Genomic DNA, 72,089 nt, shown 5'->3' with positions numbered 1-72,089 from the left:
TTTGTTAAGGTTAGAGGAACATGTGGTGTGGGTTACAGTTACTACTTCCTTAAAGTTAGACCACCTTTGTCATCATGGTCACAATAATAACCAATGGGGGGTTACGGTCAGGAGACAATTGTAGTTACGGTTTTTAAATAACTGTTGCGACGTGTTGCAAAGTCACTGTTGGGTTAACGCCTCCATCCACCCCTCCTCCTCTGAATGAGGAAATGTGTCCACATATATGTACGTCATCTGAACTGCACCATTGCTCCAGGTCACAATTACTACAGCTGCTAGATTGCATGTGTCACTCAAATGTTATTATATGTCGTTTTTGGGGTGACTGACATTACAACCTGTTGTGTCATTTTTCGTTTGGTCTCTGAAATTGACAAAGATAATAAACCACCATAATAAGCCACCATAAAGATAATAAACCGAGCACTAGTTGGGACTGTAAGATGATTTACAGTAGCGTAGTGGCCATTGTCACAAACAGTCTGAAATTACACTTTGTATTATCAAAATTTGAGCCATTTTGTCCCAAAAACACATTAATGTCTTGAAGAGTTGTATCAGTAAATTACTCTGTGCCATTCATGTGTGTGGAGGATCAGCAGGAAGTCAGCGATTCAGTACAGTATCCAGACCTCCTAATACACCCATAAGATAAAGGACTGTATGATAATTATTGGGGTGGTGTAGGGGAATGAAAGACCTTATGTTTCACTCTGTAAAAAAGCAATTTGCAAACAATGTTTACCTTTAACCCTTCTCTTGATGTAGAAAAAACTACAACACCCCCTCCACAACATGTCAAAATAATACACAGTAACAGTGTTAAATTAATACAAATTATTTAATCGTATATCTCAATTTAAACCTTTATATCTTAATGGAACTTCTGATGTGCATCATCAACGTACACATTAATAAAACCCTGATAGAGAGAGAGACCTGTGACACCTTTATAAACCATGGTGCAAGTGCAAAGTTGGCTTTTTGATGTATTTGTTTACTGTACTGCAAGGAAAGGCTGGAATGAAATGTAAATATAGGATGACAAAAAAAAAGACCTATAAAAGTCAGTCTGCCCTCCCTTAAAAACAAAAATTATAATACCCTTCTTCTTTTCTGACCCCCTCTCCCCTCCTAATGATTTTCATAAAGTCCTTAAACCCCTTTTGATTTCAACCTCAAAATAAATAAATACCATAAAAGTACAAATAAAACTTAACAATAACTCAGACAATAAAAAATGCAGAACAAACAATATTAAAATTAACAATTTTATTTAATTAATTTTTGTTAATTTAATTAACAAAAAATTAAAAACATGCACAATAACATACGCTATTTTTTTCCACTAAAAGATGCAATAAATCCCCTAAAAATGGCTCCACTCTCATGGCTGCATGATTAAAAATAAGACAGTATTGTAATGACTCATTGGTTCTCTTCATGGTTTCCATATCTTCATCTGTCACATCTGAATTGTTCAGTCTGATCATCTCGGTTTAACATACCACCAGAGAGCTGGACAGAAACAGTGATGTGTGCTGGAATCCAAACCTCCACAGGTCAGTTGAGGTCAGTGTCTGCACACAGAAGATATACGGGTCTGTTCAGCCGTCCAGTTTCGGGTCCAGAACATTCCACTTGGTTACTGCATTTGTGTGCTTTGGAGTCACTAAATTAAATAGTGCCGGACGGAAAGTGCAATTTATTGCGCCCTCGGCACGCACAGCAGCCAAAGAAAACATACAGTGGGTGGCATCGCCTTGTGGATCTCAGGCGAAGATATTTGTGTAGATGACTGGACCGTGCGGTCTGGTTCTGGCCGAGTACGAATCTAGAATTTTCCTTACAGGCCGTCGTCATGTTTTCATCGCTGACTCAGGAGCTGAAGTATGAACATTCAGCTTCGGTTTATTCATGAATTCTTTTTCATCTGATAGAATAGTGCACAAAAAACAGAATATTTCACATCCTACAACTTCAATGAAAATTTCCTTGTATATTTTTGTACTTTTAGCCACACTAGCGCCATAGATCTAGGGATGATAACATCGGTCTCTTGGTTGATTCACCACTTTGGTCCAGACTGAAATATGTCAGTAACAACAATTGGGTGGATTACAATTACTTTTCATATACAGAAGCACCATCATCAGGTCAAAATGAAAGGTTCTATATGTACTAATTGTGAAGCAATTTACATGTATTAACTCATTTTTTATTGCCAATGAGTGAACTGGTTGTAACATAACTTAAAAAATTAGACCTTCCCCAACTCTCTTGGTTGTCTGTAACTGCCTGTGGACTGATTTCTATGTGAATGTGAACAAACGACCAGCATAACAACACAACAGAACAAAAATGTATCTATCCGAGTAGAAACACTCTGCAGATATTAGCTCTCCAGCTAATGAGATGGCCAGAAGACGGATGCAGAATGCATCACTTAACAGCCACTGGTGTCACTAATGAGAAGGAATTTCTGATTCTTACAAGTAGAACCTTTACAACTGTCCAGTACTCTGATTTTGGACAAAATATCTACCAATTTAACTAATAAAATTCTAATCAGCTTCAACTGTATTTTGTGTTTAATACTAATTAATGAATGGTAACATGTTAACACCAACCAGGCAACAACCAGGGCTTGAAACTGAAGCAATACCACTGATATTTGCGTCAACTTCTCTCATGAAATACTGAATCAGTCATTTTTTCAGTGAGTCATTATGATCTCAATCTCTGAATTAAGGCCCTTTCATAAATGTGTTGGTGGTCTTTTTTTCTCTTTAAGCATGTATCTGATATTGTTTATTGAGTGTTATAATGTATGTCTCTCTCTCAGTTTGCTTTGTTGTGGTACAAAAGTGCCAAAAGGCAAACTGAGCAGAGGTGGGATATGATCATGTGACATCTCCCACTTGGACTGAATAAATGGTGTCACCCTTTAGAGTCAAATATCAAACATCCAAATGAGTAGATAATGTTATAAAATCCAAAAGGGTTGTAGATCTATTGTACAGTTTTACAGTCAAAATTCCATTTATGTTTCATGCTTCTTTCAGACTATTTTAGAAATTAACATTTGTGTTTGATGTATTATTATAGAGTGAAAGATAAAGACAAATACACACACATATATCACACACTCTTCTTGTTGCTGTTGTTTTGTGTGTAAGGCCACTGAGCATGTGTGAGAATGTGGTTATGATATGTAGCATGACAAGCTAGTGAAGCTCAGTCAACAAAACCACATTCCTGCACATGCTCAGTGGCTTCTGCCTTGAGAACTACTCTCTGGAGACTAGAGACAAAATAAGTAACCACTAAGTAGGTTATTAGTGATGACTGATTCACAAACACACTTCTGGGACAAGCACAGACCAGTAAGCACACCAGTTATCATCAGAAACATACTGCTGGTGTCTCAGTGATGATTTTCAGAGATGAAAGTAGTCTCTTTGTCTGGTGGCTTGATAAAGTTTGGCCTGTCTGTTACTGTGAAACTTGTGTGGTTGTGGTGTTTATCACATTGTCATTGGAGGCTAAAACCTCCAGAGCTCTGCTGCTGTTGTACTCACATTCTCACCAAAACACTTCCTGTTCAGTTCTCAGAAAAAACTGACCTCAAAGGTACAATGAGGGACTAACAGGTTTCAGACCACTAAAACATCATCTTATCTGTTCTTTCCCAGCTGCTGCAGTATCACCATGTTGCAACATGTTTAGCATCAAGAGTCAAAGTTTGACTCTTCACCTGTCTGTTCATGTGTGCTGTCAAACATCAACATGAATCCTGTCATGACAGAATCCTAATTCAGTTTGAAAACATCCTTTATACTACTTTTTACTTATCGACATTGTAGTTATGTGATATGTTCTTAACCACTATTGGGGTGCTGTTGGCTAATTATTAAAGGGAAATCATTTGTCTTTGAATGCAAATACTGGTCCTGTGCACAGGATGTGAGAAAACAATGTTCTTACATTTTAAAAGCATTATATGATGAGGTCATGATTATAAACTTTGAAATACAGGAAGTGTGTTGTGGTCTTGGTGGTGGGTGGAGAAGTTCAGCCTTAACTCCTACAATATCTAATCCTTTATGTATTTACTCTTGGCTGATTATAATATAAGAATTTATAAAGATTTATAAGATTATATAAGATACTGCAGATGTGAACGCCAGCTTGCTCGTAAAATGCAAAAATGTTAAAATTGAAACAGAAGAGAAGCTAATATGCTCCGCCTACAAGAGGTCAATAACTTAGAAGTGAGAAAAAAAGACTGAAACTACAACAATGAGGAAGAGACACTTTACTCATGACAGGAAGTAGACAGTGTATTTCTTTGTTTGAAGCACTAATAAGGACATTTTGAGAGCTAAGAGCGAGAGAAGAAGACAGAGAGAAAGACAGAGAAGCACGATGGTTGAACTCAGATGGATTAAAATGTCTTTATTTCTGATACTGGGGCTTCAGTTTACAGGTAAGATATAAAAATCTGCATTATTACCAACGATACTTTATTGAATTACTTTCATTTTACTGAGACAGTAAAATATGCTGTTTGTTTTTAACATTCACACTACAGTCATATTCTTATTTCAGTTCATTTATCACATTTCTCTCTCAAATTCTCAACAGCAGTAACTGAACAAACTTCCCTCTTCATCACTGTCAGAGATGGAGATGAAGTCACTTTGTCGTGTGAAAATGTGATGACTGATCAGGATAAATGTGACAGTGCTACCTGGACCTTCAGAGGTTCAAGAAAGTTCATTAACCTTAGGCAGATTGGTAAAAATGCCAAAGCTAAATCAGACAGACTGAGTGTTACAGTGAACTGTTCTCTGGTTATAAAGAAGGTCACAGTTGAGGATGCTGGTAGTTACACCTGCAGACAGTTCAAATCAAAAATACAACAAGGTCAAGACTCTCAGGTTTATCTGTCTGTTGTTACCAGTGAGTATTTACATCATAATGTTTTCAGCTCAAACTGTCTTGTTAGAACAATATACTGAAACATTACAATAATTATGATCACAGTGATGAAGTTAATTTTACTCTTGTTGTCTTTCTCTCACAATATCTCCATCTTCACCAGTGACTGAACGTAAGAACACTGATAAGGTGACGTTAAACTGCTCTGTGTCGACATATGGAGAGTGTAGACAGACAGTGAAGTGGGTGTATGAGGGTAATTATTGGGATGTGAACACTCAGCACATGAAGGAGTCACAGTCTTCTTGCTTTGTCACTGTGACGTTTACAACTTCCCATCTTGCTGAGACGTCAAAGTATTCTGAGTTATTCAAGTGTAGCGTGACACATATTCACACTGGAAAAGTGCAACTGTTTGCCTTCAGCCCTCAGTCTTCAGGTGAGAAATCTGCTTCATTTAGTTTCTCTTTTTTTGTGTGTAGATGATAATTATGTGGTATCTTTTCACCACAGTTTGTTGGTTTTTTGAGATTTAATTTGTCCAGCTGAGGATGTAAGAAAAGAAACAAAACCCAAAACATCAACACCAATAGGAATAAAGTAAAAAAGGAAATAATTTGAGCCAAACGCAACAGCATCTGCATGAAAATACAAACAACGTTCTTTTGTTCCAGTTCATCTCTCTGTCTCTTGTTCTTTTCTCATATGTTCAGGTGAGGTCACTAAAAGAGCTGCAACAACAAAATCAACATCAACAAAATCAACACCAACAATGAAATTAACAACAGCAACAATGAGAAAAAGCACAAAGGCAACGATGAACCAAACAGCACCTACAACCACTGATCCTCCAACAAAACAACAAGGTAGTGATTTAACAACTTGTATCTCTGAGTGTAAAGTATGAATGTCAGACTGAGTCTTGGCTGTGAGTGGAGATATTCTCTTATTCAGTTCATCTCAGTCAGTGTGTTCACACACATGTCTGAGTCTCAAACCTTGTTGTTGCTCACTGTTCTCTCTCTTTCTGTCTCTCAGCCTTTGACGTTTAAAGTACAAAACAGATAGAAGAGTAATATTTCTAAATGTCATTTGTAGATTTGTATTTTTGATGCTTCCTGTAGCAACATACACTTAGCACCAGAGTTCACAGTTCAGTTCATATATTGAACTATATTGTACTAATATTGTAATGAAGCAGTGATTAATGCAACATATTTCCGGTTAAAAAAAAGCACAAGTGCTGTATATACTGTATTTCTTTCATCTTTTAACTGCAGGAGTTTAAACAGTGACAAATATTTTTAATATTTTAGACTTTGCAGTTCGGTTGAGGTTCATCATCGTGTCTGTGGGTTTAGCAGCTCTCTCAATAACTGTTGTGTCAGTCAACATATGGACCAGAACTAAAGGTGAGAACATTCACAGAACTTTTATAAACAAGAAGTTTTGATGAATTTGGATTTTTACTGATGAAGCTAAACTCGACTCTGTTTTTGTGTTTTCAGGGAACAAAACACAGATGGATGACAATGCTGTGTGTTTTAAAACTGAATATTCAAATGTTTATGTTTGTGGTAGTTCACTATTTACTGTGATTCTGTAAATACAATAAGAATAAACAGTGTTGACTGTATTAGTCTGAAACAAAGGTTGTTTATTTGTTCTATTTTATCTCAGAATCTCAGGTGTGTTGTGTTGTTTTTCACAGGTGCATAATGATGAAGATGAAGATGAAGGTACGGTGAACTATGAAAACGTTGGAGAACCTTCTGCTTCTGTCAGACTCCACTGATCAACAACTTTCACACCAACATCAACTCACCAGAGTCCACCGCAGTTAAATAACATTTCATCAGATTTTACAGAGTAGTTTAGACAAAAAAGATCATTTTGTGTTGTGTTGGGTTTAGGTGAGTGATTCTTTTTTTAAACTACAACACTTGTTAAACTTTTAATCTTTTAAAAAAATGTTTAATTCTTACTTATTGCTTTTTACATGTTTGTTTGTTTCAGTTTTATCATTATTTAGTAGCTCAGACTAATTCATTATTGGCCTTTCTGTAAGATTTTGTTGATTTCTTTATTAAGCCATATGTTGTCACTTTACCAGCATATATTAGACATTCCACTGATTATATTAACAACATTTCATGTCTTACTGACTTATCTGACAATACTCTCTTAGTGATGTTGGATATTGCCAGCCTTTACATGAATATATCACATGACGGTATTTTGGAGGCTTTACACTTTTATCTTCAGAACTGGGACAATACGTCATTCTGCCTAATTAGTTCATCATTGATTTAGCTACTCTTGTCATGAAGAACAATTATTTTTACTTTAATGGAGATTTCTATTTACAAGTGTCTGGGATGAGCATGGGGTCTATTTGTTTGCCTAATTATGCCAATCTGTTTGTTGTTTTTTTTTAAGAGAAATCATGAATTGCTTGAATTTTGGGTCATAAAAAACAATTGCACAGTATCCACTACCTTATAGCGTAAGGAAACAGACAAGAATACTCTTTTGATAGCAAGCAGTTTTCATCCCACCTCACTCAAGAGAGGTTGTTCCAAAAGTCAATATTTTAGACTCTGACGAATATGCAATACTACCGAAGATTTCCAACAGCAAACAACAAGCTGATGATATGAGAGCTAGATTTGTCCAGCGTGGGTATCCTACTGAATGGATAATAAGGTTTATGAAACGGCATTGAGAAAACCCTGCTGGCAACTGTTGAGAAAAAGTGAGATTTGTTGTAACTTGTGTTACCTCCTATTCACCCCACTCACATGCCATAAAATCAGTTTTTAGAAAAGTTTTTAGAATTATTGGGATGTGAACACTCAGCACATGAAGGAGTCACAGTCTTCTTGCTTTGTCACTGTGACATTTACAACTTCCCATCTTGCTGAGACGTCAAAGTATTCTGAGTTATTCAGGTGTAACGTGACAGATAAAAACACTGGAAAAGTGCAGCTGTTTACCTTCAGCCCTCAGTCTTCAGGTGAGAAATCTGCCTCATTTAGTTTCTCTTTTTTGTGTGTAGATGATAATTATGGGATATTTTCTCACCACAGTTTGTTAGTATTTGAGATTTAATTTGTCCAGCTGAGGATGCAAGAAAAGAAACAAAACCCAAAACATCAACACCAATAGGAATAAAGGAAAAAAGCAAATAATTTGAACCAAACGCAACAGCAGCTGCATGAAAATACAACACACAAACAATGTTCTTTTGTTCCAGTTCATCGTTCTGTCTGTTGTTCTTTTTTCATATGTTCAGGTGAGGACACTAAAAGAGCTGCAACAACAAAATCAGCACCAATGAAATCAACAACAGCAACAATGAGAAAAAGCACAAAGGCAACGATGAACCAAACAGCACCTACAACCACTGATACTCCAACAAAACAACCAGGTAGAGACTTAATAACTTGTATCTCTCTCTTTCTCTCTTTTGATCAGGATTTTGATCAGAACTGAACTACGCAGTCAAAATGTTTTTCATATTTTAAGATTTTCCAGATTGGGCAAAGTTCATCATTGTGGCTGTGGGTTTAGCATCACTCTTAATAATTGTTTTGGTGATCATCAGATGGAAGAAAACTAAAGGTGAGAACACTGACAGATGAAACTTTCATAAACAAGACATTTAGATAAACCTGGATTTTCACTGTGGAAGCTAAAGTCGATTCTTTTGTCTTTTCAGGGAAGAAAACACAGATGGATGAAAACATTGTGAGTTCACAAACTGAATTGTTAAATGTTTATACAGTTATGACTTTTCAGAGAAAACCTGTCAGAGTCTGCTCTCCCCCTCACCTGTTGCTGTGGGAATTATCCAATCATTCAGTCTCACTCTCTGCTCTGCCACACCCCTCATTAGTTCAACCACTTTCACCTGGCGCTCCCACCTGCTCATCATCTGCAATCAAGCCAGTATATAAGCTGTCTCGGCCCACTCCCTCTTTGTCAGATTGTCTATGCTACTATGCTAAGTCATTTTGCCTTTATCACTGGACTGCCTTCCTGGTTCCTGATCAGCTTGTCTTCGACCATCGCTCCTCGTCTCTGCCCCGGTAAACCCACCAGCCTTCTGTCCCTGACTCTGAGTTCTGCCTGCCTGTTCCCTGGTCTTTGTCTGCTTTGGGAGTGGAAGATCGGGGTTCAATTTCCGGTGGAGCCATACTCATCAGAACTGTGTTTCTCCGACTGTGCTACTATTGCCTTGACATTGTATGAAATAAAGACTGCAAAATTTATACCAGTGTCATTTGTGCTGCTATTGGGTCCATTCTATACCCGTTACAAAAACTAGTGTTTATGGTATGTTGTTTTAAAGCAGACATATTCAGCACATTTCCAGGTCTATATTTATATTCTGGGGTTCTACTGGAACATCTTTGCATGATTTCCAGTTAAAAACTCCTTATTTATCTCCTACTGCTCCTTTATGCAGCCCCTCGGTTCAGCCTCTGTCTGAAACAGGCTGTTTTAGCTCCTGTCTCTTTAAGACCCGCCTCCTGATGAGCCCACTCTGTTCTGATTGGTCAGCTTCAGGAAGCTTTGTCCGGCTCCACAGACTATGTAAACAAACAGTAGTGGTCAGATTTCACATCTTTTTCTTGTTCTTAACGTAAAATGTCAACTTTTCAATTACATCTGTACATGTTTGAGCTGAAATCTGATCCAAAGTATCAGAAAGACTACGGAATGTGAATGATGTGACGTCAGTTTGATGGGGAAGTTCTGATTGGTCAGCTTCAGGAAGCTTTGTCTGGCTCCACAGACTACGTAAACAAACAGTAGTGGTCAGATTTCACGTCTTTCCTTATTCTTTAGTTGAAATGTCAACTTTTAAAATACATCTGTACATGTTTGAGCTGAAATCTGATCTGAAATATCTGAAAGACTACGGAACGGACGGCTGTTTGTGTAAATATGTGAATGATGTGACATCAGTTTAATGGGGAAGTAGAAGTAACTCTGCAAATGGAGCATTCATTACAGGCCGACTTTTGACTTTCAGGGAATATTTCTGCATATGTTCACTTCATGTTCTGGAACTTTAATTATATTAAACATAGATGTCTGACATTATAACAGTATATACTTGATTTTGTACGTATTTGTTCTGCAAATTATGACATGATGACTTTTAGCCTGATTTCCTTCTTTGAGAGAGAATAAAATAAGATTAGAAGAGAGAGTTAGTATAAATCCACATGTTACTGAGCAGCCATCATGTTGTCTTCACTGTGTAGGCTGATCCTGAAGATGGTGTTTCCTACGTCTCCATCAGCTTCACCAAGAAGACCAACAGTAAAGCCCGGGTAAGCTGAGTGTTTGGTTACACTGGTGTTGTTGCTGAATGAAGGAAAAAGTTTTGTCAGCTTTTGTCTCTCAGCTCCTGTCAAGTTATGTTGTTATGCTTTTTCATGTCATTATGTGTAATTCATATGTGATGCTGTTTCCCTTTTGTTTCCCAGGTTGGTGGTGATGGTGATGATGAAGGTGATGCAGTGACCTACAGCACTGTGAAAGCTTCCTCCTCTTCTGCTGGAGCCTCCACTGAACCCAGCAACCTCTACGCTACCATCAACAAACCCAACAAATAACAGACCACAGTGTTCATATCATTACATTTAAGCAGAACTGAGTGTGCTTGACACATGAAGGGAAAGACAAAAAAAAGCATTTTAGGTTTTTTCAGTATAATAATGATTCACTGTTGGACTGTTGTTCTGGACTTTTTGTCCAGAAAGGGATGTAGTAAGTTAAGATATCCTTAATGAACTCACCATCAGGCTCTTTATTGAGCTCAGTGATTGTTGTACTAGTGTTGAGTGAAAGTTAAAATCTTAATTTTCACTGCTATTATATTTCTTCTGATTGTTTATTTTTCTCTTTAAGCATGTATCTAATGTTGTTTAATGAGTGTTATAATGTATGTCTCTGTTCAGTTTGCTTTGTTGTGGTACAAAAGTGTCAAAAGGCAAACTGAGCAGAGATGTGATCATGTGACATCCCTTACTTGGACTGAATAAATGGTGTCACCCTTGAGAGTCAAATATTAAACATCCAAATGAGTAGAAAATGTAATAAATCTAAAAGGGTTGTAGATCTATTGTACAGTTTTACAGTTAAATTTCAATTTATGTTTCATGCTTAATTCAGACTATTTTAGAAATTAACATTTGTGTTTGATGTATTATTATAGAGTGAAAGATAAAGACAAATACACACACATACATCACACACTCTTCTTGTTGCTGTTGTTTTGTGTGTAAGGTCACTGAGCATGTGTGAGAATGTGGTTGTGATATGTAGCATGACAAGCTAGTGACGCTCAGTCAACAAAACCACGTTCCTGCACATGCTCAGTGGCGTCTGCCTTGAAAACTACTCTCTGGAGACTGGAGACAAAATAAGTAACCACTAAGTAGGTTATTAGTGACGACTGATTCACATACACACTTCTGGGACAAGCACAGACCAGTAAGCACACCAGTTATCATCAGAAACGTACTGCTGGGGTCTCAGTGCTGATGTTCAGAGATGAAAGTAGTCTCTTTGTCTGTTGCCTTGATAAAGTTTGGCCTGTCTGTTACTGTGAGCCTCCTGTGGTTGTGGTGTGTTGAGGCTAAAACCTCCAGAGCTCTGCTGCTGTTGTACTCACATTCTCACCAAAACACTTCCCCCTCAGTTCTCACGAACACTTACTTCAAAGATACAAAGAGGAACTAACAGGTCTCAGACCACTAAAACATCATCTTATCTGTTCTTTCCCAGCTGCTGCAGTATCACCATGTTGCACCATGTTTAGCATCAAGAGTCAAAGTTTGACTCTTCACCTGTCTGTTCATGTGTGCTGTCAATCATCAACATGAATCCTGTCACAACAGAATCCTAATTCTGTTTGAAAACATCCTTTATACTACTTTTTACTTATTGACATTGCAGTTATGTGATATGTTCTTAACCACTATTGGGGTGCTGTTGGCTAATTTGAAGGGAAATCATTTGTCTTTGAATGCAAATACTGGTCCTGTGCACAGGCTGTGAGAAAACAATGTTTTTACATTTTAAAAGCATTATATGATGAGGTCATGATTATAAACTTTGAAATACAGGAAGTGTGTTGTGGTCTTGGTGGTGGGTGGAAAAGTTCAGCCTTAACTCCTACAATATCTAATCCTTTATGTATTTACTCTTGGCTGATTATAATATAAGAATTTATAAAGATTTATAAGATTATATAAGATACTGCAGATGTGAGCGCCAGCTTGCTCGTAAAATGCAAAAATGTTAAAATTGAAACAGAAGAGAAGCTAATATGCTCCGCCTACGAGAGGTTGATAACTTACAAGTGAAAAAAAAAGACTGAAGCCACAATGAGGAAGAGACACTTTACTCATGACAGGAAGTAGACAGTGTATTTCTCTGTATGAAGCACTAATAAGGACATTTTGAGAGTTAAGAGCGAGAGAAGAAGACAGAGAGAAAGACAGAGAAGCATGATGGTTGAACTCAGATGGATTAAAATGTCTTTATTTCTGATACTGGGGCTTCAGTTTACAAGTAAGATATAAAAAACTGTATTATTATCAATGATACTTTATTGAATAACCTTCATTTTACTGAGACAGTCAAATATGCTGTTTGTTTTTAACATTCACACTACAGTCATATTCTTATTTCAGTTCATTTATTACATTTCTTTCTCAAATTCTCAACAGCAGTAACTGAACAAACTTCCCTCTTCATCACTGTCAGAGATGGAGATGAAGTCACTTTGTCTTGTGAAAATGTGATGACTGATCAGGATAAATGTGACAGTGCTACCTGGAGCTTCAGAGATTCAAGAAAGTTCATTGAACTTGGGCAGATTGGTGAAAAAGCCAAAGCTAAATCAGACAGACTGAGTGTTATAGCAAACTGTTCTCTGGTTATAAAGAAGGTCACAGTTGAGGATGTTGGTTATTACACCTGCAGACAGTTCAAATCAGGACAACAACAATATCAACACTCTCAGGTTTATCTGTCTGTTGTTACCAGTGAGTATTTACATCATAATGTTTTCAGCTCAAACTGTCTTGTTAGAACAATATACTGAAACATTACAATAATTATGATCACAGTGATGAAGTTAATTTTACTCTTGTTGTCTTTCTCTCACAATATCTCCATCTTCACCAGTGACTGAACGTAAGAACACTGATAAGGTGACGTTAAACTGCTCTGTGTCGACATATGAACAGTGTAGACAGACAGTGAAGTGGGTGTATGAGGGTAATGATTGGGATGTGAACACTCAGCACATGAAGGAGTCACAGTCTTCTTGCTTTGCCACTGTGAACTTCATAACTCCCCGTTTTGCTGAGACGTCAAAGTATTCTGAGTTATTCAAGTGTAGCGTGACAGATATTCACACTGGAAAAGTGCAGCTGTTTACCTTCAGCCCTCAGTCTTCAGGTGAGAAATCTGCCTCATTGAGTTTCTCTTTTTTGTGTGTAGATGATGATTATGTGGTATCTTTTCACCACAGTTTGTTGGTTTTTTGAGATTTAATTTGTCCAGCTGAGGATGCAAGAAAAGAAACAAAACCCAAAACATCAACACTAATAGGAATAAAGGAGAAAAGCAAATAATTAGAGCCAAACTCAACAGCATCTGCATGAAAATACAAACAACGTTCTTTTGTTCCAGTTCATCTCTCTGACTGTCTCTTGTTTTTTTCACATATGTTCAGGTGAGGACACTAAAAGAGCTGCAACAACAAAATCAACAAAATCAACACCAATAACAAAATCACCAACACAAACAATGAAATCAACAACAACAACAATGGGACAGAGCACAAAGGCAACGATGAACCAAACAGCACCTACAACAACTGATCCTCCAACAAAACAACAAGGTAGTGATTTAACAACTTGTATCTCTGAGTGTAAAGTATGAATGTCAGACTGAGTCTTGGCTGTGGGTGGAGATATTCTCTTATTCACTTAATCTCAGTCAGTGTGTTCACACACATGTCTGAGTCTCAAACCTTGTTGTTGCTCACTGTTCTCTCTCTTTCTGTCTCTCAGCCTTTAATGTTTAAAGTACAAAACAGATAGAAGAGTAATATTTCTACATGTCATAAGTAGATTTGTATTTTTGATGCTTCCTGTAGCAACATACACTTAGCACCAGAGTTCACAGTTCAGTTCAGATATTGAACTATATTGTACTAATATTGTAATGAAGCAGTGATTAATGCAACATTTTCCAGTTAAAAAAGCACAAGTGCTGTATATACTGTATTTCTCTCATCTTTTAACTACAGGAGTTTGAACAGTGACAAATGTTTTTAATGTTTTAGACTTTGCAGTTCGGTTGAGGTTCATCATCGTGTCTGTGGGTTTAGCAGCTCTCTCAATAACCGTTGTGTCAGTCAACATATGGACCAGAACTAAAGGTGAGAACATTCACAGAACTACCAAGAAGTTTTGATGAATCTGGATTTTTACTGATGAAGCTAAACTCGACTCTGTTTTTGTGTTTTCAGGGAACAAAACACAGATGGATGACAATGCTGTGAGTTTTAAAACTGAATATTCAAATGTTTATGTTTGTGGTAGTTCACTATTTACTGTGATTCTGTAAAGAGAATAAGAATAAACAGTGTTGACTGTATTAGTCTGAAACAAAGGTTGTTTATTTGTTCTATTTTATCTCAGAATCTCAGGTGTGTTGTGTTGTTTTTCACAGGTGCATAATGATGAAGATGAAGATGAAGGTACGGTGAACTATGAAAACGTTGGAGAACCTTCTGCTTCTGTCAGACTCCACTGATCAACAACTTTCACACCAACATCAACTCACCAGAGTCCACCGCAGTTAAATAACATTTCATCAGATTTTACAGAGTAGTTTAGACAAAAAAGATCATTTTGTGTTGTGATGGGTTTAGGTGAGTGATTCTTTTTTAAACTACAGCACTTGTCAAACTTTTAATCTTTTAAAAAAAAAGTTTAATTCTTACTTATTGCTTTTTACAAAAGTCAATATTTTAGACTCTGAAGAATATGCAATACTACCGAAGATTTTATGAAACAAGCTGATGATTTGTCCAGCGTGGGTATCCTACTGAATGGATAATAAGGTTTATGAAACGGCATTGAGAAAACCCTGCTGGCAACTGATGAGAAAAAGTGAGAAAAAAGAAAAGAGATTTGTTGTAACTTGTATTACCTCCTATTCTCCCCACTCACATGCCATAAAATCAGTTTTTAGAAAACACTGGCATACTTTAAAATCGAACCCTGAACAATCCCCAATCTTTTAAAGATCTGCCACTTTTTGTGTACAAATGGGGGGAAAACTTGAGAGACCTACTGGTCCATGCTGATTTTGCACATCACAAGACTACGCAACCTACACAACAGAAGCTTTTATGCTCCCTACCAGATGGTTACTACTGTTGTGGTAGCTGTGCACACTGCAATAATACTTACTTACATATATATATATATATATATATATATAATTCTGTCTCTTCACCTTTCTTGTCCAGGGACAGATTCTAGGAGACAGTTTTTTCAAGCTCCAACCAGATTTGAATTAGAAATTGAAAATACTGTGTATATTTATCTTTTGAATGGTAGCTTTTTGTTGTTGTGACTGTGTGCATTTTAAGCTATGTATAATGTGCATTTTGTATTTCTTTGTCTATTTATACCTTCGGCATAGAGAGCCATGATGTGATTTTGTATGATGACTAATTAAATGAGTGATGTCACTCTGTTGTGTGACCTGATTGGTCCATGTGGGTCAACCAACCTTTTTAAGATGATCTCTCCTTTTGTCTTGTGATATAACCTGATGAAGGTCTGTGTACAGAGATGTTTTTCTAAATAAATCTCCTCTAATTGCAACTACAGAAGACAGTGTGCAGGAGTTCTTTGTTCTGTCATTAGTTGTACAGAAAAAGTCATTTTCATTTTGGATTGTTTTTAACATGTTTGCTGAAAATGACATATGTATGCGTGTGTATATATATATATATATATATATATATATATATATATGTACACACACGTCACTTTCTTAAAAATAAATATAATTGATTTTTCAGTGCAACCTTGTGTATTTCCCTTCATTTGTCACAGCCTGAGACCCTCAACATAACTGTCAGAAGGCAAACTCAGTAGAGGTGGGATGTGATCATGTGACATCCCTTACTTGGATTGAATAAATGATGTCACCCTTGAGATTCATATTTTAAAGAGCTGAATGACTGAAAACTGTTTGTAAATCTAAAGAGGTTGTAGATCTAGTAAAAATGAACATTTTTAGATTGGTGCATTATTTTAGAGTTAAAGATTAAAGCAAATACACATACACCACACACTCTTCTTGTTGCTGTTGTTTTGTGTGTAAGGCCACTGAGCATGTGCGAGAATGTGGTTGTGGTTGGACAAGCAAGTGAAGCTCTGTCAACGAAACTGCGTTCCTGCACATGCTCAGTGACGTCTGCCTTGAGAACTACTCTCTGGAGACTGGAGACAAAACATGACTGAACATAAGGACACTGATAAGGTGACGTTAAACTCCTCTGTGTCGACATATGAACAGTGTAGACAGACAGTGAAGTGAGTGTATGAGGGTAATTATTGGGATGTCAACACTCAACACATGAAGGAGTCACAGTCTTCTTGCTTTGTCACTGTGACGTTTACAACTTCCCATCTTGCTGAGACGTCAAAGTATTCTTTGATAAAAGAAGTATAAAAGATTTCACATCTTTTCTTGTTCTTTACTTTAAATGTCAACTTTTCAAATACATCTGTACATGTTTGAGCTTAAATCTGATCTGAAATATCTGAAAGGCTATGAAACGGACGGCTGTTTGTGTAAATGTGTGAATGATGTGACGTCACTTTGATGGGGAAGCAGAAGTATCTCTGCAAATGGAGCATTCATTACAGGCTGACTTTTGACTTTCAGGGAATATTTCTGCATATGTTCACCTCATGTTTTGAAACTTTGATTATGTTTAACATAGACGTCTGACATTATAACAGTATATACTTGATTTTGCACGTATTTGTTCTCCAAAATATGACATGATGACTTTTAGCCTAATTTCCTTCTTTGAGAGAGAATAAAATAAGATTAGAAGAGAGAGTCAGTATAAATCCACATGTTACTGAGCAGCCATCATGTTGTCTTCACTGTGTAGGCTGATCCTGAAGATGGTGTTTCCTACGTCTCCATCAGCTTCACCAAGAAGACCAACAGTAAAGCCCGGGTAAGCTGAGTGTTTGGTTACACTGGTGTTGTTGCTGAATGAAGGAAAAAGTTTTGTCGGGAAGGAGAAAAGAAAAGAATATTTATTTTATTTCAGTTATTAAATAGAAGCAAAATGATGACTTTCAGATCTCTCAGCTCCTGTTGAGTTATGTTGTTATGCTTTTTCATGTCATTATGTGTAATTTATGTGTGATGCTGTTTCCCTTTTGTTTCCCAGGTTGGTGGTGATGGTGATGATGAAGGTGATGCAGTGACCTACAGCACTGTGAAATATTCCTCCTCTTCTGCTGGAGCCTCCACTGATCCCATCAACCTCTACGCTACCATCAACTAACCCAAAAAATAACAGATCACAGTGTTCATATCATTACATTTAATTTATAACTGATTAGAGTCAGAACTGACTGTGCTTGACACATGAAGGGAAAGACAAAAAAAAGCATTTTAGGTTTTTTCAGTATAATAATGATTCACTGTTGGACTGTTGTTCTGGACTTTTTGTCCAGAAAGGGATATAGTAAATTAAGATATCCTTAATGAACTCACTATCAGGCACTTTATTGAGCTCAGTGATTGTTGTACTAGTGTTGAGTGAAAGTTATAATCTTAATTTTCACTGCTATTATATTTCTTCTGATTGTTTATTTTTCTCTTTAAGCATGTATCTAATGTTGTTTAATGAGTGGTATAATGTATGTCTCTGTTCAGTTTGCTTTGTTGTGGTACAAAAGTGTCAAAAGGCAAACTGAGCAGAGATGTGATCATGTGACATCCCTTACTTGGACTGAATAAATGGTGTCACCCTTGAGAGTCAAATATTAAACATCTAAATGAGTAGAAAATATAATAAATCTAAAAGGGTTGTAGATCTATTGTACAGTTTTACAGTTAAATTTCCATTTATGTTTCATGCTTCTTTCAGACTATTTTAGAAATTAACATTTGTGTTTGATGTATTATTATAGAGTGAAAGATAAAGACAAATACACACACATACATCACACACTCTTCTTGTTACTGTTATTTTGTGTGTAAGGTCACTGAGCATGTGTGAGAATGTGGTTATGATATGTAGCATGACAAGCTAGTGAAGCTCAGTCAACGAAACCGCGTTCCTGCACATGCTCAGTGGCGTCTGCCTTGAAAACTACTCTCTGTTGACTGGAGACAAAATAAGTAACCACTAAGTAGGTTATTAGTGATGACTGATTCACATACACACTTCTGGGACAAGCACAAAGCAGCAAGCACACCAGTTATCATCAGAAACGTACTGCTGGGGTCTCAGTGATGATTTTCAGAGACGAAAGTAGTCTCTTTGTCTGGTGCCTTGATAAAGTTTGACCTGTCTGTTACTGTGAGCCTCTTGTGGTTGTGGTGTGTTGAGGCTAAAACCTCCAGAGCTCTGCTGCTGTTGTACTCACATTCTCACCAAAACACTTCCCCCTCAGTTCTCAGGAACATTTACTTCAAAGATACAAAGAGAAACTAACAGGTCTCAGACCACTAAAACATCATCTTATCTGTTCTTTCCCAGCTGCTGCAGTATCACCAAGTTGCACCATGTTGAGCATCAAGAGTCAAAGTTTGACTCTTCACCTGTCTGTTCATGTGTGCTGTCAATCATCAACATATGACAGAATCCTAATTCTGTTTGAAAACATCCTTTATACTACTTTTTACTTATCGACATTGCAGTTATGTGGTATGTTCTTAACCACTATTGGGGTGCTGTTGGCTAATTTGAAGGGAAATCATTTGTCTTTGAATGCAAATACTGGTCCTGTGCACAGGATGTGAGACAACAATGTTTTTACATTTTAAAAGCATTATATGATGAGGTCATGATTATAAACTTTGAAATACAGGAAGTGTGTTGTGGTCTTGGTGGTGGGTGGAGAAGTTCAGCCTTAACTCCTACAATATCTAATCCTTTATGTATTTACTCTTGGCTGATTATAATATAAGAATTTATAAAGATTTATAAGATTATATAAGATACTGCAGATGTGAACGCCAGTTTGCTCGTAAAATACAAAAATGTTAAAATTGAAACAGAAGAGAAGCTAATATGCTCCGCCTACAAGAAGTTGATAACTTAGAAGTGAGAAAAATAGACTGAAGCCACAACAATGAGGAAGAGACACTTTACTCATGACAGGAAGTAGACAGTGTATTTCTCTGTATGAAGCACTAATAAGGACATTTTGAGAGTTAAGAGTGAGAGAAGAAGACAGAGAGAAAGACAGAGAAGCACCATGGTTGAACTCAGATGGATTAAAATGTCTTTATTTCTGATACTGGGGCTTCAGTTTACAGGTAAGATACAAAAATCTGCATTAATACCGATCGTACTTTATTGAATAACCATTTTACTGAGACAGTCAAATATGCTGTTTGTTTTTAACATTCACACTACAGTCATATTCTTATTTCAGTTCATTTATCACATTTCTCTCTCAAATTCTCAACAGCAGTAACTGGACAAACTCCCCTCTACATCACTGTCAGAGATGGAGATGAAGTCACTTTGTCTTGTGAAAATGTGATGACTGATCAGGATAAATGTGACAGTACTAACTGGCTCTTTGTTGGTTCAAGAAACACAGCAGCAGTAGAGTTGATTGAACTTGGACAGATTGGTAAAAATGCAAAAGCTAAATCAGACAGACTGAGTGTTACAGCGAACTGTTCTCTGGTTATAAAGAAGCTCACAGTTGAGGATGTTGGTCGTTACAGCTGCAGACAGTACAACAAATCAGGACAACAACAAGGTCAAGACTCTCAGGTTTATCTGTCTGTTGTTACCAGTGAGTATTTATATCATAATGTTTTCAGCTCAAACTGTCTTGTTAGAACAATATACTGAAACATTACAATAATTATGATTATGATTATGATTTGAGATTTAATTTGTCCAGCTGAGGATGCAAGAAAAGAAACAAAACCCAAAACATCAACACCAATAGGAATAAAGGAAAAAAGCAAATAATTAGAGCCAAACTCAACAGCATCTGCATGAAAATACAACACACAAACAACGTTCTTTTGTTCCAGTTCATCTCTCTGTCTCTTGTTCTTTTTTCATATGTTCAACAGCACCTAAAACCACTGATACTCCAACAAAACAACAAGGTAGAGACTTAATAACTTGTATCTCTCTCTTTCTCTCTTTTGATCAGGATTTTGATCAGAACTGAACTATGCAGTCAAAATGTTTCTAATATTTTCCAGATTGGGCAAAGTTCATCATTGTGGCTGTGGGTTTAGCATCACTCTTAATAATTGTTTTGGTGATCATCAGATGGAAGAAAACTAAAGGTGAGAACACTGACAGATGAAACTTTCATAAACAAGACATTTTGATAAACCTGGATTTTCACTGTGGAAGCTAAAGTCGATTCTTTTGTCTTTTCAGGGAAGAAAACACAGATGGATGAAAACATTGTGAGTTCACAAACTGAATTATTAAATGTTTATACAGTTATGACTTTTCAGAGAAAAACAGTGTTTATGGTATGTTGTTTTAAAGGAGACATATTCAGCACATTTCCAGGTCTATATTTATATTCTGGGGCTCTACTGGAATATCTTTGCATGATTTACAGTTAAAAACTCCTTATTTATCTTCTACTGGTCCTTTATGCAGCCCCTCAGTTCAGCCTCTGTCTGAAACAGGCTGTTTTAGCTCCTGTCTCTTTAAGACCCGTCTCCTGATGAGCCCACTCTGTTCTGATTGGTCAGCTTCAGGAAGCTTTGTCTGGCTCCACAGACTATGTAAACAAACAGTAGTGGTCAGATTTCACATCTTTTTCTTGTTCTTTACTTTAAATGTCAACTTTTCAAATACATCTGTACATGTTTGAGCTTAAATCTGATCCAAAATATCTGAAAGATTACGGAACGGACGGCTGTTTGTGTGAATATGTGAATGATGTGACGTCAGTTTGATGGGGAAGTAGAAGTAACTCTGCAAATGGAGCATTCATTACAGGCTGACTTTTGACTTTCAGGAAATATTTCTGCATACGTTCACCTCATGCTTTGAAACTTTGATTATATTAAACATAGACGTCTGACATTATAACAGTATATACTCAGTTTTGTACATATTTGTTCTCCAAAATATGACATGATGACTTTTAGCCTAATTTCCTTCTTTGAGAGAGAATAAAATAAGATTAGAAGAGAGAGTCAGTATAAATCCACATGTTACTGAGCAGCCATCATGTTGTCTTCACTGTGTAGGCTGATCCTGAAGATGGTGTTTCCTACGTCTCCATCAGCTTCCCCAAGAAGACCAACAGTAAAGCCCGGGTAAGCTGAGTGTTTGGTTACACTGGTGTTGTTGCTGAATGAAGGAAAAAGTTTGTCGGGAAGGAGAAAAGAAAAGAATATTTATTTTATTTCAGTTAATAAATAGAAGCAAAATGATGACTTTCAGATCTCTCAGCTCCTGTTGAGTTATGTTGTTATGCTTTTTCATGTCATTATGTGTAATTTATGTGTGTTGCTGTTTCCCTTTTGTTTCCCAGGTTGGTGGTGATGGTGATGATGAAGGTGTTGCAGTGACCTACAGCACTGTGAAAGCTTCCTCCTCTTCTGCTGGAGCCTCCACTGATCCCAGTAACCTCTATGCTACTATCAACTAACCCAACAAATAACAGATCACAGTGTTCATATCATTACATTTAATTTATAACTGATTAGTTGAAGCTTTCTGATGAGAAAATCAGTTTTTATTCCCAGAATATCAGTCAATTACCCTTTACTTCATAATAGAGACTGTATCTCTGTGGGGATTTTGTCTATACTGTCCAAACTTTATAGAGATTTTATCCTAATAATCAGTTATTTTTTTCAGTATATTAATGATTCACTGTTGGATATGACTTAAACATTTTTTTCTCTTCTATGTTGTATTTCTGTTAATAGCTTTTTGTCCAGAAAGGGATGTAGTAAGTTCTGATATCCTTAATGAACTCACTATCAGGCGCTTTATTGAGCTCATTGATGGTTGTACTAGTGTTGAGTGAAAGTTAAAATCTTAATTCTCACTGCTATTTTATTTCTTCTTATTATTTTTTTTTCTCTTTAAGCATTTATCTGATATTGTTTAGAGTGTTATAATTTATGTCTCTGTTCAGTTTATCTTGTTGTAGTAAAACAGTGTTGTGACGGCCCTCTGGCTTTGCCATGGCCCTGAGGTTTGTGTTTTGCCCTGCGGCTGCTGTGTGTCAGAGACTGTATTAGTGCAACTAGGTGCACCTGACCAGTCCATCCAGGATGTATTTAGGATCAGCCATCCTCACTCCTTCCTTCTGTCACTTCATGTTTTCTTTTGCTTGTTTGGTTTTGTTGCACTTCTCTTTAGTTCACACCATACAAGACTACACATTCACACATCCACTCACCAACATCACTGATCTACTGACTGAACATTTCATATATTTGATTAATATATTTTGTTGCAATTTCTTAAAATAAATGTAACTGATTGATTTTTTCTGTACAACCTTGTGTATTTCTCTTCATTTGTCACAGCCTGAGACCCTCAACATAACTGTCAAAAGGCAAACTGAGCAGAAGTGGGATGTGATCATGTGACATCCCTTACTTAGACTGAATAAATAGCGTTACCCTTGAGTCTTATTTTATAGAGCTGAATGAGTGAAATCTGTAAGAAATTTTAATACGTTGTAGATCTAGTAAAAGTTAACATTTTTAGTTTGGTGCATTATTTTAGAGTTAAAGATTATACATACATACATCACACACTCTTCTTGTTGCTGTTTATATGTGTGTAAGGCCACTGAGCATGTGTGGGAATGCGATTCTGTTTGCAGTGCTTTGCTAGGATATCACAACGTCTTGAAATGTAAATAACTTTAGTATAAAGTCAAGTATATGTTGCACAACAAGCTAGTGAAGCTCTGTAAACAGAACCATGTTCCTGCACATGCTCAGTGGCGTCTGCCTTACACAGAGCTCTCCTACTGGAAACATCCTACACATCCCTTTCTGGACAAAAAGTCCAGAAAGGGATGTAGTAAGTTAAGATATCCTTAATGAACTCACCATCAGGCACTTAATTGAGCTCAGTGATGGTTGTACTAGTGTTGAGTGAAAGTTAAAATCTTAATTTTCACTGCTATTATATTTCTTCTGGTTGTTTTTTTTCTCTTTAAGCATGTATATAATATTGTTTAATGAGTGTTATAATGTATGTCTCTATTCAGTTTGCTTTGTTGTGGTACAAAAGTGTCAAAAGGCAAACTGAGCAGAGATGTGATCATGTGACATCCCTTACTTGGACTGAATAAATGGTGTCACCCTTGAGAGTCAAATATTAAACATCTAAATGAGTAGAAAATGTAATAAATCTAAAAGGGTTGTAGATCTATTGTACAGTTTTACAGTTGAAATTCCATTTATGTTTCATGCTTCTTTCAGACTATTTTAGAAATTAACATTTGTGTTTGATGTATTATTAAAGAGTGAAAGATAAAGACAAATACACACACATACATCACACACTCTTCTTGTTGCTGTTGTTTTGTGTGTAAGGCCACTGAGCATGTGTGAGAATGTGGTTATGATATGTAGCATGACAAGCTAGTGAAGCTCTGTCAACAAAACCACGTTCCTGCACATGCTCAGTGGCGTCTGCCTTGAGAACTACTCTCTGGAGACTGGAGACAAAATAAGTAACCACTAAGTAGGTTATTAGTGATGACTGATTCACATACACACTTCTGGGACAAGCACAGACCAGTAAGCACACCAGTTATCATCAGAAACATACTGCTGGGGTCTCAGTGATGATTTTCAGAGATGAAAGTAGTCTCTTTGTCTGGTGCCTTGATAAAGTTTGGCCTGTCTGTTACTGTGAGCCTCTTGTGGTTGTGGTGTTTATCACGTCGTCATTACAGGCTAAAACCTCCAGAGCTCTGCTGCTGTTGTACTCACATTCTCACCAAAACACTTCCCCCTCAGTTCTCAGGAACATTTACTTCACAGATACAAAGAGGAACTAACAGGTCTCAGACCACTAAAACATCATCTTATCTGTTCTTTCCCAGCTGCTGCAGTATCACCAAGTTGCGCCATGTTGAGCATCAAGAGTCAAAGTTTGACTCTTCACCTGTCTGTTCATGTGTGCTGTCAATCATCAACATGAATCCTGTCACGACAGAATCCTAATTCAGTTTGAAAACATCCTTTATACTACTTTTTACTTATCGACATTGCAGTTATGTGGTATGTTCTTAACCACTATTGGGGTGCTGTTGGCTAATTATTAAAGGGAAATCATTTGTCTTTCAATGCAAATACTGGTCCTGTGCACAGGATGTGAGAAAACAATATTTTTACATTTTGAAAGCATTATATGATGAGGTCATGATTATAAACTGAATTACAGGAAGTGCGTTGTGGTCTTCGTGGTGGGTGGAGAAGTTCAGCCTTAACTCCTACAATATCTAATCCTTTATGCATTTACTCTTGGCTGATAATAATGTAAGAATGTATAAAGATTTATAAGATTATATAAGATATTGCAGATGTGAATGCCAGCCTGCTCGTAAAATACAGAAATGTTAAAATTGAAACAGAAGAGAAGCTAATATGCTCCGCCTACAAGAAGTTGATAACTTACAAGTGAGAAAAAAAGACTGAAGCCACAATGAGGAGGAGACACTTTACTCATGATAGGAAGTAGACAGTGTATTTCTCTGTATGAAGCACTAATAAGGACATTTTGAGAGCTAAGAGTGAGAGAAGAAGACAGAGAGAAAGACAGAGAAGCACGATGGTTGAACTCAGATGGATTAAAATGTCTTTATTTCTGATACTGTGGCTTCAGTTCACAGGTAAGATACAAAAATCTGCATTATTACCTTATTGTACTTTATTGAATAACTTTCATTTTACTGAGACAGTCAAATATGCTGTTTGTTTTTAACATTCACACTACAGTCATATTCTTATTTCAGTTCATTTATCACATTTCTCTCTCAAATTCTCAACAGCAGTAACTGGACAAACTTCCCTTGACATCACTGTCAGAGATGGAGATGAAGTCACTTTGTCTTGTGAAAATGTGATGACTGATCAGGATAAATGTGACAATACTACCTGGATCTTTAGTCATACAAGGAGAGCAAAAGTAGAGCTGATTGAACTTGGGCAGATTGGTAAAAATGCCAAAGCTAAATCAGACAGACTGAGTGTTACAGTGAACTGTTCTCTGGTTATAAAGAAGGTCACAGTTGAGGATGTTGGTTGTTACACCTGCAGACAGTTCAAATCAGGACAACAACAAGGTCAAGACTCTCGGGTTTATCTGTCTGTTGTTACCAGTGAGTATTTACATCTTAATGTTTTCAGCTCAAACTGTCTTGTTAGAACAATATACTGAAACATTACAATAATTATGATCACAGTGATGAAGTTAATTTTACTCTTGTTGTCTTTCTCTCACAATATCTCCATCTTCACCAGTGACTGAACATAAGGACACTGATAAGGTGACGTTAAACTGCTCTGTGTCGACATATGAACAGTGTGAACAGACAGTGAAGTGGGTGTATGAGGGTAATGATTGGGATGTGAACACTCAGCACATGAAGGAGTCACAGTCTTCTTGCTTTGTCACTGTGACGTTTATAACTTCCCATCTTGCTGAGACGTCAAAGTATTCTGAGTTATTCAAGTGTAGCGTGACACATATTAACACTGGAAAAGTGCAACTGTTTGCCTTCAGCCCTCAGTCTTCAGGTGAGAAATCTGCCTCATTTAGTTTCTCTTTTTTGTTTGTAGATGATGATTATGTGGTATTTTTTCACCACAGTTTGTTAGTTTTTGAGATTTAATTTGTTCAGCTGAGGATGCAAGAAAAGAAACAAAACCCAAAACATCAACACCAATAGGAATAAAGGAAAAAAGCAAATAATTAGAGCCAAACTCAACAGCATCTGCATGAAAATACAACACACAAACAATGTTCTTTTGTTCCAGTTCATCTCTCTGTCTCTTGTTCTTTTTTCATATGTTCAGGTGAGGACACTAAAAGAGCTGCAACAACAAAATCAACACCAATAAAATCAACAACAACAACAAAATTACCAACAACTACATCAACACCAACATTGAAATCAACAAGACAACAAGGTAGTGATTTAACAACTTGTATCTCTGAGTGTAAAGTATGAATGTCAGACTGAGTCTTGGCTGTGGGTGGAGATATTCTTTTATTCAGTTCATCTCAGTCAGTGTGTTCACACACATGTCTGAGTCTCAAACCTTGTTGTTGCTCACTGTTCTCTCTCTTTCTGTCTTTCAGCCTTTGATGTTTAAAGTACAAAACAGATAGAAGAGAAATATTTCTAAATGTCATTTGTAGATTTGTATTTTTGATGCTTCCTGTAGCAACATACACTTAGCACCAGAGTTCACAGATCAGTTAAAATATTGAACTATATTGTACTAATATTGTAATGAAGCAGTGATAAATGTAACATTTTCCAGTTAAAAAAAGCACAAGTGCTGTATATACTGTATTTCTCTCATATTTTAACTACAGGAGTTTAAACAGTGACAAATGTTTTTAATATTTTAGATTTTGCAGTTTTTAGAAAACACTGGCATATTTTAAAATCGGACCCTGAACTAGCCCCAATTTTTTAAAGATCTGCCACTTTTTGTGTACAAATGGAGGGAAAACTTGAGAGACCTACTGGTCCATGCTGATTTTGCACATCACAAGTCTACGCAACCTACACAACAGAGGCTTTTATGCTCCCAACCAGATGGTTACTACCGTTGTGGTAGCTGTGCACACTGCAATAATACTTACAAAACTAACAGTTTTTGTCGTCCTCACACGAATAAAAAGTGTCAGTAATTATGCTTCCACACATGTTGTGTACATGCTACATTGTCCATGTGGTCTAGTGTATGTAGGCAAAACCACCAGAAAGCTGAAACAACGTATAAGTGAACATAAAAGTGCTAAACGTAGGAATGACAGAGGTTATCCTGTAGCTGTACATTTCAATGATGCAAAACATGACATTTCAACTTAACGTTTTGTGGCATTGAAGAAGTCAGCCTACTGTGTAGACGGGAGATCATGACTTATATTATATTATATTATTTATATATATATATATAATATTATTATTTTTTTGTCTCTTCACCTTTCTTGTCCAGGGACAGATTCTAGGTGACAGTTTTTTCAAGCTCCAACCAGATTTGAATTAGAAATTGAAAATACTGTGTATGTTTATCTTTTGAATGGTAGGTTTTCTTTGTTGTGACTGTGTGCATTTTAAGCTATGTATAATGTGCATTTCCTATTTCTTTGTCTATTTATACCTTCGGTATAGAGAGCCATAATGTGATTTTGTATGATGATTGATTAAATGAGTGATGTCATTCTGTTGTGTGACCTGATTGGTCCACGTGGGTCAACCAACCTTTTTAAGATGGTCTCTCCTTTTGTCTTGTGATATAACCTGATGAAGGTCTGTGTACAGAGACATTTTTCTAAATAAATCTCCTCTAATTGCAAGTACAGGAGACAGTGTGCAGGAATTCTTTGTTCTGTCATTAGTTGTACAGAAAAAGTTATTTTTCAGTAACTGTCATTTTGGATTGTTTTTAACATGTTTGCTGAAAGTGACATATGTATGCGTGTGTACATATGTATATATATATATATATACATATATATGTATATGTGTATGTATATACACACACACGATCACTTTCTTAAAAATAAATATAATTGATTGATTTTTTCAGTGCAACCTTGTGTATTTCCCTTCATTTGTCACAGCCTGAGACCCTCAACATAACTGTCAGAAGGCAAAATGAGATTCATATTTAAAAGAGCTGAATGACTGAAAACCATTTGCAAATCTAAAGAGGTTGTAGATCTAGTAAAAATTTTTAGTTTGGTGCATTATTTTAGAGTTAAAGATTAAAGCAAATACACATACATCACACACTCTTCTTGTTGCTGTTGTTTTGTGTGTAAGGCCACTGAGCATGTGCGAGAATGCGGTTGTGGTTGGACAAGCAAGTGAAGCTCTGTCAACGAAACCGTGTTCCTGCACATGCTCAGTGACGTCTGCCTTGAGAACTACTCTCTGGATACTGGAGACAAAACATGACTGAGCATAAGGACACTGATAAGGTGACGTTAAACTGCTCTGTGTCGACATATGGACAGTGTAGACAGACAGTGAAGTGGGTGTATGAGGGTAATTATTTGGATGTGAACACTCAGCACATGAAGGAGTCACAGTCTTCTTGCTTTGCCACTGTGATGTTTACAACTTCCCATCTTGCTGAGACGTCAAAGTATTCTGAGTTATTCAAGTGTAACGTGACAGATAAAAACACTGGAAAAGTGCAACTGTTTGCCTTCAGCCCTCAGTCTTCAGGTGAGAAATCTGCCTCATTTAGTTTCTCTTTTTTGTGTGTAGATGATAATTATGTGGTATTTTTTCACCACAGTTTGTTGGTTTTTGAGATTTAATTTGTCCAGCTGAGGATGCAAGAAAAGAAACAAAACCCAAAACATCAACACCAATAGGAATAAAGGAAAAAAGCAAATAATTAGAGCCAAACTCAACAGCATCTGCATGAAAATACAACACACAAACAACGTTCTTTTGTTCCAGTTCATCTCTCTGCCTGTCTGTTGTTCTTTTTTCATATGTCCAGGTGAGGACACTAAAAGAGCTGCAACAACAAAATCAACACCAATGAAATCAACACCAACAATGAAATCAACAATAGCAACAATGGAAAAGAGCACAAAGGCAACGATGAACCAAACAGCACCTACAACCACTGATACTCTAACAAAACAACAAGGTAGTGATTTAACAACTTGTATCTCTGAGTGTAAAGTATGAATGTCAGACTGAGTCTTGGCTGTGGGTGGAGATATTCTCTTATTCAGTTAATCTCAGTCAGTGTGTTCACACACATGTCTGAGTCTCAAACCTTGTTGTTGCTCACTGTTCTCTCTCTTTCTGTCTCTCAGCCTTTGATGTTTAAAGTACAAAACAGATAGAAGAGAAATATTTCTAAATGTCATAAGTAGATTTGTATTTTTGATGCTTCCTATCTGTAGCAACATACACTTAGCACCAAAGTTCACAGTTCAGTTCAAATATTGAACTATATTGTACTAATATTGTAATGAAGCAGTGATTAATATAACATATTTCCGGTTAAAAAAAGCACAAGTGCTGTATATACTGTATTTCTCTCATCTTTTAACTGCAGGAGTTTAAACAGTGACAAATGATTTTAATGTTTTATATTTTGCAGTTTTGTTGAGGTTCCTCATCGTGTCTGTGGGTTTAGCAGCTCTCTCAATAACTGTTGTGTCAGTCAACATATGGACCAGAACTAAAGGTGAGAACATTCACAGAACTTTTATAAACAAGAAGTTTTGATGGTCCTGGATTTCTACTAATGAAGCTAAACTCGACTCTGTTTTTGTGTTTTCAGGGAACAAAACACAGATGGATGACAATGCTGTGAGTTTTAAAACTGAATATTCAAATGTTTATGTTTGTGGTAGTTCACTATTTACTGTGATTCTGTAAAGAGAATAAGAATAAACAGTGTTGACTGTATTAGTCTGAAACAAAGGTTGTTTATTTGTTCTTTTTAATCTCAGAATCTCAGGTGTGTTGTGTTGTTTTTCACAGGTGCATAATGATGAAGATGAAGATGAAGGTACGGTGAACTATGAAAACGTTGGAGAACCTTCTGCTTCTGTCAGACTCCACTGATCAACAACTTTCACACCAACATCAACTCACCAGAGTCCACCGCAGTTAAATAACATTTCATCAGATTTTACAGAGTAGTTTAGACAAAAAAGATCATTTTGTGTTGTGTTGGGTTTAGGTGAGTGATTCTTTTTTAAACTACAGCACTTGTCAAACTTTTCATCTTTTAAAAAAATGTTTAATTCTTTCTTATTGCTTTTTACATGTTTGTTTGTTTCAGTTTTATCATTATTTAGTAGCTCAGACTAATTCATTATTGGCCTCTCTGTCAGAGTTTATTGATTTCTTTATTAAGCCATATGTTGTCACTTTACCAGCATATATTAGACATTCCACTGATTATATTAACAACATTTCATGTCTTACTGACTTATCTGATGATACTCTCTTAGTGATGTTGGATATTGCCAGCCTTTACACGAATATGTCACACGACGGTATTTTGGAGGCTTTACACTTTTATCTTCAGAACTGGGACAATACGTTGTTCTGCCTAATTAGTTCATCATTGATTTAGCTACTCTTGTCATGAAGAACAATTATTTTTAGTTTAATGGAGATTTGTATTTACAAGTGTCTGGGATGAGCATGGGTTCTATTTGTTTGCCTAATTATGCCAATCTGTTTGTTGTTTTTTTAAGAGAAATCGTGAATCGCTTGAATCTTTTCACCTTATTGAATATCTTTAATAGCAACTTGAAATTTACAATGGATTATAATGAGGAAAAAGTTCATTTTTTTGACATGTGGGTCATAAAAAACAAGTGCACAGTATCCACTACCTTATAGCGTAAGGAAACAGACAAGAATACTCTTTTGTTAGCAAGCAGTTTTCATCCCACCTCACTCAAGAGAGGTCATCCCAAAAGTCAATATTTTAGACTCTGAAGAATATGCAATACTACCGAAGATTTTATGAAACAAGCTGATGATTTGTCCAGCGTGAGTATCCTACTGAATGGATTAATAAGGTTTATGAAACGGCATTGAGAAAACCCTGCTGGCAACTGTTGAGAAAAAGTGAGAAAAAAGAAAAGAGATTTTCTGTAACTTGTATTACCTCCTATTCTCCCCACTCACATGCCATAAAATCAGTTTTTAGAAAACACTGGCATATTTTAAAATTGGACCCTGAACTAGCCCCGATTTTTTAAAGATCTGCCACTTTTTGTGTACCAATGGGGGGAAAACTTGAGAGACCTACTGGTCCATGCTGATTTTGCACATCACAAGTCTACGCAACCTACACAACAGAAGCTTTTATGCTCCCAACCAGATGGTTACTACTGTTGTGGTAGCTGTGCACACTGCAATAATACTTACAAAACTAACAGCTTTTGTCATCCTCATACAAACAAAGTATTTCCCATAAAAAGTGTCAGTAATTATGCTTCCACACATGTTGAATACATGCTATGTTGTCCATGTGGTCTAGTGTATGTAGGCAAAACCACCAGAAAGCTGAAACAACATATAAGTGAACATAAAAGTGCTATATGTAGGAATGACAGAGATTATCCTGTAGCTGTACATTTCAATGATGCAAAACATGACATTTCAACTTTACTTTTTTGTGGCACTGAAAAAGTCAGCCTACTGTGTAGAGGGGTGATCATGACTTGTTAAAAAGATTTGAAGCTTTTTGTATCTTTACTGTACAGACCTTGTCACCCAAGGGTTTGAATGATGAGCTACTTCTTAATGTGATGTTATGACAGGGGATTTTTTTGATATACCATCTATTTTAGACTCATCTTGATTGAATTTATTATTAGACATTTTTGTCTTCATTTTCTTATTGGTGTCTTCGTAAATATATATATAATATTTTTTTTTCTCTAATTCTGTCTCTTCACCTTTCTTGTCCAGGGACAGATTCTAGGAGACAGTTTTTTCAAGCTCCAACCAGATTTGAATTAGAAACTGAAAATACTGTGTATGTTTATCTTTGGAATGGTGGCTTTTTGTTGTTGTGACTGTGTGCATTTTAAACTATGTATAATGTGCATTTTGTATTTCTTTGTCTATTTATACTGTTGGCATAGAGAGCCATGATGTGATTTTGTATGATGACTGATTAAATGAGTGATGTCATTCTGTTGTGTGACCTGATTGGTCCACACAGGTCAACCAACCTTTTTAGGTGGTTATATATATATAAACACATAGATACATAGATATACTATATGTAATTAATATATGTCAATGTTATGTTAATGCTATTTTGTTTCCTTGACTCTTGATGCTTTGGCAATATTGTTGTTGTGACATGCACACCAATAAAGTGAATTTGAGTTTGAAAAAATTTGACATGTTTTAAATTGTGTAGAATAGACTTAACTGAGCTGGGAGCTCTAATAGAGTCAGTAACTGTCTTCTCTTTATTATAACTGATATTATACTACTGGCCAGTATTTCTCTATGTTTCCTTGCTGAGCTGCAGATGACGGATGATAACACAAAGACGGAAACTTTGGGAGATTCCCACTTGATTTGAAAAACTGAGACTGCTGAAGCCTCATATTAACTTCAGATTAATTTAAGAATACATTTTTTACAGAATGAGGAGTTTGTTCCCATCTCTGACACTGGAAGCATGTTAGAGGCTAACAAAACCTGTTCCAATGTATGTGAGCACCTGACTGTTGTTTAAAGACAGACCTGAAAAAATGCCTCCCTTCATACTGTACATTGCTGTTGTAATAATTTTATGTTTATGGTACCTTTTTCTAAATAAGCTTTCTTGCACAGACATAAATATAAATCCCTTTTGTAAGATAGAGAATACGTTCAGTCATCTGGTAACTACAAATCTGAGCAGACACAAAAATGACGTGGTGTTCCTCAGGGGTCAATTCTCGGGCCTCTTCTGATCAATCTCTGCATGCTCCGACTAATTCAAAACATGCAAACATTTCAAGAATATAAATACAAATACTCTACAATAGTGAACAAGTGCGGTGATGCAAAAGTTTGTGGCCTTGACATAATTTGTAGGTTGGAGAAAAATATAAAAACATGTCTGCTTTGACCTTTGTGACCTTTAAAGGTTCAAATGTTTTATCAGTTTTGGTCACACCTGAAGTCACATTTTGATGATGAACATGAAACATCAGGTCTGCCTCTAATAAATCCAGCTTGTGTGTTCTCCATGTTGTTACAATATATTTGTGCCTTGTAGTTGTTGTTGTCTGACATTCAGTTTGTCAGTGATTGTTTGAGTTATAAGGAGAGGCAGATGTTTGCTAGCAGTGAGCTGTCAGCATTTTTTATCTTATTCTGAAGAATAGTAGTGATGCAGTTATAATACTTGCTGATTATTCCATATGTTTTAAAACTTGTTAACTTAGGACTTTCATGGAAAACTGCTGCACTGCTGATCATTGCTATTGCTGATATAAGTGTCGATAAACTTACTAAACTGAAAACTAAACTGAATTACATATCTCCCAGCTGCATCAGAGAGTCAATCACTAGAGTATGAAAGACTCTTTTCACCTACTATGATATATAAATGCACAATAGTATCATGTAAAGTGCTGCACTGCAATGGGACAGAATTTCTACAGGAGCAACCACTAGATGGCAGCTCAAGCAGGATTTTTATCCTGGCTGTAGTTACTCTGTAAGGAACTTTTAACTGTCATTGGGTTAACCATGTCTTAGAGCAGTGCACTCTGTGTAGCTAAATACAGCTTGTTCATTATCTTTCAGTGATTGAGTTGTTTTCAAAACAACTGAAATGAGTGTCTCTTTGTCTTTTACCTTGATGAAGTGTGACCTGTCTGTTCTTGCAAGCCTAAATTTTGGGCTGGTTCTTGCAGTAAAGTCAGAAAGATAACTGTGATAATGTCTGTTTAGAGGAGACATATTATGTTATCCTTATTTTCAGACATATATATAATATCACAATATCAGATGTTCATGTTAAAAGTGGCCGACGTGTCAAACAACGAGGTAAACATATGTAGCAGTAATCCCTGTGCACAAAAAGCAGTGACTTAAGACTGCTCTGAACTCTAAGTTTCCAAGGTTTTTTTCTACTTTCAGCCCGAGCTGACGGCAGTTTCATGACGGATTTCTTTATATGGACATCTGCTACATGCACAGCATGCAAATTCGCTGTTCTGCTCCAGGAGTAGTCAGCCAAGCCATGAGTCCATTACACAGCACAGCAAAGTAAAATAAGTAGTTTACTTGTTGGAGGTGTGCTGGTTGTCTGCAGATCTTCATAAAACATCTCACTGTGACTGTTTCTGCTTTTACTATTCTTCCCTGGGTTATGTCTAACTGATCCGCTGAACAAATAGCTCCAAATATCTCCATATGTTGGTGTTTAGCACCACTAATGAAGCTCCACTAATTCAGTGAGGAACACGTTTCACTTCCTGTAAATTATTCACAATAAAAGTCTCCCGTTATTTAGTCATTTAAAAGCTTTTAATTTGAAGCAGTAAAACAGGAAATGTCTGGTTTACATTGATGGTAAAGTTACACAACGCTGATACTTAAAGCTGGCCAATCAGAACAGAGTGGGCTCATGGGGAGGGGGGCCTTAAAGAGACAGGAGCTAAAAGGGAGCGTAAAGAGAAACTGTGTACATGGAGGGGCTGCATAAAGGCCCAGTATGAGATAAGTAATGAGTTTTTTGAACTGTGAATCATGCAGAGCTACTCCAGTTGAGTCCAACAATAAAGATTTAGAGCTGAAATAAGCATAATAGGTCCTCTTTAATTATTGCTCGTCCCACTAACTCGACTCAACCTGGGATCAGGAAAATGTAAGTTTTTAAAGATTTATTCATTGCTAACATATATTTTTGTGTCAAAAGAGTAGACAGGTGAACATAACCAATATTAACCAACACTGGGGAGAAAAATGACAAAAAAAAGTCTTTTGTTAAAGTGAAATCATTTGCCTTAAAATGCAAATACTGCTACTGCACACAAGGCGTGAGAGAACAATGTTTTCACATTTTAAAAGCATCACATGTTGAGGTCATGTTTATAAATACAAGCTTTGAAATACAGCAGTGGAAAGGAAGTGGTCTTGGTGGTGAGTAGGTGGAGACATTCACTCTTAACTCCTACAATATGTAATCATTTATGTATTTATTATTGGCTGCTTATAATATAAGATATTTTATAGATTTCTAAGATTATATAAGATACTGCAGATGTGAGCACCAGCTTGCTATAAAATGCAAAAACATTCAAATTTAAAGAGAAGAGAAGCTAATATGCTCCGCCTACAAACTGTCTTGTTAGAACAATATACTGAAACATTACAATAATTATTATTGTATTATTATATATTACACACACATGTCTGAGTCTCAAACCCTGTTCTCTCTCTTTCTGTCTCTCAGCCTTTGACATCATTTAAAGTACAAAAAAGATAGAAGAGAAATATTTTTAAATGTCATAAGAAGATTTGTATTTTTGGTGCTTCCTATCTCCAGAAACATACACTTAGCACCAGAGTTCACAGTTTAGTTCAAATATTGAACTATATTGTACTAATATTGTAATGAAGCAATGATAAATATAACATTTTTCATGTTGTAAAAAGCACAAGTGCTGTATATACTGTATTTCACTCATCTTTTAATTACAGGAGTTTGAACAGTGACAAATGTTTCTAATGTTTTAGACTTTCAAGTTCGGTTGAGGTTCATCATCGTGTCTGTGGGTTTAGCAGCTCTCTCAATAACTGTTGTGTCAGTCAACATATGGACCAGAACTAAAGGTGAGAACATTCACAGAACTAACAAGAAGTTTTGATGAACCCAGATTTTTACCAATTAAGCTGAACTCTGTTTTTGTGTTTTCAGGGAACAAAACACAGATGGATGACAATGCTGTGAGTTTTAAAACTGAATATTCAAATGTTTATGTTTGTGGTAGTTCACTATTTACTGTGATTCTGTAAAGAGAATAAGAATAAACAGTGTTGACTGTATTAGTCTGAAACAAAGGTTGTTTATTTGTTCTATTTTATCTCAGAATCCCAGGTGTGTTGTGTTGTTTTTCACAGGTGCATAATGATGAAGATGAAGGTACGGTGAGAACATTCACAGAACTTTTATAAACAAGAAGTTTTGATGATCCTGGATTTTTACTGATAAAGCTAAACTTGATTTTTTTTGTCTTTTCAGGGAACAAAACACAGATCAGTGACAATGCTGTGAGTTTTAAAACTGAACTGACAAAATGATATTCAGTGTTGTATCATGATCGAGGGCTGCTTGTTGGCCACAGCGAAGCAGAAAAAATCACATTGTGTGGTTGCTCTTGGAAATCTGTGATATATTGTGTGTTCAAGAGACATTCTTAGCTAAACAGGAGATATGAATGCTGATGTCTCTGATGTTAATTCCTCAATTGCTAACTTAATGCAGTTTTGCTATGATGGTGATTTGATCCTCACTAGCAAGGTTCTTATGCCTGATAATAGCTATAAGTATATCAGTGAAGCTTGGCACACTGCTTCATGGCTTGATCACTGCATATGCACTGATGCACATGACTCTCTAGATGCCATGGAGATAAATTATGATCTGGCCACTACCGACCACCCTTTTCTATGTTGTTAAATTTAGGCAACATACCTGTTATTGTCTGTTGATAGCAATGTAAGTGCAGGGACATTAGACTAGTCTAACTTAACACAGGAGGATCTTAAAGAAAACATTTTTTGGATGCCTTGCTGGGATGTATTGAACTACCAAAAGATGCGACTGTGTGTTGTGATATGAATTGCAAGAATCCACAACAATAGTAATGAGTTATATTCTATGTATGATTCTATTGTGGAGTCTCTCCTCATCTCCAGCAGGCCTTTTTATAAACATAAGTCTAATGTGTACAATGCTAAGCCTGGTTGAAATGACTATGTAAAAGAGTTTCATGCTGAGGCTAAAAGGGCTATTAAAGCATGGGTAGAGTCAGGTAGAAATAAATATGCACCCATATTTGAATATGAGAAATGTGCAAATTTGCACCTTGAGAAAGTTGCAAAACAACTTCAGAATCATGAATAATTGTAAAACATCACTACCATTGAATATTGTCAGAGTAAATGGCTTAGAGATCATTTCTCAGTTGTGGCAGAAACATTACTATGATCTGTTCAACTGTGTTAAAAGCAATTTGATTAGAGTAGACAACATCAATAATAATTAGGATGTGATTGTTACCCCACAAGAAGTCCAAGATGCTGTCATGAAACTTAAGGCCTAAATGCACTGGAAGCGTCATGACGCGCGTCAAACTGCCTTGATGCGCCTACTCTGACCTTGTTTCAATTTTTGGAGCGTCAAATGAGGACCCAGCGACCAAAACTGTTTTCTCTGCAGCCGAAAAAGAGAGAAATAGTGCAAGCCAGCTGAGCACGGGCGAGCAAGCGAGAGAGAGAGAGACAGTGAGCAAGGAGAGCGAGCGGTAGTGAGAACAAAACCTCTGAATGAGAGAAGTAAAACGTTATATTCTGATTATTTCACAGCAGTCACATTTTAACGCACAAATAAATAACCATCAAACAGTCAACAAATGATTTACTGTGGACACAGACGCTCTTAGTTTCAGTTTCATTTTCCTCTTCTGCATTTCTCCTTTTCATTCACTCATTACGTCCAACTAGTGGTTGATACAAGGACAAAATGACGAATTTGTGTTGGTTCTGTGGTGTTGGAATTTCAAATCTGATGCTTGCAGTGCGCCATAGGAGCATCAATTGACGCGCCTCATCTGACGCGCGTTCATTATTGCTTCTAGTGCGTTTAGGCCTTAAGAGATAATAAGCCGTCCGGTATGGATAATATAACTGCTAAACTTGCTAGTCAAAAACTCTACCCTCTGCTTGCTATTTGTTTTACTGGGTTATTAGTCCATGGTATTCTACCTGACTCTATTTTATCTGGTATACTAGTACCTTTCATTAAAGATAAAGCAGATAAACGAAACAGCTTGGAGAATTACAGGCCTATAGCCCAACCATGTCCTAATTGAATGTGACTCGAGTAAGCGTCAGCAAAAAATCAGTTTTATTGTTTTGTTTTCTATTGGAATGTCCCAACTGGCCACGAGCGACGCAGCGCTGCGCAACATTAAACAGTTTTAATGCACATCTGCCAGCCAATCAGAAAATAGTATTCATCCACACCGTGGTGTAATTAAGCTCTAACCAACCCTGAGCTGAGCTCTGTCAGGTTGAATGTGGGAACATTGGCGTTCCAGCCTGAATGCAAATGTCTGATAATTATAGAATGCCTTTTGTTTTTTGTTAATTTTCTTGTTTGTTTAGATATTGTTTAAATGTTTATTCATTTTTTTCCGTCCTCTTCTTCTTTGTATTCTATTGTGCTATGGACCCCTCATGAGCTGTGTCCTCTGAACAGAACTAAACTTTAAAGAGAAGAATAAGCAGTGCTGACTGTATTACACTGAAACAAAGGTTGTTTATTAGTTCTATTTTATCTCAGAATCTCAGGTGTGTTGTGTTGTTTTTCACAGGTGCATAATGATGAAGATGGAGATGAAGGTGCAGTGTTCTATAAAACATTGAAGAACCTTCTGCTTCTGTGAGACTCCACTGCTCAACAACTTTCACACCAACATCAACTCACCAGGGTCCACTGCAGTAACATAACATTTCATCAGATTTTATATGATTAGTTTCAATAAAAAGATCATTTTGTTTTTGTCAAACTTTTCATCCATTTAAAAAAATTTGACCATATTTTTAATTGTTACTGATTGCTTTTTGTGTGCTAGCTTTGTCTTAGTTTTATCATCATTTATACAGAAAAACAAATTTTTTAAGTAACTTTCATTTTGGATTGTTTTAAACATGTTTGCTGAGAGTGAGATATGTTTTAAATTGTGTAGAATAGACTTAACTGAGCTGGGAGCTCTAATAGAGTCAGTAACTGTCTTCTCTTTATTATAACTGATATGATACTACTGGACAGTATTTCTCTGTGTTTCCTTGCTGAGCTGCACTAGACGTATAATAACACAAAGATGGAAATAAAAAGGCTGTAACTTTGAGAGATTCACACTTGATTTGATGAACTGAGACTGCTGAAGCCTCATATTAACTTCAGATTAACTTTAGAATATATTTTTGTACAGAATGAGGATTTTGTTCCCATCTCTGACACTGGAAGCATGTTAGAAAGGGATCTTTGATTACAGCAAGTAAAACCTGTTTCAATGTATATATGAGCACCTGACTATTGTTTAAAGACAGACTTGAAAAAATGTGAATCTATCCTTTAAACTGCCTCGCTTCATACTGTACATTGCTATTGTAGTAATTTTATGCTTCTTGTACCTTTTCCTGAATAAACTTTCTTGCACAGACATAAATATAAATCCCTTCTGTAAGATAGAGAATATGTTCTGTCAGCTGGTAACTACAAATCTGATCAGACACAAAAATGACGTGGTGTTCCTCAAGGATCCATTCTCGGGCCTCTTCTGATCGATCTCTACATGTTCCCATTAGTTCAAAACAAACAAACATTTAAATATTTTACCAACAATACTTTTCAAGAATATAAATACAAATACTCTACAGTAGTAAAAAAATGTGGTGATGCAAAAGTTTGTGGACTTGATGTAATTTGTTGGTTGGAGTAAAATATAAAAACGTGGCTTTTTTCTCGTTTGTGAATTTAAAAGTTCAAATGTTTTATGACTTCTGGTCACACTTGAAGTCACATTTTGATGATGAAACATGAAACATCAGCTCTGCCTCAAATAAATCCAGCTTGTGTGTTCTCCATGTTGTTACAATATATTTGTGCTTTGTAGCTGTTTTCTTGTTGTAGTCTGATGCTCAGTTTTTCATTGTTTGAGCTTTAAGTACACTGTAAAAAATGACTGTGAAATTTACATAAAAACTATGTAAAATCCCTACAGAAAAGTATTGTAAACTCAAAAACATATATTTTTTGTTTAAAGTACAGTGAATTTTTGGAAACTATTAAACAGAATGTTTTTGTTATATTTACAACAACAATATGTGATTACAATCAAATTTATTTGTTAAAACTACAAATATTGGTAACAAAAACAGAGAAATACTGTAATACTCATAACAAAACAATTAATTTCACATGCAAATATTGTAAAAACTATAGTTTTAGTCAGTTGTTTTAAAAAATACAAATATATGTAAGTCACTTTACAAGTTTATGCTGTAATTTTAACATGATTGATAAAATGATGCAAATTGACGTAGGCCTATTTAAAATGTTTTCACAAAAAAGTTTTATTGTGAACCTGAGAGGTTACCTATCTATTTAAATATAAAAAATATACAATTTTAATAACATTGCATTTATAATTTAGGCTATTTGTAGCATATTGTAGAGTGTGTGTATAAGACATTCAAATTATTGATATATGCAAAGTAACACTGTTCAGTCCTAATCCTTGTATGCTTTATGTTTCTTTTAGTCTTTATCATTATCATTTTCACAGGCTAAACAACCTAACAGTGCCACCTCTAACCACTTGTACTTTTACTCTCTCATTGTGCACTGAGTCCTCCTAATTTTGAAATTTAAAAGTGCGCAGCTGAAGTTCGTCTCTGATTGGATAATGACGTGAGGGCGGGAGAAGCGCGAACCATTAGCCGTTAGCGTCACTAAGGAGCCAGTGTGCAGTCTGCAGAGCAGAGAACGGAGCAGAAATCTTCGGACCACTTCATTTTAAAAGATTTTAGGACAAATCTACAAGTTTTTTGGAGGGTCTGTGGCTGTTCAATTGGAAGGTAAGCTTCATATTTAGGCTACTCTTTTTTCGAGACCAGACGAAAATGTGTGCTGAAAGCTAGCTAGCTAGCACCAGTCCATATTTAAGACCAGTAACGTTAGCTCAATGTGTGATAACTTAATTCAGCTGAAAAGCACAGGCAAACATTTGAAATCCTAAAAATGATCACCTGCGTCTTTTGTAAAAGCAAATTTGTTACATTAAGAGGCTATGTACTGCATTGCAGAGTACATAGGAATGAGCCTCATTGTCTTTTCAAATGTGCTGGCGCCAACTGTAGTCAAACATTTACCACTTACTCAGCTTTCAAGGGCCATTTTTATCGTGTGCACAATGCACCTGCACCGCAAGCTGCTCCTAAAGCTGTTGTTGCGGATTTAAAATGCGCAGTTTCATTATGTGCCCGCAATTTACACACGGTGAAAGAGCTAGTGTCTCACTTAAATGATCATTTTGGAGAGGGCAGGTCTGTGTCATGTCCAGTAAGTGGTTGTAAGCATGTGTTTACAAAAAAGTCATCATTTACTTCTCACATGTGTAGGAAGCATAAAGCATGCTCCCCTGATGGTATTGATGACATGTACAAGGAAACTCGCCTTCAGCCCCCAAATGTCATTGCCAGTACAGATGATTCAGAAAGCACACATGAAGCCATGCCAACAGCTAGTGCAGCCAGTGATATGCCAGAGAATGATAGTCAGTCTTATCTCAGAAACATGTGTCTCTTTTACCTTAAACTGCAAGGACAGCTGCTTATTCCTGCCTCTACTATACAGACTATTGTTGAGGAGATGCAAAATGTGCACGAGTTAGGTCAAGCCTACACAATAACTAAAGTAAGTTCTTTATTAAAAAATGATATGAGCCTATCAGATGAAGCAGTCACTAAAATATGTGACTGCATTAAAGAGTCAGATTTGTTCTCTGCCTGTCATCAGGGACAATTAAGAACAACATACACCAGAAATCAGACATTCACAAAAATGTTTAAGTACACGGAACCCCAAAAAGTGCTATTGGGAATGGATGAAAACATGACACAAAAATTTGCGTACTACATACCAGTGGCAGAAACTCTGAAGAGCTTTTTGCACTCCCAGTTATGGAGGAATGCACAGCCACAACAGTTTGGAGATCCTGATGTAGAGGTTTTTACGGATTTATATGATGGAAAAATTTTCAAATGTCACCAGTTCTTTAATGAAAACCCTGAAAGCCTCAAACTGATTTTGTATCAAGATTCATTTGAAATTGTGAATCCCCTGGGTTCTGCTAAAAAGACACACAAAGTTCTTGCAGTTTATCTTTCATTAGCAAATTTACCCATTCATTTGCGTTCAAATACTGATAATATGTTTTTAGTCTTGTTGTGTGTTGAGAATGACTTAAAGCGTTTTGGAATAGCCAAAGTTTTCTCAGAGTTGTTGGCAGATCTGAAATCCTTGGAGACAGATGGAATAAATGTAGATGGAAAAACAGTAAAAGGGGGTCTCTACTGCATTGCTGGGGATAACCTTGGTTCTCATTGCATAGGTGGGTTTACAGAGAACTTCAGCCGCTCTCAATATTTTTGCAGGTACTGTGACATCACGAGAAGTGAGTTTGAGGCTGATCCAAATGCCTGTGGTCCTCCACGCACCCCAGAGACGTATGACACAGCTGTTGCTGATCTCCAGGCTGAAAACATCCAAGACGTCAGAGGAATAAAGGTAAACTCTATCTTTAATACCCTTGAGTCTTTTCACGTATCCCAACCTGGTCTCCCGCCTTGTTTAGGTCATGACCTCTTTGAAGGAGTCTTGTCATATGATCTAGCACTGTACTTGAAGAACATTATAAAAATGAAAAAATGGTTCACATACTCACTCTTAAACAGGCGCATCAAACAGTTTAAGTACAAAGGATCTGAAGCACTCACAAAGCCATGTGCTGTCAAACCTGACGGAGCCAAGTTATCAGGGCAAGCCATTCAAAACTGGAACCTTCTGAGATTGCTACCAGTTTTGATTGGTGACAAAGTGCAAAATCATGAGGATGAAGTATGGCAGTTAGCTCTCCAGCTAAAAGACATTGTGGATCTTATTTGTGCTCAGAACATTTCCTTGTCCCAGATAGCATATCTTGACATTTTGATCCAAGAATATTTGGAGTTGAGAAAGATGATGTTTCCTGAAATTCAACTCAAACCCAAGCACCACTATTTGCGCCATTATTCAGCACTGTCGTTGAAATTTGGTCCATTGAGGAGATTATGGACGCTTAGGTTTGAAAGTAAACACAGTTATTTTAAAAGATGTGCCAGACACTTGAAAAACTTCAAAAATATTTGTCAAACATTGTCAGAGCGTCATCAGATGTATCAGGCATATCTTTTAGCTGGGCAAGAATGCAGTAAACTACTGCAAGTGAAGGACAGCTGTGCGTTTTATCCCAACCTCTACAGTGACGCTATTAAACATGCAGTCAGGGAGTTAGCCTTTTCAGAAAGCAATACCACAGTTGCCACAGATATTCAGTACAAGGGCACTGCATATAAAAAAGGACAGTTTCTTGTGTACAGAAATGATGAGTATATGGAGTTTGGTGAACTTCTACTCATCTTGATTCAAAATGACACATCTGTGTATGTTTTGATGGATATCCACAAAGGCATCTTCCTCTCAGAATACCATCTGTATTCTGTGACAAAGGACAGTCTTGGGTTACAATGTATCAACATTAATGACCTGCCTGATTTCTATCCTTTGGTATCATATATTCTTAATGGATTCCAAGTCATTCCACTAAAACACAGTATTGTGGCAAAATAAAGTCCAATTAAAGCTGTTAATTGGACTGTTAGTTTGACATTAATATAAGTGTTACCTGATGCATGTCCCTGTTCTGTTAAGTGTATGTACTGTATATTTTTTCTGTTCTGCATTTCTTCTTCAGTGTAAATATGAGTGACTCAGGGCGAACCTTCCTAGATGTCGCCATCATGGAAGCCCTACCAGAACTTCAAGTAGTAAACAAAAACATCCTGGAAGAGCACTTGCAGTCCATTGGAGTCGAGACGTATGATGATCTACGCTTCGTAACGGAGGCTGATTTGATGACAGTATTAAGACCTGTACAAGCCAGAAAGCTTCTTTCTGTTTGGAAACAGAAATGTAAGTAAAAACACCACAACACACAGCTATTCAACAGCAAAAGCAGACATGGACATTGTGTAATATTGTACAATGTGAATCATAATCTTATTTTTTTGTCATTTAAAGACCAAACTCCCGAGAACAGCTCACTATCATCTGTGGAAGCCTCACCTACCCAACTGCTGTCATCGCTCTCTGTTTCACCCCAAAGTTCATCGTCAACCTCCTCCAGCAGCCTAGGACTTGACACACAGTGGGAAGACAACTTTGAAATTCCATGGAGTAAATTTCCTGAGGAAGTGATGGATTCTTTGGAGAGGGGAAAAAGGCCAGGCCCAAAACTGAGGAGGCAAATGGTCCGGATTGTTGTGACTGAGATGATGGAAAAATGCCCCCATGTAGGTAAAAAGCATTCAACTGATGTTGCAAAGCAAATGGTGGCAAAATATCCCAATTCTCTGCAAGATGTAATAGAGGGCGATATTGTTGGAACAGGCTACCATTCCCTTGTAAAACAGCTGCAAAACAGAATCGAAAATGTGAGGCGCACTTCAACACCCAAAATAAGAAAAAGAAAACATCAGGCTGATGACTCAGACCACACAGATGAGATCCCATTAGAAGAGAGAGCAGCAATGCAGGACACTTACGGATGCATTAAATGGAATGTGAAATTTCTGCCCCGTGAAGAAACTCAAGAGAGCCAGCACCAAAAGAAGGAAAAACTCAAGGAGATGTTCCAACAATCTGATGCCAATCCAGAGGAGGTAAAATGTCTAATGAAGTCCACTTTTTACACACAGCGTCAACATGTCAACCAGGGAAAAAGTATCAAAAGCCTTCGAGAGGAGTGGCCATTTTGGTTTGACGAACTTGGCATGTCGGTCCACTTCAAGGAACTCACTGGGATTGACCTCAAAGAGACATTCACGCGAAATTTGGATTTGAAGGGAAAAAGGCTTCTCAACTACATGACCACAGTTTATGTCACCAAGAGTAATAAGTTCCTTCAGACTTATGCAAGGCTTCAGAGGATGCGGGGACAGCAGAGTGGCTGCTCAGATGATGTGAAAGAGATGGTCCTGCTTCTGCTCAGCTACTTTGATGAGAAGGAGGAGTCCATGTTCTTCCATGTAGAAGATACCTGTCTGGCAGAAGAGGTCCAACTGGAGCAAGTGCCTCTGACACCTGCTGTTATTGTCTGTGGTAAGTCTGTTTCATATCTCTTTTTTTTAATTGCACTGTTTATAGAATCTGTCATGTGAGTGCAGCGCTTATTAATATAACCTGTTAAATAATTTGTTCATAGGACAGTCCTGCTATTCCTCAACAAGGTACATGCTGAGTCTGGATCGGAACCTCATCAACACAAACATCTCCTCCTTCATTTCTGCATTGTGCCTCATGTTCGGGAGCTACTTCTGTTTCAACATCCATTATCCATCTGAGCTGGCTTCAACTCTGGAGTTTCTTCAAAGGTGAGTAAACATGGCATGGCATTTCTCAGACCTGTACTTTAATTAAGCCTAAAATGGCTAAGCTACACAAAAACTGCCTTAATAGTTCCTAGGGCCAAAAACTGCCCCATTGAAACCCATTAAAACCACTATTTTTGATCCCACGTTTATCTTGACAAAAACTAATGCATTCCTTTATGTTAAGATTTCGGTTTGGACCACAGGCTTTCAATTTGTAGTTTTTATATTTGTCCATCAGGTGGCACCACTTTTACCCATTCAAAGCATGCCGCAAAGTTTCACACTTTTTATTGTTTTCTGGAAGAAAAGTGTGTGTGCTATTGATGTCGGATAATGTTGTGTATGTGTACTCACTAAATGCATTTAATGGAAATTATTTAGTTTTTTTTGTATAAAAACAGCATTATGTAGAGTTATGTAAACATACTGGCATTGAAAGGGTTAAAAAGCTAAAAATATAATTAATATTTGATATGTATATTTCAGACTCTAAAAGAGTGACATGTTTAAAGTAGAAAAAAATATCAAAATATACTATTTTTATAGCAGTTCATGGGAACAAGCCACGTTTTGGCTTTAAAAACATCCACGAAGTAAATAAGTTAAGAACACATGAAGTTTTTTTTTTTAACTGATCAATTAAAATGCTTAATATGCTTTTATTCTACAGGTGTTTTTTCTCGATAAACCCAGAAAAAGGAACTAAGGTGGAGAATAAAAACTCGAAGCGTCGTCTCAATCTGAACCCTCGAGTCCTCACCCTGATCCAGGACCTCTCCGATCACGAGTGGCGTTAAGCCTAAATATGGACTCCTTCTGTGCACTCTGACTGTTTGTTTGAGAAGAGGTACTGTTACTTTTCGCTTTGTTCAATCCACAATGTGTATTATGGTAATTAAGGCACAACGTAATTTTTGTTATTTTGCAAAAATACCTTAACAAACGTGCATTCTTATTTTGAGGGGGTACGCCTCTCCACAGATCTGACCTGTAACTTGGCCTGTTGGCATCACGTGATTGTCTCCATGGAGATAGATAAGTTTTATGCCATACTGTGGAACATTCAGAATGTAAACAAAATTTTGATTGAATTGGGTTGTTGTTGTGTGCCTGACACTTAAACTTTGTTTGTTAAAGTTTGTTAAAAATGTCCAGATTTAAAGAGGCTAATCTTCTGGAGTATCTCAACTTGGATTCAGTCATAGTTCAAGAACCATTATATGTAGCTTCTTTGCATGTTGTATCTGTTGAAAAAAATGCATCCAGTTGTTTACAACTATTATTGCTGTTAAATAAATTTCCCAAAAGTGATATTTTTCTCTCGTCTTTTCTCAAGATGTATTTTTGCAGGTTTATACGTAAATTTTACATTATAACTTGATTATTAAAACATAAAAACACAGCATATTTTGAAGAGATTTTATATATAATATACAGAACCATTCCATTTAAAATGCAGAGTTTTACTGTTGTTCTACCGGTTTAAATTAGTTTTTGTTTGATATTTCCCTGTTAATTTTATCATTTATTGATGCACAATTAGCAGTTATTACATGTAAAAAATACAGGAAATGGTCTATTTATATACAACACCGTTATGTGAAATTAACAAAAAAAAAATTGTAGACTTAACAGTTTTTTAATGTGATTCAGCCGTGATTTCATTCACTGTAAATCAATTTACATATTTCGTCTGTAAAGTTGTCTACTGTGCTGCTGTATTTTTTACAGGAATTCTCTGGTAACCACAGCTGCCAGCGTTTTCCTGTAAAAACAACAGTTTTTTTTTTACAGTGTAGAGGCAGATGTTTGCTAGTAGCAAGTTGTTAGTATTTTTGATCTTTGTAGTGATGCAGTTTTATCACTTCACTCACTGATTATTTCATGTTTCTGTAGTTTTAAACTTTGTTAACTTTGGACTTTCATGGAGACTGTTGCACCGCTGATCAGTGCTGTTACTGATATAAGTGTTGATAAACTTACTGAACTGAAAACTAAGGGACTGTTTGTTATTTATCAGAGAGAGGGGGGTTCAAATTATGAATTTATGTTGGCCTGAATGACATTCATCAGTTCTCTTTTTTTTTATCAATCTTCCTTGACTTGTTTGTGTTTTTATGGGCCATGTAGTTGTGGTAAATAAACGCTGCTCCCGCCACTGGCGGTGGATCTGGCATATTTGCCGGCTACGATAACTGTCAGATGGTGTTCAGACTCTGCCTGCTCGGCAAACCACAGGTGTACCAGCATGGTAATGCTAACTTGTCATTAAATAGCAACAACAAAGCCCGCCCATTTGGAGGGAAGATATGGTTATGATTGGTCAATTTTACTTTCATTTGACTTACTCGGCCCTCTGTAAAAATTATAGCTGGACCACCAATCACGGAGCTGAAAGCAGCATTTTCTTCCCAGCAACTATGGAGGTGCAAAAGTCTGACAAAAGGGGCTTCTTTCATTTAACCCTTCACATTCCAACACAAACTGAATAGGCAGGTTTAAATGGTTTATTTACTCAGAAATATTTTGAGTCCCGTCACCATGCAGCAGTAAAACACATATGTATGTATGTAAAAAATGTATTTAAAATAAATACAAATGCAACATTTAAAGTTGTATATCCCCCCTTAAGTCCCTCCCCAGTGCTTAAAAAATTATTTGAAGTGCCTCCCTCATTTTGCACCACCCCCTCCCTCTCATAAATAACAAACAATCCATAAACTGAATTATATATCTCCCTGCTGCACCAGAGAGTGAATCACTAGACTATGAAAGACTCTTTTTCACCAACTATGATATATAATTGAACAATAGTACCATGTAAAGTGCTGTACTGCAAAGAAACAGAGTTTCTACAGGAGCAACCACTAGATGGCAGCTCAAGCAGGATTTTTATTACGGCTGTAGTTACTCTGTAAGGAACATTTAACTGTTATTGGGTTTGCCGTGCCAAGAGCAGTGTACTTTGTGCACCTAAATACAGCTTGTTTATTATATTGGAGTGATTGAGTTGTTTTCAACACAACTGAAATGAGCGTCTCTTTATCTTGTACCTTGATAAAGTGTGGCTTGTCTGTTCCTGTGAGCCTCAATTTTGGGCTGGTTCCTGCAGCAAAGTCAGAAAGTTAACTATGATAAAGTTTGTTTAATTATTGCTCCTCCTACAAACTCGACTCAACCTGGGATCCAGAAAATGTAAGTTTTTAAGATTTATTTATTGCTAACATTTATTTGTGGGTGTCAAAAGAGTAGAGAGATGGACGTAACTAATATTAACCAATATTTGGGAGAAAAATGACAGAAAATGTCTTTTGTTAAAGGGAAATCATTTGCCTTAAAATGCAAATACTGCTACTGCACACAGGATGTGAAAAAACAATGTTGTCACATTTTAAAAGCATTACTTGATGAGGTCATGATTATAAATACAAACTTTGAAGTACAGCGTTGGAAAGGAAGTGCGCTGTGCTTTTGTTGGTGAGTAAGTGGAGACATTCACCCTCAACTTCTACAATATCTAATCCTTTATGTATTTACTATTGTCTGCCTATAATATAATAATATTTTATAGATTTATAGGATTATATAAGATACTGCAGATGTGAGCACCAACTTGCTCATAAAATGCAAAAACATTCAAATTTAAAGAGAAGAGAAGCTAATATGCTCCACCTACAAAAAGTTGATAACTTACAAGTGACAAAAATAGACTGAAGCCACAATGAGGAAGAGACAGAAACGAGCTGATGACATGAGAGCTACATTTGTCCAGCGTGGGTATCCTACTGAATGGATTAATAAGCTTTATGAAATGGCTTTGAGAAAACCCCACTCGGAACTGTTGAGAAAAATTGAGAAAAAAGAAAAGAGGTTTTCTGTAACTTGTGTTACCTCCTATTCTCCCCACTCACATGCCATAATATCAGTTTTCAAATACAGCTTTTCAAATGATGTGATGTCACTTTGATGGGGAAGTAGAGGTAACTCTGCAAATGGAGCATTCATTACAGGCTGACTTTTGAATTTCAGGAAATATTTCTGCATATGTTCACCTCATGTTTTGGAACTTTGATTAACTATGTTTAACATAGACGTCTGACATTATAACAGTATATACTTGATTTTGTACGTATTTGTTCTGCAAAATATGACATGATGACTTTTGGGCCTAATTCCCTTCTTTGAGAGAGAATAAAATAAGATTGGAAGAGTGAGTCAGTATAAATCCACATGTTACTGAGCAGCCTTCATGTTGTCTTCACTGTGTAGGCTGATCCTGAAGATGGTGTTTCCTACGTCTCCATCAGCTTCACCAAGAAGACCAACAGTAAAGCCCGGGTAAGCTGAGTGTTTAGTTACACTGGTGTTGTTGCTGAATGAAGGAAAAAGTTTTGTCAGGAAGGAGAAAAGAAAAGAATATTTATTTTATTTCAGTTATTAAATAGAAGCAAAATGATGACTTTCAGATCTCTCAGCTCCTGTCGACTTATGTTGTTATGCTTTTTCATGTCATTATGAGTAATTTATGTGTGATGCTGTTTCCCTTTTGTTTCCCAGGTTGGTGGTGATGGTGATGATGAAGGTGTTGCAGTGACCTACAGCACTGTGAAAGCTTCCTCCTCTTCTGCTGGAGCCTCCACTGATCCCAGTAACCTCTACGCTACTGTCAACAAACCCCACAAATAACAGATCACAGTGTTCATATCATTACATTTCATTTATAACTGATTAGTTGAAGCTTTCTGATGAGAAAAAATAGTTTTTATTCCCAGAATCTCAGCCAATTACCCTTTACTTCATAATAGAGACTGTATCCCTGTGGGGAATTTGTCTGTACTGTCCAAACCTCATAGAGATTTTATCCTAATAATCAGTTATTCACAGTGTGCAGAACAGACTCTGCTTGACACATGAAAGGAAAGACAAAAAAAAAGCAGTATAGTTTTTCAGTATAATAATGATTCACTGTTGGACTGTTGTTCTGGACTTTTTGTCCAGAAACGGATGTAGTAAATTAAGATTTCCTTAATGAACTCACTATCAGGCACTTTATTGAGCTCAGTGATTGTTGTACTAGTGTTGAGTGAAAGTTATAATCTTAATTTTCACTGCTATTATATTTCTTCTGGTTGTTTTTTTTCTCTTTAAGCATGTATATAATGTTGTTTAATGAGTGTTATAATGTATGTCTCTGTTCAGTTTACCATGATGTGGTACAAAATTGTCAAAAGGCAAACTGAGCAGAGATGTGATCATGTGACATCCCTTACTTGGACTGAATAAATGGTGTCACCCTTGAGAGTCAAATATTAAACATCTAAATGAGTAGAAAATGTAATAAATCTAAAAGGGTTGTAGATCTATTGTACAGTTTTACAGTTGAAATTCCATTTATGTTTCATGCTTCTTTCAGACTATTTTAGAAATTAACATTTGTGTTTGATGTATTATTATAGAGTGAAAGATAAAAACAAATACACACACATACATCACACACTCTTCTTGTTGCTGTTGTTTTGTGTGTAAGGCCACTGAGCATGTGTGAGAATGTGGTTGTGATATGTAGCATGACAAGCTAGTGAAGCTCAGTCAACAAAACCACGTTCCTGCACATGCTCAGTGGCGTCTGCCTTGAGAACTACTCTCTGGAGACTGGAGACAAAATAAGTAACCACTAAGTAGGTTATTAGTGATGACTGATTCACAAACACACTTCTGGGACAAGCACAGACCAGCAAGCACACCAGTTATCATCAGAAACGTACTGCTGGGGTCTCAGTGGTGATTTTCAGAGATGAAAGTAGTCTCTTTGTCTGGTGCCTTGATAAAGTTTGGCCTGTCTGTTACTGTGAGCCTCATGTGGTTGAGGTGTTTATCACGTCACCATTAGAGGCTAAAACCTCCAGAGCTCTGCTGCTGTTGTACCCACATTCTCACCAAAACACTTCCTGTTCAGTTCTCAGAAAAAACTGACCTCAAAGGTACAATGAGGGACTAACAGGTTTCAGACCACTAAAACATCATCTTTTCTGTTCTTTCCCAGCTGCCTCAGTATCATCATGTTGCACAATGTTGAGCATCAAGACTCAAAGTTTGACTCTTCACCTGTCTGTTCATGTGTGCTGTCAAACATCAACATGAATCCTGTCACAACAGAATCCTAATTCAGTTTGAAAACATCCTTTATACTACTTTTTACTTATCAACATTGCAGTTATGTGGTATGTTCTTAACCACTATTGGGGTGCTGTTGGTTAATTATTAAAGGGAAATCATTTGTCTTTGAATGCAAATACTGGTCCTGTGCACAGGATGTGAGAAAACAATGTCTTTACATTTTAAAAGCATTATATGATGAGGTCATGATTATAAACTTTGAAATACAGGAAGTGTGTTGTGGTCTTGGTGGTGGGTGGAAAAGTTCAGCCTTAACTCTTACAATATCTAATCCTTTATGTATTTACTCTTGACTGATTATAATATATGATCTTATAAAGATTTATAAGATTATATAAGATACTGCAGATGTGAGCACCAACTTGCTCGTAAAATACAAAAATGTTAAAATTGAAACAGAAGAGAAGCTAATATGCTCCGCCTACAATAAGTTGGTCATTTACAAGTGAGAATAATAGACTGAAACCACAATGAGGAGGAAGAAACACTTTACTCATGACAGGAAGTAGACAGTGTATTTCTCTGTATGAAGCACTAGTAAGGACATTTTGAGAGCTAAGAGTGAGAGAAGAAGACAGAGAGAAAGACAGAGAAGCACGATGGTTGATCTCAGATGGATTAAAATGTCTTTATTTCTGATACTGGGGCTTCAGTTTACAGGTAAGATACAAAAACTGCATTAATACCGATCGTACTTTATTGAATAACCATTTTACTGAGACAGTCAAATATGCTGTTTGTTTTTAACATTCACACTACAGTCATATTCTTATTTCAGTTCATTTATTACATTTCTCTCTCAAATTCTCAACAGCAGTAACTGCACGAACTTCCCTCAACATCACTGTCAGAGATGGAGATGAAGTCACTTTGTCTTGTGAAAATGTGATGACTGATCAGGATAAATGTGACAGTACTACTTGGCTCTTTAGTCATACAAGGAGAGCCAAAGTAAAGCCCATTGAACTTGGGCAGATTGGTAAAAATGTCAAAGCTAAATCAGACAGACTGAGTGTTACAGTGAACTGTTCTCTGGTTATAAAGAAGGTCACAGTTGAGGATGTTGGTTATTACACCTGCAGACAGTTCAAATCAGACAAACAACAAGGTCAAGACGCTCAGATTTATCTGTCTGTTGTTACCAGTGAGTATTTACATCATAATGTTTTCAGCTCAAACTGTCTTGTTAGAACAATATACTGAAACATTACAATAATTATGATCACAGTGATGAAGTTAATTTTACTCTTGTTGTCTTTCTCTCACAATATCTCCATCTTCACCAGTGACTGAACATAAGGACACTGATAAGGTGACGTTAAACTGCTCTGTGTCGACATATGATGAGTGTAGACAGACAGTGAAGTGGGTGTATGAGGGTAATTATTGGGATGTGAACACTCAGCACATGAAGAAGTCACAGTCTTCTTGCTTTGACACTGTGAACTTTACAACTTGCCATCTTGCTGAGATGTCAAAGTATTCTGAGTTATTCAAGTGTAACGTGACAGATATTTACACTGGAAAAGTGCAGCTGTTTGCCTTCAGCCCTCAGTCTTCAGGTGAGTAATCTGCCTCATTTAGTTTCTCTTTTTTGTGTGTAGATGATAATTATGTGGTATTTTCTCACCACAGTTTGTTGGTTTTTGAGATTTAATTTGTCCAGCTGAGGATGCAAGAAAAGACACAAAACCCAAAACATCAACACTAATAGGAATAAAGGAAAAAGGCAAATAAATTGAGCCAAACGCAACAGCATCTGCATGAAAATACAACACACAAACAACGTTCTTTTGTTCCAGTTCACCTCTCTGTCTATCTCTTGTTATTTTTTCATATGTTCAGGTGAGGACACTAAAAGAGCTGCAACAACAAAATCAACACCAATAAAATCAACAAAAACAACAAAATTACTGACATCTACATCAACACCAACACCAAAATCAACAACAGCAACAATGGGAAAAAGCACAAAGTCAAAGATGAACCAAACAGCTCCTACCAACAATGATACTCAACTAGGTAGAGACTTAATAACTTGTATCTCTCTTTCTCTCTTTTGATCAGGATTTTGATCAGAACTGAACTATGCTGTCAAAATGTTTTCAATATTTTCAGATTTTCCAGATTGGGCAAAGTTCATCATTGTGGCTGTGGGTTTAGCATCACTCTTAATAATTGTTTTGGTGATCATCAGATGGAAGAAAACTAAAGGTGAGAACACTGACAGATGAAACTTTCATAAACAAGACATTTTGATAAACCTGGATTTTCACTGTGGAAGCTAAAGTCGATTCTTTTGTCTTTTCAGGGAAGAAAACACAGATGGATGAAAACATTGTGAGTTCACAAACTGAATTATTAAATGTTTATACAGTTATGACTTTTCAGAGAAAAACAGCGTTTATGGTATGTTGTTTTAAAGGAGACATATTCAGCACATTTCCAGGTCTATATTTATATTCTGGGGCTCTACTGGAATATCTTTGCATGATTTAAAGTTAAAAACTCCTTATTTATCTTCTACTGGTCCTTTATGTAGCCCCTCAGTTCAGCCTCTGTCTGAAACAGGCTGTTTTAGCTCCTGTCTCTTTAAGACCCGCCTCCTGATGAGCCCACTCTGTTCTGATTGGTCAGCTTCATGAAGCTTTGTCCGGCTCCACAGACTACGTAAACAAACAGTAGTGGTCAGATTTCACGTCTTTTTCTTTTTCTTTACTTTAAATGTCAACTTTTCAAATACATCTGTACATGTTTGAGCTTAAATCTGATCCAAAATATCTGAAAGACTACAGAACGGACGGCTGTTTGTGTGAATGTGTGAATGATGTGACGTCAGTTTAATGGGGAAGTAGAAGTAACTCTGCAAATGGAGCATTCATTACAGGCTGACTTTTGACTTTCAGGAAATATTTCTGCATATGTTCACCTCATGTTTTGGAACTTTGATTATGTTAAACATAGATGTCTGACATTATAACAGTATATACTTGATTTTGTACGTATTTGTTCTCCAAAATATGACATGGTGACTTTTAGCTTAATTTCCTTCTTTGAGAGAGAATAAAATAAAATTAGAAGAGAGAGTCAGTATAAATCCACATGTTACTGAGCAGCCATCATGTTGTCTTCACTGTGTAGGCTGATCCTGAAGATGGTGTTTCCTACGTCTCCATCAGCTTCACCAAGAAGACCAACAGTAAAGCCCGGGTAAGCTGAGTGTTTGGTTACACTGGTGTTGTTGCTGAATGAAGGAAAAAGTTTTGTCGGGAAGGAGAAAAGAAAAGAATATTTATTTTATTTCAGTTATTAAATAGAAGCAAAATGATGACTTTCAGATCTCTCAGCTCCTGTTGAGTTATGTTGTTATGCTTTTTCATGTCATTATGTGTAATTTATGTGTGATGCTGTCTCCCTTTTGTTTCCCAGGTTGGTGGTGATGGTGATGATGAAGGTGATGCAGTGACCTACAGCACTGTGAAAGCTTCCTCCTCTTCTGCTGGAGCCTCCACTGATCCCAGCAACCTCTACGCTACCATCAATTAACCCAACAAATAACAGACCACAGTCTTCATATCATTACATTTAATTTTTAACTGATTAGTTGAAGCTTTCTGATGAGAAAAAATAGTTTTTATTCCCAGAATATCAGCCAATTACCCTTTACTTCATAATAGAGACTGTATCCCCGTGGCAAATTTGTCTATACTGTCCAAACCTCATAGAGATTTTATCCTAATAATCAGTTATTTACAGTGTGCAGAACAGACTCTGCTTGACACATGAAAGGAAAGACAAAAAAAAAAAAGCATTTTAGGTTTTTTCAGTATAATAATGATTCACTGTTGGACTGTTGTTCTGGACTTTTTGTCCAGAAACGGATGTAGTAAATTAAGATATCCTTAATGAACTCACTATCAGGCACTTTATTGAGCTCAGTGATTGTTGTACTAGTGTTGAGTGAAAGTTAAAATCTTAATTTTCACTGCTATTATATTTCTCCTGGTTGTTTTTTTTAATCTTTAAGCATGTATATAATGTTGTTTAATGAGTGTTATAATTTATGTCTCTGTTCAGTTTGCTTTGTTGTGGTACAAAAGTGTCAAAAGGCAAACTGAGCAGAGATGTGATCATGTGACATCCCTTACTTGGACTGAATAAATGTTGTCACCCCTGAGAGTTTAATATTAAACTTCCAAATGAGTCGAAAATGTAAAAAATCTAAAAGGGTTGTAGATCTATTGTACAGTTTTACAGTTGAAATTCCATTTATGTTTCATGCTTCTTTCAGACTATTTTAGAAATTAACATTTGTGTTTGATGTATTATTATACAGTGAAAGATAAAGACAAATACACACACATACATCACACACTCTTCTTGTTACTGTTGTTTTGTGTGTAAGGCCACTGAGCATGTGTGAGAATGTGGTTATGATATGTAGCATGACAAGCTAGTGAAGCTCAGTCAACAAAATCACGTTCCTGCACATGCTCAGTGGCGTCTGCCTTGAGAACTACTCTCTGGAGACTGGATACAAAATAAGTAACCACTAAGTAGGTTATTAGTGATGACTGATTCACATACACACTTCTGGGACAAGCACAGACCAGTAAGCACACCAGTTATTATCAGAAACATACTGCTGGGGTCTCAGTGATGATTTTCAGAGATGAAAGTAGTCTCTTTGTCGGGTGTCTTATTAAAGTTTGGCCTGTCTGTTACTGTGAGCCTCTTGTGGTTGAGGTGTTTATCACGTCATCATTAGAGGCTAAAACCTCCAGAGCTCTGCTGCTGTTGTACTCACATTCTCACCAAAACACTTCCTGTTCAGTTCTCAGGAACATTTACTTCAAAGATACAAAGTGGAACTAAAAGGTTTCAGACCACTAAAACATCATCTTATCTGTTCTTTCCCAGCTGCTGCAGTATCACCAAGTTGCACCATGTTGAGCATCAAGAGTCAAAGTTTGACTCTTCACCTGTCTGTTCATGTGTGCTGTCAATCATCAACATGAATCCTGTCACGACAGAATCCTAATTCTGTTTGAAAACATCCTTTATACTACTTTTTACTTATCAACATTGCAGTTATGTGGTATGTTCTTAAGCACTATTGGGGTGCTGTTGGCTAATTATTAAAGGGAAATCATTTGTCTTTGAATGTAAATACTGGTCCTGTGCATAGGATGTGAGAAAACAATGTCTTTACATTTTAAAAGCATTATATGATGAGGTCATGATTATATACTTTGAAATACAGGAAGTGTGTTGTGGTCTTGGTGGTGGGTGGAGAAGTTCAGCCTTAACTCCTACAATATCTAATCCTTTACGTATTTACTCTTGGCCGATTATAATATAACATTTTTTAAAGATTTATAAGATTATATAAGATACTGCAGATGTGAACGCCAGTTTGCTCGTAAAATACAAAAATGTTAAAAATGAAACAGAAGAGAAGCTAATATACTCAACCTACAATAGGTCAATAACTTAGAAGTGAGAAAAATAGACTGAAACCACAATGAGCAAGAGACACTTTACTCATGACAGGAAGTAGACAGTGTATTTCTCTGTATGAAGCACTAATAAGGACATTTTGAGAGTTAAGAGCGAGAGAAGAAGACAGAGAGAAAGACAGAGAAGCATGATGGTTGAACTCAGATGGATTAAAATGTCCTTATTTCTGATACTGGGGCTTCAATTTACAGGTAAGATACAAAAATCTGCATTATTACCAATGCTACTTTATCGAATTACTTTCATTTTAATGAGACAGTCAAATATGCTGTTTGTTTTTAACATTCACACTACAGTCATATTCTTATTTCAGTTCATTTATCACATTTCTCTCTCAAATTCTCAACAGCAGTAACTGGACAAACTTCCCTCTACATCACTGTCAGAGATGGAGATGAAGTCACTTTGTCTTGTGAAAATGTGATGACTGATCAGGAAAAATGTGACAGTACTACCTGGATCTTCAGTGGTTCAGGAAGCACAGCAGCAGTAGAGCTGATTGAACTTGGGCAGATTGATGAAAATGTCAAAGCTAAATCAGACAGACTGAGTGTTACAGCGGACTGTTCTCTGGTTATAAAGAAGGTCACAGTTGAGGATGTTGGTCGTTACACCTGCAGACAGTTCAAATCAGGACAACAACAAGGTCAAGACGCTCAGGTTCATCTGTCTGTTGTTACCAGTGAGTATTTACATCATAATGTTTTCAGCTCAAACTGTCTTGTTAGAACAATATACTGAAACATTACAATAATTATGATCACAGTGATGAAGTTAATTTTACTCTTGTTGTCTTTCTCTCACAATATCTCCATCTTCACCAGTGACTGAACATAAGGACACTGATAAGGTGACGTTTAACTGCTCTGTGTCGACATATGGACAGTGTAGACAGACAGTGAAGTGGGTGTATGAGGGTAATGATTGGGATGTGAACACTCAGCACATGAAGGAGTCACAGTCTTCTTGCTTTGACACTGTGATGTTTACAACTTCTCGTCTTGCTGAGACATCAAAGTATTCTGAGTTATTCAAGTGTAGAGTGACAGATAAAAACACTGGAAAAGTGCAGCTGTTTGCCTTCAGCCCTCAGTCTTCAGGTGAGAAATCTGCCTCATTTAGTAACTCTTTTTTGTGTGTAGATGATAATTATGTGGTATTTTTTCGCCACACTTTGTTGGTTTTTTGAGATTTAATTTGTTCAGCTGAGTATGCAAGAAAAGAAATAAAACCCAAAACATCAACACCAATAGGAATAAAGGAAAAAAGCAAATAATTTGAAGCAAACGTAACAGCATCTGCATGAAAATACAACACACATACAACATTCTTTTGTTCCAGTTCATCTCTCTGTCTGTCTCTTGTTCTTTTTTCATATGTTCAACAGCACCTACAGCCAGTGATACTCAACAAGGTAGAGATTTAATAACTTGTATCTCTCTTTCTCTCTTTTGATCAGGATTTTGAACAGAACTGAACTATGCAGTCAAAATGTTTTTAATATTTTCAGATTTTCCAGATTGGGCAAAGTTCATCATTGTGGCTGTGGGTTTAGCATCACTCTTAATAATTGTTTTGGTGATCATCAGATGGAAGAAAACTAAAGGTGAGAACACTGACAGATGAAACTTTCATAAACAAGACATTTTGATTAACCTGGATTTTCACTGTGGAAGCTAAAGTCGATTCTTTTGTCTTTTCAGGGAAGAAAACACAGATGGATGAAAACATTGTGAGCTCACAAACTGAATTATTAAATGTTTATACAGTTATGACTTTTCAGAGAAAAACAGTGTTTATGGTATGTTGTTTTAAAGGAGACATATTCAGCACATTTCCAGGTCTATATTTATATTCCGGGGCTCTACTGGAATATCTTTGCATGATTTACAGTTAAAAAGTCCTTATTTATCTTCTACTGGTCCTTTATGCAGCCCCTCAGTTCAGCCTCTGTCTGAAACAGGCTGTTTTAGCTCCTGTCTCTTTAAGACCCGCCTCCTGATGAGCTCACTCTGTTCTGATTAGTCAGCGTCAGGAAGCTTTGTCCGGCTCCACAGACTACGTAAACAAACAGTAGTGGTCAGATTTCACGTCTTTTTCTTTTTCTTTACTTTAAATGTCAACTTTTCAGATACATCTGTACATGTTTGAGCTTAAATCTGATCCAAAATATCTGAAAGACTACGGAACGGACGGCTGTTTGTGTGAATATGTGAATGATGTGACGTCAGTTTAATGGGGAAGTAGAAGTAACTCTGCAAATGGAGCATTCATTACAGGCTGACTTTTGACTTTCAGGGAATATTTCTGCATATGTTCACCTCATGCTTTGAAATTTTGATTATATGAAACATAGACGTCTGACATTATAACAGTATATACTTGATTTTGTACGTATTTGTTCCGCAAAATATGACATGATGACTTTTAGCCTGATTTCCTTCTTTGAGAGAGAATAAAATAAGATTAGAAGAGAGAGTCAGTATAAATCCACATGTTACTGAGCAGCCATCATGTTGTCTTCACTGTGTAGGCTGATCCTGAAGATGGTGTTTCCTACGTCTCCATCAGCTTCACCAAGAAGACCAACAGTAAAGCCCGGGTAAGCTGAGTGTTTGGTTACACTGGTGTTGTTGCTGAATGAAGGAAAAAGTTTTGTCAGGAAGGAGAAAAGAAAAGTATATTTATTTTATTTCAGTTATTAAATAGAAGCAAAATGATGACTTTCAGATCTCTCAGCTCCTGTTGAGTTATGTTGTTATGCTTTTTCATGTCATTATGTGTAATTTATGTGTGATGCTGTTTCCCTTTTGTTTCCCAGGTTGGTGGTGATGGTGATGATGAAGGTGATGCAGTGACCTACAGCACTGTGAAAGCTTCCTCCTCTTCTGCTGGAGCCTCCACTGATCCCAGCAACCTCTACGCTACCATCAACTAACCCAACAAATAACAGATCACAATGTTCATATCATTACATTTAAGCAGAACTGACTGTGCTTGACACATGAAGGGAAAGACAAAAAAAGCATTTTAAGTTTTTTCAGTATAATAATGATTCACTTTTGGACTGTTGTTCTGGACTTTTTGTCCAGAAAGGGATGTAGTAAATTAAGATATCCTTAATGAACTCACCATCAGGCTCTTTATTGAGCTCAGTGATGGTTGTACTAGTGTTGAGTGAAAGTTATAATCTTAATTTTCACTGCTATTATATTTCTTCTGATTGTTTCTTTCTCTTTAAGCATGTATATAATGTTGTTTAATGAGTGTTATAATGTATGTCTCTGTTCAGTTTGCTTTGTTGTGGTACAAAAGTGACAAAAGGCAAACTGAGCAGAGATGTGATCATGTGACATCCCTTACTTGGACTGAATAAATGGTGTCACCCTTGAGAGTCAAATATTAAACATCTAAATGAGTAGAAAATGTAATAAATCTAAAAGGGTTGTAGATCTATTGTACAGTTTTACAGTTGAAATTCCATTTATGTTTCATGCTTCTTTCAGACTATTTTAGAAATTAACATTTGTGTTTGATGTATTATTATACAGTGAAAGATAAAGACAAATACACACACATGTATCACACACTCTTCTTGTTGCTGTTGTTTTGTGTGTAAGGCCACTGAGCATGTGTGAGAATGTGGTTATGATATGTAGCATGACAAGCTAGTGAAGCTCAGTCAACAAAACCGCGTTCCTGCACATGCTCAGTGGCGTCTGCCTTGAGAACTACTCTCTGGAGACTGGAGACAAAATAAGTAACCACTAAGTAGGTTATTAGTGATGACTGATTCACATACACACTTCTGGGACAAGCACAGACCAGTAAGCACACCAGTTATCATCAGAAACGTACTGCTGGGGTCTCAGTGGTGATTTTCAGAGATGAAAGTAGTCTCTTTGTCTGGTGCCTTGATAAAGTTTGGCCTGTCTGTTACTGTGAAACTCGTGTGGTTGAGGTGTTTATCACGTCATCATTAGAGGCTAAAACCTCCAGAGCTCTGCTGCTGTTGTACTCACATTCTCACCAAAACACTTCCCCCTCAGTTCTCAGAAAAAACTGACCTCAAAGGTACAATGAGGGACTAACAGGTCTCAGACCACTAAAACATCATCTTATCTGTTCTTTCCCAGCTGCTGCAGTATCACCAAGTTGCACCATGTTGAGCATCAAGAGTCAAAGTTTGACTCTTCACCTGTCTGTTCATGTGTGCTGTCAAACATCAACATGAATCCTGTCACGACAGAATCCTAATTCTGTTTGAAAACATACTTTAAACTACTTTTTACTTATCGACATTGCACTTATGTGGTATGTTCTTAACCAATAATGGGGCGCCACAGAAAATGTTGGATAATTTTTTGAAGGAAATTGTTTGTCTTTGACTGCAAATACTGGTCCTGTGCGCAGGATATGAGAAAACCATGTTTTTACATTTGAAAAGCATCACATGGTGAGTTCATGAGTATAAACTTTGAAATACAGGAAGTGCATTGTGGTATTGGTGGTGAGTGGAGAAGTTCAGTCCTCTACAATATCTAATCCTTTGTGTATTTACTCTTGACTATATATAAGACATTATAAAATTTATAAGATTGTATAAGATACTGCAGATGTGAGCGCCAGCTTGCTCGTAAAATGCAAAAACATTCAAATTTAAAGAGAAGAGAAGCTAATACGCTCCGCTTACAAGAAGTTGATAACTTGCAAGTGAGAAAAATAGACTGAAGCCACAATGAGGAGGAGACATGTCACTCATGACAGGAAGTAGACAGTGTATTTCTCTGTATGAACCATTTATAAGGACATTTTGAGAGTTAAGAGCGAGAGAAGAAGACAGAGAGAAAGACAGAGAAGCACGATGGTTGAACTCAGATGGATTAAAATGTCTTTATTTCTGATACTGGGGCTTCAGTTTACAGGTAAGATATAAAAATCTGCATTATTACCTTATTGTACTTTATTGATTAACTTTCATGTTACTGAGACAGTCAAATATGCTGTTTGTTTTTAACATTCACACTACAGTCATATTCTTATTTCAGTTCATTTATCGCATTTCTCTCTCAAATTCTCAACAGCAGTAACTGGACAAACTTCCCTCGACATCACTGTCAGAGATGGAGATGAAGTCACTTTGTCTTGTGAAAATGTGATGACTGATCAGGATAAATGTGACAATACTTCCTGGATCTTCAGTGGTTCAGGAAGCACAGCAGCGGTAGAGCTGATTGAATTTGGACAGATTGATGAAAATGCCAAAGCTAAATCAGACAGACTGAGTGTTACAGCGAACTGTTCTCTGGTTATAAAGAAGGTCACAGTTGAGGATGTTGGTTTTTACACCTGCAAACAGTTCAAATCAACAATACAACAAGTTCAAGACTCTCAGGTTGATCTGTCTGTTGTTACCAGTGAGTATTTACATCATAATGTTTTCAGCTCAAACTGTCTTGTTAGAACAATATCCTGAAACATTACAATAATTATGATTACAGTGATGAAGTTAATTTTACTCTTGTTGTCTTTCTCTCACAATATCTCCATCTTCACCAGTGACTGAACATAAGAACACTGATAAGGTGACGTTAAACTGCTCTGTGTCGACATATGGACGGTGTAGACAGACAGTGAAGTGGGTGTATGAGGGTAATTATTGGGATGTGAACACTCAGCACATGAAGAAGTCACAGTCTTCTTGCTTTGCCAATGTGACGTTAACAACTTCCCATCTTGCTGAGACGTCAAAGTATTCTGAGTTATTCAAGTGTAACGTGACAGATATTTACACTGGAAAAGTGCAGCTGTTTGCCTTCAGCCCTCAGTCTTCAGGTGAGAAATCTGCTTCATTTAGTTTCTCTTTTTTTGCGTGTAGATGATAATTATGTGGTATTTTCTCACCACTGTTTGTCGGTTTTTTGAGATTTAATTTGTCCAGCTGAGGATGCAAGAAAAGAAACAAAACCCAAAACATCAACACCTGTAGGAATAAAGGAGAAAAGCAAATAATTAGAGCCAAACGCAACAGCATCTGCATGAAAATACAACACACAAACAACGTTCTTTTGTTCCAGTTCATCTCTCTGTCTCTTGTTCTTTTTTCATATGTTCAGGTGAGGACACTAAAAGAGCTGTGACAACAAAATCAACACCAATAAAATCAACAACAACAACAAAATTATTAACAACAACATCAACATCAACAATGAAATCAACAAGACAACAAGGTAGTGATTTAACAACTTGTATCTCTGAGTGTAAAGTATGAATGTCAGACTGAATCTTGGCTGTTGGTGGAGATATTCTCTTATTCAGTTAATCTCAGTCAGTGTGTTCACACACATGTCTGAGTCTCAAACCTTGTTGTTGCTCACTGTTCTCTCTCACTGTTCATAGTTCAGTTCAAATGTTGAACTATATTGTATTAATATTGTAATGAAGCAGTGATAAATGCAACATTTTTCATGTTGTAAAAGGCACAAGTGCTGTATATATTGTACTTCTCTCATCTTTTAATTGCAGGAGTTTAAACAGTGACAAATGTTTTTAATATTTTAGACTTTGCAGTTTTGTTGAGGTTCCTCATCGTGTCTGTGGGTTTAGCAGCTCTCTCAATAACTGTTGTGTCAGTCAACATATGGACAGAATCTAAAGGTGAGAACAGTCACAGGACTTTTATCATCAAGAAGTTTTGATGAATCTGGATTTTTACTGAAGAAGCTAAACTCGACTCTGTTTTTGTGTTTTCAGGGAACAAAACACAGATGGATGACAATGCTGTGAGTTTTAAAACTGAATATTCAAATGTTTATGTTTGTGGTAGTTCACTATTTACTGTGATTCTGTAAATACAATAAGAATAAACAGTGTTGACTGTATTAGTCTGAAACAAAGGTTGTTTATTTGTTCTATTTTATCTCAGAATCTCAGGTGTGTTGTGTTGTTTTTCACAGGTGCATAATGATGAAGATGAAGATGAAGGTACGGTGGACTATGAAAACATTGGAGAACCTTCTGCTTCTGTCAGACTCCACTGATCAACAACTTTCACAGCAACATCAACTCACCAGAGTCCACCGCAGTTAAATAACATTTCATCAGATTTTACAGAGTAGTTTAGACAAAAAAGATCATTTTGTATTGTGTTGGGTTTAGGTGAGTGATTCTTTTTTAAACTACAGCACTTGTCAAACTCTTCATCTTTTAAAAAAATGTTGAATTCTTACTTATTGCTTTTTACATGTTTGTTTGTTTCAGTTTTATCATTATTTAGTAGCTCAGACTAATTCATTATTGGCCTCTCTGTCAGAGTTTATTGATTTCTTTATTAAGCCATATGTTGTCACTTTACCAGCATATATTAGACATTCCACTGACTTTATTAACAACATTTCATGTCTTACTGACTTATCTGATGATACTCTCTAGGTGATGTTGGATATTGCCAGCCTTTACATGAATGTACAGTACTGTGCAAAAGTTTTAGGCACCCTAGATGTTTAGATTCTTATCCATTATGCAATACCATCAGGGAGGTGTCTGATCGGTCCCACATTTATTCATGACATAACAATGACCCCAAGCATACAGCTAGAGTCATAAAGAACTATTTTCAGCAACAAGAAGAATGATGAGTCCTGCAATAGATGGTATGGTTTGGCCCTCACAGAGCCCTGATTTCAACATCATGGAGTCAATCTGGGATTACATGAAGAAGCACCTAAGAGGGCCTAAATAATAAATCCACAGAAGAACATTCTTTCTCCAGGATGGTTACAACAACCTTCCTGGAAGTTACCATGAAAAACTGTGTTAAAGTGAACCGAGGAGAACTATTGCTGTTTCAAAGGCAAAGCTGCTCACAGCAAATGTTGATTTCATTTAAGTTTCTGCTGTTTACTCAACTTTGTAAGAAGTTAATTGATAAATTAAAACAATTTATAGCAATATTTTTGTAAGCATTCTCACTTTACTTTTAGGGCCTAAAACTTTTGCACAGTACTGTATAACATGGCGGTATTTTGGAAGCTTTACACATTCATCTTTAGAGCTGGGACAATACGTCATTCTGCCTAATTAGTTCATCATTGATTTAGCTATTCTTGTCATGAAGAACAATTATTTTTACTTTGATGGAGATTTCTATTTACAAGTGTCTGGGATGAGCATGGGGTCTATTTGTTTGCCTAATTATGCCAATCTGTTTGTTGGTTTTTTAAGAGAAATCATGAATTGCATGAATTTTTTCACCTTATTGAATATCTTTAATAGGAACTTGAAATTGACAATGGATTACAGTGCAGAAAAGGTTCATTTTTTTTGATATGTGGGCCATAAAAAACAAGTGCACAGTATCCACTACCTTATAGCGTAAGGAAACAGACAAGAATACTCTTTTGTTAGCAAGCAGTTTTCATCCCACCTCACTCAAGAGAGGTCATCCTAAAAGTCAATATTTTAGACTCTGAAGAATATTCAATACTACCGAAGATTTTATGAAACAAGCTGATGATTTGTCCAGCGTGGTTATGCTACTGAATGGATAATAAGGTTTATGAAACGGCATTGAGAAAACCCTGCTGGCAACTGATGAGAAAAAGTGAGGAAAACGAAAAGAGATTTGTTGTAACTTGTATTACCTCCTATTCTCCCCACTCACATGCCATAAAATCAGTTTTTAGAAAACACTGGCATATTTTAAAATCGGACTCTGAACTAGCCCCAATCTTTTAAAGATCTGCCACTTTTTGTGTACAAATGGGGGGAAAACTTGAGAGACCTACTGGTCCATGCTGATTTTGCACATCGCAAGCCTACGCAACCTACTCAACGAAGCTTTTATGCTCCCAACCAGATGGTTACTACTGTTGTGGTAGCTGTGCACACTGCAATAATACTTACAAAACTAACAGTTTTTGTCGTCCTCACACGAATAAAAAGTGTCAGTAATTATGCTTCCACACATGTTGTGTACATGCTACATTGTCCATGTGGTCTAGTGTATGTAGGCAAAACCACCAGAAAGCTGAAACAAGGTATAAGTGAACATAAAAGTGCTATATGTAGGAATGACAAAGATTATCATGTAGCTGTACATTTCAATGATGCAAAACATGACATTTCAACTTAATGTTTTTGTGGCATTGAAAAAGTCAGCCTACTGTGTAGAGGGGTGATCATGACTTGTTAAAAGAACGTGAAGCTTTTTGGATCTTTACTGTACAGACCTTGTCACCCAAGGGTTTGAATGATGAGCTACTTCCTAATGTGATGTTATGACAGGGGATTTTTGAAGGTCTGTGTAAAGAAACGTTCCCATTATATATATATATATATATATATATATATATATGTATATAATATTTTTTTTTTTTGTCTCTTCACCTTTCTTGTCCAGGGACAGATTCTACGTGACAGTTTTTTCAAGCTCCAACCAGATTTGAATTAGAAATTGAAAATACTGTGTATGTTTATCTTTTGAATGGTAGCTTTTTGTTGTCGTGACTGTGTGCATTTTAAGCTATGTATAATGTGCATTTTGTATTTCTTTGTCTATTTATACTGTCGGCATAGAGAGCCATGATGTGATTTTGTATGATGACTGATTAAATGAGTGATGTCATTCTGTTGTGTGACCTGATTGGTCCACGTGGGTCAACCAACCTTTTTAAGATGGTCTCTCCTTTTGTCTTGTGATATAACCTGATGAAGGTCTGTGTACAGAAACATTTTTCCCAATAAATCCCCTCTAATTACAAGCACAGAAGACAGTGTGCAGGAGTTCTTTGTTCTGTCATTAGTTGTACAGAAAAAGTCATTTTCATTTTGGATTGTGTGACATATATCTATATATCAATACATAGATATATAGATATACTATATGTAATTAATATATGTTAATGTTATGTTAATGCTATTTTGTTTCCTTGACTCTTGATGCTTTGGCGATATTGTTGTTGTGACATGCACACCAATAAAGTGAATTTGAGTTTGAAAAAATTTGACATCTTTTTAATTGTGTAGAATAGACTTAACTGAGCTGGGAGCTCTAATAGAGTCAGTAACTGTCTTCTCTTTATTATAACTGATATTATACTACTGGCCAGTATTTCTCTATGTTTCCTTGCTGAGCTGCAGATAACGGATGATAACACAAAGACGGAAACTTTGGGAGATTCCCACTTGATTTGAAAAACTGAGACTGCTGAAGCCTCATATTAACTTCGGATTAACTTAAGAATAAATTTTTTACAGAATGAGGAGTTTGTTCCCATCTCTGACACTGGAAGCATGTTAGAAGCTAACAAAACCTGTTCCAATGTATGTGAGCACCTGACTGTTGTTTAAAGACAGACCTGAAAAAATGTGAACCTATCCTTTAAGCTGCCTCCCTTCATACTGTACATTGCTGTTGTAATAATTTTATGTTTATGGTACCTTTTCCTAAATAAGCTTTCTTGCACAGACATAAATATAAATCCCTTTTGTAAGATAGAGAATACGTTCAGTCATCTGGTAACTACAAATCTGAGCAGACACAAAAATGACGTGGTGTTCCTCAGGGGTCAATTCTCGGGCCTCTTCTGATCAATCTCTACATGTTCTGACTAATTCAAAACATGCATACATTTCAAGAATATAAATACAAATACTCTACAATAGTGAACAAGTGTGGTGATGCAAAAGTTTGTGGCCTTGACATAATTTGTAGGTTGGAGAAAAATATAAAAACATGTCTGCTTTGACCTTTGTGACCTTTAAAGGTTCAAATGTTTTATCAGTTTTGGTCACACCTGAAGTCACATTTTGATGATGAACATGAAACATCAGTTCTGCCTCTAATAAATCCAGCTTGTGCGTTCTCCATGTTGTTACAATATATTTGTGCCTTGTAGTTGTTTCTCTGTTTTCTTGTTGTAGTCTGATGTTCAGTTTGTCATTGATTGTTTGAGTTATAAGGAGAGGGAGATGTTTGCTAGCAGTGAGCTGTCAGCATTTTTTTTTATCTTATTCTGAAGAATAGTAGTTATGCAGTTATAATACTTGCTGATTATTCCATGTTTTAAAACTTGTTAACTTTCATGGAAAACTGCTGCACTGCTGATCATTGCTATTGCTGATATAAGTGTCGATAAACTAAGCTGCATCAGAGAGTCAATCACTAGAGTATGAAAGACTCTTTTCACCTACTATGATATATAAATGCACAATAGTATCATGTAAAGTGCTGTACCGCAATGGGACAGAATTTCTACAGGAGCAACCACTAGATGGCAGCTCAAGCAGGATTTTTATCCTGGCTGTAGTTACTCAAAAGGAACTTTTAACTGTCATTGGGTTTGCCATGTCTTAGAGCAGTGCACTCTGTGTAGCTAAATACCGCTTGTTCATTATCTTGGAGTGATTGAGTTGTTTTCAAAACAACTGAAATGATTGTCTCTTTGTCTTTTACCTTGATGAAGTGTGGCCTGTCTGTTCTTGCAAGCCTAAATTTTGGGCTGGTTCTTGCAGCAAAGTCAGAAAGATAACTGTGATAATGTCTGTTTAGAGGAGACATATTATGTTATCCTTATTTCAGACATATATATAATGTCACAATATCAGATGTTCATGTTAAAAGTGGCCGACGTGTCAAACAACGAGGTAAGCGTATGTGGCAGTAATCCCTGTGCACAAATAGCAGTGACTTCAGACTGCTCTGAACGCTAAGTTTCCAAGGTTTTTTTCTACTTTCAGCCCGAGCTGACGGCAGTTTCATGACGGATTTCTTTATATGGACATCTGCTACATGCACAGCATGCAAATCCGCTGCTCTGCTCCAGGAGTAGTTACACCACGCCATGAGTCCATTACACAGCACAGCAAAGTAAAATAAGTAGTTTACTTGTTGGAGGTGTGCTGGTTGTCTGCAGATCTTCATAAAACATCTCACTGTGACTGTTTCTGCTTTTACTATTCTTCCCTGGGTTATGTCTAACTGATCCGCTGAACAAATAGCTCCAAATATCTCCATATGTTGGTGTTTAGCACCACTAATGAAGCTCCACTAATTCAGTGAGGAACACGTTTCACTTCCTGTAAATTATTCACAATAAAAGTCTCCCAGTATTTAGTCATTTAAAAGCTTTTAATTTGAAGCAGTAAAACAGGAAATGTCTGGTTTACATTGATGGTAAAGTTACACAACTCTGATACTTAAAGCTGGCCAATCAGAACAGAGTGGGCTCATGGGGAGGGGGGCCTTAAAGAGACAGGAGCTAAAAGGGAGCGTAAAGAGAAACTGTGTACATGGAGGGGCTGCATAAAGGCCCAGTATGAGATAAGTAATGAGTTTTTTGAACTGTGAATCATGCAGAGCTACTCCAGTTGAGTCCAACAATAAAGATTTAGAGCTGAAATAAGCATTATAGGTCCTCTTTAATTATTGCTCATCCCACTAACTCGATTCAACCTGGGATCCAGAAAATGTAAGTTTTTAAAGATTTATTCATTGCTAACATATATTTTTGTGTCAAAAGAGTAGACAGGTGAACATTACCAATATCAACTAACACTGGGGAGAAAAATGACAAAAAAAAGTCTTTTGTTAAAGTGAAATCATTTGCCTAAAATGCAAATACTGCTACTGCACACAAGGCATGAGAGAACAATGTTTTCACATTTTAAAAGCATCACATGTTGAGGTCATGATTATAAATACAAACTTTGAAATACAGCAGTGGAAAGGAAGTGGTCTTGGTGGTGAGTAGGTGGAGACATTCACCCTTAACTCCTACAATATGTAATCCTTTATGTATTTGTTATTGGCTGCTTATACTATAAGATATTTTACAGATTTCTAAGATTATATAAGATACTGCAGATGTGAGTGCCAGCTTGCTCGTGAAATGCAAAAATTTTAAAATTGAAACAGAGGAGAAGCTAATATGCTCCGCCTACAAGAGGTTGATAACTTACAAGTGAGAAAAATAGACTGAAGCCACAACAATGAGGAAGAGACACTTTACTCATGACAGGAAGTAGACAGCACAAATAAGGACATTTTGAGAGTTAAGAGCGAGAGAAGAAGACAGAGAGAAAGACAGAGAAGCACGATGGTTGAACTCAGATGGATTAAAATGTCTTTATTTCTGATACTGGGGCTTCAGTTTACAGGTAAGATACAAAAACTGCATTATTACCAACGATACTTTATTGAATAACCTTTATGTTACTGAGACAGTCAAATATGCTGTTTGTTTTTAACATTCACGCTACAGTCATATTCTTATTTCAGTTCATTTATCACATTTCTCTCTCAAATTCTCAACAGCAGTAACTGGACAAACTTCCCTCTACATCACTGTCAGAGATGGAGATGAAGTCACTTTGTCTTGTGAAAATGTGATGACTGATCAGGATAAATGTGACAGTACTACCTGGCTCTTTAGTCATACAAGGAGAGCAAAAATAAAGCCTATTGAACTTGGGCAGATTGGTAAAAATGTCAAAGCTAAATCAGACAGACTGAGTGTTACAGCGAACTGTTCTCTGGTTATAAAGAAGGTCACAGTTGAGGATGTTGGTTATTACACCTGCAGACAGTACAAATCAGGACAACAACAAGGTCAATACTCTCAGGTTGATCTGTCTGTTGTTACCAGTGAGTATTTACATCATAATGTTTTCAGCTCAAACTGTCTTGTTAGAACAATATACTGAAACATTACAATAATTATGATCACAGTGATGAAGTTAATTTTACTCTTCTTGTCTTTCTCTCACAATATCTCCATCTTCACCAGTGACTGAACATAAGAACACTGATGAGGTGATGTTAAACTGCTCTGTGTCGACATATGGACGGTGTAGACAGACAGTGAAGTGGGTGTATGAGGGTAATTATTGGGATGTGAACACTCAGCACATGAAGGAGTCACAGTCTTCTTGCTTTGCCACTGTGATGTTTACAACTTCCCATCTTGCTGAGACGTCAAAGTATTCTGAGTTATTCAAGTGTAACGTGACAGATATTCACACTGGAAAAGTGCAGCTGTTTACCTTCAGCCCTCAGTCTTCAGGTGAGAAATCTGCCTCATTTAGTTTCTCTTTTCTGTGTGTAGATGATAATTATGTGGTATTTTTTCACCACAGTTTGTTGGTTTTTTGAGATTTAATTTGTCCAGCTGAGGATATAAGAAAAGAAACAAAACCCAAAACATCAACACCAATAGGCATAAAAGAAAAAAGCAAATAATTTGAGCCAAACGCAACAGCATCTGCATGAAAATACAAACAACGTTCTTTTGTCCCAGTTCATCTCTCTGACTGTCTCTTGTTCTTTTTTCATATGTTCAGGTGAGGACACTAAAAGACCTGCAACAACAAAATCAACACCAATAAAATCAACAACAACAACAAAATTACCAACAACTACATCAACACCAACAATGAAATTAACAACAGCAACAATGGGAAAAAGCACAAAGGCAACGATGAACCAAGCACCACCTACCACAACTGATCCTCCAACAAAACAAGAAGGTAGTGATTTAACAACTTGTATCTCTGAGTGTAAAGTATGAATGTCAGACTGAGTCTTGGCTGTGGGTGGAGATATTCTCTTATTCAGTTCATCTCAGTCAGTGTGTTCACACACATGTCTGAGTCTCAAACCTTGTTGTTGCTCACTGTTCTCTCTCTTTCTGTCTCTCAGCCTTTGACGTTTAAAGTCCAAAACAGATAGAAGAGTAATATTTCTAAATGTCATAAGTAGATTTGTGTTTTTGATGCTTCCTGTAGCAACATACACTTAGCACCAAAGTTCGCAGTTCAGTTCAAATATTGAACTATATTGTACTAATATTGTAATGAAGCAGTGATAAATGCAACATATTTCCGGTTAAAAAAAGCACAAGTGCTGTATATACTGTATTT

The 72,089-nt window shown here is 36.6% G+C and overlaps 1 protein-coding gene and 4 long non-coding RNA genes across 5 annotated transcripts; all 5 read left to right on the top strand.

Annotated features, from left to right (window-relative positions):
* Positions 1–6,267: 6,267 nt before the first annotated feature.
* On the top strand, positions 6,268–6,844 carry LOC122999385. Its single transcript, XR_006407715.1, has 3 exons — positions 6,268–6,359; positions 6,456–6,484; positions 6,659–6,844. It is a non-coding gene; the product is annotated as an uncharacterized LOC122999385 (long non-coding RNA).
* Positions 6,845–8,478: 1,634 nt separating this feature from the next.
* On the top strand, positions 8,479–10,581 carry LOC122965710. The gene is made up of 4 exons (XR_006398285.1): positions 8,479–8,571; positions 8,669–8,697; positions 10,224–10,292; positions 10,449–10,581. It is a non-coding gene; the product is annotated as an uncharacterized LOC122965710 (long non-coding RNA).
* A 29,649-nt stretch (positions 10,582–40,230) lies between these two features.
* LOC122965793 lies at positions 40,231–46,784 on the top strand. The gene is made up of 6 exons (XM_044330004.1): positions 40,231–40,859; positions 42,438–42,570; positions 43,796–44,013; positions 44,122–45,201; positions 45,305–45,473; positions 46,144–46,784. The coding sequence occupies exons 3-6, from the start codon at positions 43,803–43,805 to the stop codon at positions 46,268–46,270; spliced, it is 1,587 nt and encodes a 528-aa protein (XP_044185939.1). The 5' UTR covers positions 40,231–40,859; positions 42,438–42,570; positions 43,796–43,802; the 3' UTR covers positions 46,271–46,784.
* Positions 46,785–53,771: 6,987 nt separating this feature from the next.
* On the top strand, positions 53,772–55,173 carry LOC122965619. The gene is made up of 4 exons (XR_006398273.1): positions 53,772–53,864; positions 53,962–53,990; positions 54,792–54,860; positions 55,080–55,173. It is a non-coding gene; the product is annotated as an uncharacterized LOC122965619 (long non-coding RNA).
* Positions 55,174–58,663: 3,490 nt separating this feature from the next.
* On the top strand, positions 58,664–60,115 carry LOC122999334. The gene is made up of 4 exons (XR_006407691.1): positions 58,664–58,776; positions 58,874–58,902; positions 59,704–59,772; positions 59,992–60,115. It is a non-coding gene; the product is annotated as an uncharacterized LOC122999334 (long non-coding RNA).
* Positions 60,116–72,089: the final 11,974 nt, after the last annotated feature.

The sequence above is a fragment of the Thunnus albacares genome, chromosome 16, assembly GCF_914725855.1.
Source record: "Thunnus albacares chromosome 16, fThuAlb1.1, whole genome shotgun sequence".
Lineage (NCBI taxonomy): Eukaryota > Metazoa > Chordata > Actinopteri > Scombriformes > Scombridae > Thunnus > Thunnus albacares.
This window is presented reverse-complemented; position numbering and strand designations above follow the sequence as displayed.

What these genes read in the sequence shown, in the direction of transcription:
- LOC122965793 (XM_044330004.1), top strand. Translation starts at nt 43,803, where the DNA reads ATGAGTGACTCAGGGCGAACCTTCCTAGATGTCGCCATCATGGAAGCC. An exon ending in TTCTGTTTGGAAACAGAAAT is followed by an intron (nt 44,014 to 44,121) that starts GTAAGTAAAAAC and finishes TGTCATTTAAAG; the next exon opens with ACCAAACTCCCGAGAACAGC. An exon ending in ACTCTGGAGTTTCTTCAAAG is followed by an intron (nt 45,474 to 46,143) that starts GTGAGTAAACAT and finishes TTTATTCTACAG; the next exon opens with GTGTTTTTTCTCGATAAACC.